We start from the raw sequence: 72,089 nt of genomic DNA on the forward strand, positions 1-72,089 counted from the left end.
ATAGTTAAAATGCTTATACTATATTTAATTTTAATTTAGTTGTTTATTCTTTTAATTATAATTTTCTTTTGTTAGTGAAAAAATACAGATGTGTTTTTAATTACAATAAAATAGGAATTTTATTAATCAGAATTAATATTTGCGTTACGATGAATAAAATAAAACAATTATAAATTAAAAATTTATTAAAGACACTAGCACGATTGTAATTAAGGAAAATTACTAGTTATAAACAACTGTACAGTTTACAGGGTATTTTCAGTAACTGCTTAAACTTCGGATAGTTTTAAAATAGCCTCATAGGTCCAAAGCATTTCCTTCCTCCCTTGATATAGTTAGTGTACCATTTTGTGTTTCACGGCGACTCGATATATCTCGAACTTGCTTCCATAGTGTCAGTGATAATGGCAACCTAACCGCTATTTACATATTGCGTGCTATCCAGTAATGGCTGGAAATCCCGAGAGGGATTCTCGCGTCAGACGTGAAGGATGAGTAGCGATTCATTCATTACCTACTCGTCGGTCCATTGGCTACAATCTGGCTGCCAGTAAACACACCTCCTCTGGGTAACCAAATCGAGTTAAGACACCGTCGGGAAACCGTACCCATCAAGCTTGTTTTCCATTGTGAAAAATATTCGGCATTAGTTCGTTCCATTATTTTATATACGGAGCCAGTAAATTGCCGCGGCGTTATTTACTTAAAAACATTGGAATATTTTCGCGCGCCTCGCGAAATTTCCACCTTTTTTTCGTCCTGGCGGAGCCGCTAGGGTGCACTTTTTAATTAATGGATCCAGTCATTGGTATTAAGGTGACGTCGAAGTCGGAGGTGTAGGTACGTTGTGCGGCTTCGATAGGGCGGTTTGATGAAGTATCTTCGCCAATGTCGCCACTCCTAAATTTGATAGCATGATGGCGCAGTGATTTGCTGACAATTAGAGAGCAAGGAGTCTCGTGACAAGTCTGATGGATGGCCTGCCTCTTTTCTTGCTAGCGTGGCAGGTGGCAAACCTAACAGGTCTCTGCACTCTATAATGAGATCGATCTTTCACTAACTTTACCGTTAGATGGAGTTGCTTTCTCTGTGTGCTTCCCTAACAAATGTATCCTGCAAAATTTTACGGGGCATCTTAAGATTGCCAAGAAGCCATATAAGTGCTCTTCGCGAAAGCCTAACGAAACGTATTTCGAATAATTTTATTTTCTTTTTTTACTTTAGAGTTCGGAATCGAAAGAACTTAATTTGGCCGAAGTTTGGTCGCCGGATTTTCCCGTTGCCTTCTCTATTATCTCGTTTTTGGCCATCGTCATGATTTTGGCCGTTTTAGGAATATCGGTGGCCATCTGGAATATGGATCCCGGCCGAGATTCAATCATGATTGGACAACGGACGAAGAAAGATTGAAGACGATTCTTCCTTCTCGTTTCTTGGGGCCACGTCGTTGTTGTTTTTTTTTTTTTCCTAATTTATCCGAAGCGTGCGTATATATTAATTGAAAATATCGTAGCTGTTTATCGATGGTCCTTATATCAAGTTATATTCCAGGAACTTTTCTTAATCACGTGATCACTAAAATTTACAAAAATTAATGATGTAATAATAATTTTTTACGTTTTTTTTTCTTTTTATAAAAAAATCTTTTGTATAATTAAATTCGTACGAAACTTTGTATATAATTAGCTACACTCTTGATGTAATTATGTGTAAGTTATGTATATTTAAGAGAGAGCAAATTATTGAATATTCTGGATGAAAGTCATATTATCGTGTAAACAGAATACTTTAATTTTACTAGTAATTTATATTTATTTAAGAATCATGTTAAAATATATAGTTTAAAGAATGTCAGTTAATTAATTTGTATGTAAATTGAATCGAGGAATAAATTTAAATAGTGATATCAATGTTTTTTATTTACTTAAACTACATAAAAAAGAGAATCAGTTCGGTTTAAAATTCCATTTTGATGATAAGTTATTTTATAGTGAATTTTTCATTCATATTTTAAATTCTAATACTTAAAATCCGTTCTTAACAAGGTTATAAAACAGATTACCTTTAAAAATTTTACAAGAAAAATAAAACTACTCTTTGCATGCATAGAGTATAATAGACAAAAGAAATAGACTAAAATTTAAGAAATAAATTCTCATGGAATTGAAAATATCACTATTCAGATGAAATTATTTAACAAATTTCAAGTTTTTTCCAGAGGGAGAAATTTTATATATATATATATATATCTAAATTTTAGAAAGTATTAAATTGATGTATTTCGACTATACAAAAAAGAATATCTAATAATACATATCGGATATCAGCCTTAATTTCTACATTTAAAATTTTATCTAATACAGTTTCGTTGAATATATAATTGAGCAATGAATTTTTCAACGAGTCACAACGTAATGTGAAATGAATAAAACATTTCAAAAAATAAACTGAAAATTAATATATTGTATCCGTAGTTTCTGTTAGAAAAATTCGAAAAGAGTCATTGATAATGAAACTTAATATTAACGTTAAATTTTATTAGTGATTTGTTTATCGTGCATCAAAAATCGAAATCTTGCCCATTCAAATATTGTTACTTGGTGAAGCTGTTTTCACGAATTGTTCGTTTGAATACAAGCTATGTATTTTATTTCTCAAATATGCTGACTTATCAAACAACCTGAACTTAATTCTTAACAGAACTAAAATCTATATTAATTCTTTCAATATTATCAGTAACAATAAATTTTAAATGGGATATAAGAAATGAATTACAATATTTTTATTGAAGTCAGACATACAAAAGATTATAAATAAAAGAACATGGTGGTTGAATACACAGAATATTGTACACATTATTTATATACATTTTTATTTAATTTTAAAAGAATTGAAATATTGAAAAAAATGTCTTATGCTAATCTATTTTTTTTTAAATTTTTGGTTAAAACACTTTAAAAAATGAGCTGCATAGTGATCAGCTCCGTCTCCGTCGTAATGTGGAGATGGACACTTTATTAAAATGAAGTGTTTTATTTTACCAGTATATTTAAGTAAAATATAAACTTTTATTGTTTCTATAGAAGTAGAAAACTCTCACATGAAACAAATGCACTTTATTTTTATCTAGGCATTTTCAAATATAAAAATTATAACAGCAATAAACGAATCATGATAATTTGTTTTTAATAAATGAATAAATTTGTTTTAATTCTTTTTATATAATAATTATTTCTTAAAATGAATATATTCACCTTCTTCAGGCACTTTATTAAGTTAGAAAATCAAAGTAATAGTCTACAAAATTTTAGTTCTTCGTAACACAATATAGGCTATGCTGTTTTGATTAAAGACTAATAACATTTCCTACACTAAACAATAAATTATTTAATTTGCCATCTTTCGGTTAAAGTAGCTTTTGTATAGTTATAGTAACAATAATCGTGGGCGTAATGGAACACTAGTTGAAGGGCCGAGGGGGTTGATTTTCCCGAAATTGTACACAAAAACAAGTATCAAGTTTTAATTTGCCATCGCTGATAATTTAACCTCTACTTTTTCTGTGATTTTTTTCCCTCCTTACTTTGCCCGAGCTTGGGAGATCAGTTGCTCCCTCCTTCCCCTCGTACGCCATTGCCAATAATACACAAAATCTGTAAATAATTATGATTAACACTTTTTTATAGGACAATTTTCGAATAAATTCTCTAGATTCGGCGACTTGCAAATTATTCATTTTATTTGCTGTGATGTACTAAAAATTATTAATGAAAGAATAAGATAGAATTAAAAATTTGAAAATGATTATCTAATGATAAACCAAGCTTAATGAATCGCACGAAGTTGGCCTGTATACATATATATATATTTTCAATTCTTCGGTTTAATTGACTAAAATCAGAAAACACTTTTTTTATGTTTATGGTTTTAAATATTTTAATATTTTTCGTTATAAAATGGTTCATTTCTATGTACAGTACAGTCCCTGTAACTTAGCCTAACAGATAACGTATTTTAAATGATGGAGAAATAAAGTTGAATACTGAAGAAAAAAGGAGGGCATTTGTAAAATCGAATGAATATTATTTAAAATAAAGTTCAGAAATTAACTTACAAATTATTTTAAAATTAATAAATTCTTTTTTTAATTTTCGAACGTCCTATCTAAAATATAACCTTTTCTTTTAATTATGAATTCAACTGGAAAAAACACGAATTTTGTCAATGCGAAGTAACTTTAATGCGAATTTGCGCTTGATTTCGTGCTATTTTTATTGCATGTACTGTACAGTACAGTACAGTAACATTTGGTCGAGGAAAAATGAATAAAATATTGAATCGATTTCGCTATGTCAATGCCTTTAATGTCTCCAACAATCGTAAATTTCAATTGGCACATTTTTTTATCAATATGGCCAAAAATGAGACTTGTGTGCACTTGACGGCCTTTGGAGCATAACTCTATTGGGCTATTAGTTAAACTTTAATATGCTATGTCGGATGCCAAATTATATAGAATATTTTTATAGTAGGCTATATCCAGAAAAATGCGAGTTGTTTCTTGTGATATAGAGAAATATGGTTTCTAGATTTTAGCTTTGAATCAGTACTTAGACAGCAGAAAATATTGTAAACTTGTAAAGTAAAATAAAAAAAAATTATGAAATTTTATAGGGAAGAAATTGGAAATCGATTTTTTTAGCTCGCTCGTCCCTGTGAGCATTAGAGGGCCTTTCCTTCAGGCCTATCGTGAGTTTGGCCTGGCCTATAATAGAGACAGCCACGTAGTGAGGGACGGGACCCGACACATCTGGTTCAATTCAATAACATATTTTTATAAAACTCCGATTTATTAAATTTTTAAAATAAAGAATGCAAAGTTAATATTTTGCAATATCTTGTATTTTTACTATTATACAAAACATCTTATTTTTCTAGTGAATATTCTGAATATCCGTTCCATATCAAAGAACAACCGGATTCATTTATCGGATCACTAAGGCTAAATAATTACTAAGCAACTAACAGGTTAGACCGCCATTTCCTGTTAAATATTTTAATAAATAAATAAATTAATTAATTTTAAATAAATAACATTTAAATTATTATAATATTCTTCAGAAAGATTCTAGCTGATTACATAGACTATAATTGTATGCAAATATACATAGAAAAACCCGCGCTACGGGTTTAATCTGGGTTAAATTGTATATTAATTTAAAGAGTTTAATAACTACAAAATTAACCATAAAATATAGAAAAATTTTGGAAAATAATTTATTCGATTTACCGGTTTAATATTATACGTTGTATGGGAGTGGATCCCTCGCAGAACTGGAATATTTAAGATCTAAGTTAAAAATTAAATTTATCAACCTCAGAGATTGTTAAATTAAAGGACTGATTCGATAAAATTAAATAAATCAAATAAAAGGATTTGATTAAAGATAAATCATAGACTCGTAGATTTTTATAGGTTTTAATTGAGTTGTTTTTTATTTTTAATGTGGGGATGGCTTATTTTGCTCATTGAGCGTCGCTATGTATCGTTTGAATAAAGAATAAAGAACATAATGAGTTGTTAGAATGGTTTAAAATTCTTAGAATGGAGAGAAAATGCTTGTTTTTAGCTATCAAGAAGGTGAAATTTCCCGTAAAGAACCATCACTATTATTGCAGCTGTTATTGGCAAAGCTAGATATTACATTACTGTACACACTCCGCGATGTTAGATACATAGTATTAGAGCCAATTTATCGGATTTGGAGACTTACAACCTCTTAAAAGGAAAAACGATAGGACATACAAAAATCCTCATAAAAAGAAGAATTCGTTTTACATGAGGGTTTTTATGATACTGCAGCATCAGGCCATCTTGCTATAATCTATCAAACAAGAGAATTTTATTTAAAAAGTTCATTTCTACAGAATAAAATATAATTACGTCAAATTAATTAGTAATAAACCCGTGTCAGTAGAGAACAGGCTAATCTGGAGATAATGTAAATATGTCCACGGATTTTCACAATTTTAATTGACTTTCAGGCCTAAACAATTTGAGTAGAAAATATTAAATAGTTTCGGGATTTCTTTCGTGGAAAAAAGGGTATATAGGATGGCAAAGTTATTTTTCAACTTACAATTAGAATTATTATTAATTCTTACGAAAACAAAGACAAGAGAGCAACGATTTTTTTTGTTAATAAGAAAACGTTGGAGCATTGAAGTGTGTCGACCGCCGATTGCCAGCATCCGATACGTATTTCAATCGCCTATTCTATCAAAAAGCTACTTAGAATTTCAAGCAATCTGCCGCCCGCTTTAATCTATCTGCCGTGCACTCGATTTAATTGCTTTATCTCGTTAGTTCTCGCTACTGCTAGCAGGTGGCGCAACTCATCTGACTAATGGCCGACCTTCTACGCTCATTAGACTAATAACGGGCTTTCTTTGCCAAATCCAAAAGATATCTTTTTCTCTTCTCTACGCGAACAATGGGCCTTCGAGGTAGAAAACAACGTCTTCGTTTTTATCAAGTTTCTTATGCAATCTTTTTTTTCCTTCTTCTTTTTTGCAGCGAACTACGGGCGCAAAATAAGGTCCTAACCATTATATCCCTGCAGTTTTCTTAAATTCGAAACTTCTTTTCCATCGATATCGAGCCACGCTTATGGCTGGCAGTCATTGTATTGGATTCGAAAAGATCCCGGTATTCATCCGAGACCATACGCTATTAACGCAGAGGGAAAAAAACAAGAGAAATAAAAATAAAATATATATTGGAAATTTTATTAAAGAGAGAATAAAGAAATGCCGAAACAAATTTTCAATTTAATGTAATAATTTTATCTAAAGCATTAATCTTTTATACTTGCAGAGCTGATTTAATGGAGGCGGTAAACACTTGGAATAATTTCAAAAATGGCGGAAATAATCTATTAAATATCGAATATAAAGTCTATTAATATATGTGAATTTGATATTTTGGTTTCGTTTAATATTCATTCGTCGTTATTCGTAAAGCTTGCAAATTAATTAAATCAATTAAGCGAGAATGTTATATACGTTACAACAATCGAGAATAAACCGATATCGTTGGAAACTAAAATCTGTAATAATTGTTGGACAAATTCAAATTTGAATAAAGGAAGATTTGCGGGAGATTATGTTGTTCTCTCGCTAAATTTGCAGAATTTAAGTTGTATAAAGTGTCATTAAATGGGGAAAAGATTTAAAATTCGATTAGATTTTCTCATTTTAACGGTCGCAGTTTATAAATATCGGATATCAAAATGTATATTGCATACACTGCGACATTTTTTAATTCTAATTTTCACCAGATCACAAGTTTGGATTGCCAAAATTTGGGCATATTTCAAAGGAGGAAACGTCATTAAAAATAGGGAGAGGATGGGAGAAAGGGGCGAAATTGGAGGAGAGAGTAATGCCAATGACACTCTTGTTATCTAACGAAATGATAATATTTGGACAGAAACCGGTGGTGTTACGGGAGAGAGAGTCAGCCTGACCTCTGACCTGTCACCTTGGGCGCAATCCGGTGGAGAGTTGAATTTTGCATGCGACGCAATCCAATCTGATTGCCCCGTCACCTAATTGAATCAGATCTGAATGATAAAGTGTGTGTGGTCTCCACAGTCTTTGATTGATTGGCGAAAGTAATACGATTACGTTGGTCTGCCTACGATTTTTTTTTCTCTTCTTCTTCTTCCTTCTTGCTCTTCTTGGTCGCCGATTCGAGGCAACTCGAAAATCAATGGTTGGTCCTGCTGCATGTCAAACTGTTTTCTCTCCGACTGGGGTCATCAACTGGATTGGAGATGCCGTGCCTTCTGTATGCGGAGATGATACAGTCTGCTGATTTAGATACACCGACTCGCATCGACTGGCATCGAACGGATTAAACATAACTCGGCATCTACAAATTTATAGCGAGTAAATAAGTTAGGTTCGATTGACATAATTGCTTTGTCTCTCTCTTCTCCGACTGCATCATAAATAAGAAGCAAAAGCGCCTTGTTTATGAACCATTAAGTGAGTGGAATGGAGCGTGGGAGAGGACAACAGGTGCCCGTTTCTCTAGATAATCCTTCGTTTTCCATACAGATCTACAGTTGCAGAACCAATTTATAATCGGTACAATTCTTTGCCATGTTTTGCTGCTTTACAGCCGCCTCTTGCAAAACAAAACAACGACGGATGACAGCAGTTTTCTTTCTGGTGGATTTCATTGTTACCATTTATCCCAATCAAGGAAAACCGCCAGCAAACCATACGGAACGAACTTCCGAAACAACTCGAACATGACAGAAGAATTAATTACGAGGACCACAGACGGCGCCGCTTCTTTCACAATCGACGACTGAGAAACGGGGACCCACTCGCGCCCTTTTGATCTGCTGCACGGGTCACGCTCTGCGCCCAATTTTTTCTTCCGATTAAAAGCTTCTCTCCATAAATTAATTACTCCTTTTTAACTAGTCTAATGAAGTTTTTTTGCAATAAAAACTGCCGTCTTTACCATCGGATGGGCAGCGAATTTGTTTGGGACACAAAGAAGCTGCTAATTCAGAAACGCCGGTGTCGGTGTATTCAATCCTCTATTATTATGCGCAATCGCGCCTTGATGGAGAAGAGATAGAGAATTACTTCTATTGATTAGTATTCTTCGCTAGAATAAACCGGGGTGCTTAGTTTTCTGCATAAATTGTCTTGCTAACGATGACTTGGCTGAATTAATGTTTCCTCCGAAAAACCCGTAATTATTCAATTATTCGGATAAAAATCTATATCAGGTAGCAGCGGATTGGTCAATCACATTCGAATATTTTTTTTAAAAAATTCCGGAAAAAATGATATTCCGGGTCTAATTCGACATTAATTTTCAGTTTAAAAGAACGGAGTTTGTTAAATAACATCGGACGTGTGCACTTCTTTATTAATTAGCCCGCTTAGATCATTAAAGAGTCGTTAAAAGAGGGGAAAAGCGTTATAAAACGAGGCCACTCGAACAATCGTCGAATTAGCGTTTGCAGAGCGTAACGATAAAGAATTTTAATTAAGTCTTGTAAAGGATGGAGAAAATATTTATCGAGATTCAAACAAGAATGTGGCAAATCCCCACATGGCTATAACGTGACATGACATAACCATTTGGAGTCGCTTGCCAATCGGAGCAGATGGTCGTAGCCACGTGATAGATGAGGGTTATATAGAAGAGAAATGGCACACGGAACACGCTGAAAAGGTTAATCAAGTGGGTGCCCGGGCGACACCTCGGAGACGATCTCTAATAACAAGGGACGCGAGCGTTCGGCTCCGGACTGTAACACCTCCCTGGAGTCGAACGTTACGGACTTGTGGACACACACCTTACATTACCGATATTAAAACGGCGAGACTTTTGCTACACGAAATGGTCCGTGTAGACTTTACGATCCGGCATGCATGGCGTTAGGTCTGAGGAGAGGATTGCAGGCCGAAGTCCCGGATGTTGGCCAACGCTATGTCTCTGTTGGGAGTTGTAAAGGTGCAAAGACGCCAGCACCGACCGAGTGCTTTAAGTGAAATATAACAAGGGTGACTACTACAAAATGAGGCCTGCCTTTTTCTGCCGGCGCCGGGGAGAATATTTTTCTGCTCGTTTCTGTAACGGTGGCACTCCTACAGGGATACTTACCCGCTATTTGCAGCCTAAATTTCTATTTAAACGGACAACATCGTACATCCGTTCATACCTCTTAACGCTTCTCTTAGTCCAGCCGGCACTCTTCTCCTAATAAAAGAAAATTGTATTTAATTGCAAAAACTTTTCCCTTCCGTTTGCAATTCTTTTAAACTTTCAGGTATTAAACACTTAAATGCAATCGAGCCGTTTTACTGTCTTTCCTTTCTCTAACTAAATTTTTAAACTCTATCCATTAAAAGATTAATAAGTTTCTGGGCCGTGAAGGTAGAAATTCGCCCTTACAAAGAAGGAACCCAAGCATTTCCCGGCGAAAACTCTATCCCGTTTTAGTCGCGTCGGCTTTATACCGGGGTTTTTGGTTAATTTAGTGGAAAGCGTCACTTAACTTGTCCCGAAATGCAGTCGAAACGGTATTGATTGAAAGCTTCTCTTGCTTTTACTCTTTTGCCTAACAACCCTTCCCCCAATCAAAAATTAGCACGCGTCTGCCATTTCCAACGAGGGAGAGACAAGGAAAAAAACCATTGGTAAATTCCACTAACCTTTTGATCTTGCCGCTACTTACTCTCTCCATTTTCTAGCAGTTAATTAATAAAAGAGACGAGGTTTTAATACGCGTGGTAATTAAACGGATGCATTCCATTCATCAAACACCCATTAATTTGTCGTTATTTGCCGACATTCTTTTTACTTCTCTCTTCCCGATTCGCCCCTTCCAACTTTTACTCGTATTATCTTTGCTGCTTCAATTGTTATCACTCTATAAATTATGTTGTTGCCTTTAGATAATTAGTTTGTTTTCGCATTATCCACTAACTCATCTCTAAAATTTAAACAATTAGCTATAAGAACTCTTATCTAAAATGGAAAATTACGTCTTGCATTAAACCCGACTCCTTACGCTCTCAAAAATGCAAGCGTTTTGTCTTCGTTTTCAACTTCTCCCTTTTTCCACGTCAAATCAAGATTTATATGTTTAACTCGATTACCTTTTACAATTTAATTATTTTCGGTTTCGAATGTGTTAACAATAAGAACTAATATTGAATCAACCCATTTAAATTTTTTTCCTATCTCTTAAAAGTCTTTCTTCGCTCTCGGCACGAAAAACGCAACGTAATTAATAATCGAGCTTTCGTTTTTTCTTTAAAAAATTCTCGAATAAGAATGGAAAAATCTCGATGACGTATGCGAAGGAAGCAGAAAATTCCGATCCTCGCAATTGTTAGTTCTTTCTTTTTTTCCCCACATAAAATTGGCTATTATCTAGATTCCGAGCTAGGATTTGCCAATGTAGGTAACAGGATTATGAGGAGAAGGCAGCTTAGCTGCCTGCTTCGGGGTATATAACAAACACTTTGGTGGTTTTCTATACGATCGACTATATTTCAAATGTTTTGAGAGAGTTTCAACCCACTTTCGGGTTAAAAACTAAAATATTATGATTTTATATACATAAAGAGTAACCGATCATAAATATTATTCAATGGGCCAAGCGTGTTGTCAATTTGTACACTTATACACTTTACGATATAAACTGTATATTAATCGACTTCGGCGTGCACAGTACACGAATGATTAATTTTGTACACAATGTAATAAATGCATTAATATCTATTGTGGAATGTGTAACGATACTTTCTAATTTTTAGTTTTTCTTCGCCTTTTTTTCTAAATATGCGTTGAAAGTTTGCGAAATGAACGAAGAAAAACACCAAAACACTGTATTTAAACACGCATTATACGTTTACAGAAGATGCTTTACATATTTTACAGTGAAAATTAAGTATCAGAAATATCAAATATAAACTTATTAAAGTCAATGATTATAAAATAGTCGACTTTTATAAAAAAAAATAAGTAGATAAATCACGTTTACTCAACGAGAATTTTAAAAGATGTAAACTCACTGTACAGTATTGTTGGCTGTATACTTAGAATTTTCGTTTCGTAGAAGTTTATGCTGTGTTATGACGGTTGGAAGTCTCAATTTATAGGAAAAAATAAATCTATGAATATATCAAGGCCTACTAAATCAACCAACTTGCTAATTTAGATTAAGAATTTTCACAGACTCTTCGAAAATAATCGAAATACCTTGTAGAATGTAAGTATCGAATTTAAAAATAATTATTAAAAAACAAGAATTCAAAATTTAGTGTTTAATAGAAAATAATTTATATTATTACAATAATAATTGCGAATTTCAAATCTTTTGGTTCTGATATTAATAATTTCTTAAGATCCTACTTATAAAATACAGATATTCTAATAAAAACATTTTTTTCCATTAATAAAATTAATTTTCGAGTATTAAAATATTAAAATGTTTTATTCTATTACAAAATGTAACTTTTTTAATATATTTACCTTCATCTCTCTCACTTGTTAGTAACGTTTTTTGTAATTTTCGTCAGATCTGCAAAACTAAGAGCAAAACTTAAGCAAATTTACTGGGGAAAAAAGGACTAAAAAACAAAAACTGAATAGACAATGCAATAAATTTAGTTTGAATGTCCACTAATTTATTGATTTAATCTCTGGTAATGATTTTATAAAGTTTTAAAAATAACTGAATAAAAAATAAATTTACTAATTTTTTCGACTATAATTTTAAAAATAAACCGAAATTACATTGAAAACACTATGGAGTAATGCCCAATTTTGGTTTCTTGAACTCAGCAGTTCGATCTTTTCAATTATGTGGCGTCAAGTTCCAAATATTTTCATGAAATCAAATTCGTCGAGTGAGTTTTTAAAAATGTTCCTTGTTAATATTTTAATTTGTTTAATTAGGAAATTATAAATGTTTCTGAAAGCACGATGACAGTTGATAGAACAGTTCATTAATTATCATCTACATTTTCAAACTTCTTTCCTATTGTCAGTTGCGTAGCGTAGTGGGGGAGGCACTTTTTAGGGGGCGGCAAAATTTTACAATAAATAATAATAATATCTTGTAAAAATTTGAACCATTTTATCCCACAGTCTCGTCGTACCTACGATTCGGACCGATTGAAATGAGCATGGAATAGTCCGGGAATAGACTCACCGTCCAATTGAACTGTTAATTTTAGACGTTCACCGCACACCCTGTCGACCTTTTTTTTTTTTTTTGTTTTTGCTTGTACGATTCATTTGTTTTCATATACACTTCCAATATTCAATGGAGCTATTTTAGACAGCTGGCTACCCTGGCAAGGAAATTTTCATTTACTTGTTCTTTTGTTACGAAACTGAATTTTAATCTTTTAAATTGAGATACCTAAATAACGGGACGGCGAAATTTTCCTCCGCTCCGGGCGGCTGACATCCACGCTACTCCGCTGCCTATTGTACTGTACAATAAACAATTATATAGTATGCAATATTAACTTCAGATTCTATGTATAATTTTCGATATTTTCCCATTGATATTGTTGAAGTTTTTCCTGTAATTAGTATTTAATAATATTTTAATTTTTTGTCTTTTATAATTACAAAATTTATATATAGGCTACTCTCTCTCTCGCATCTTTCTCTCGTCTCTTTCCGGATAAGGTAATGCTATTTTATAATAATATAGGCTATTTTAAGTGCCACTAACTTATATGTATACACATCGCTGTATGTTAGTAAATAAATTAAATTATCAGGAACCCGAACCTTATAATTGGAGCACGAGACTAAACACAATGATTGTAGAATATAGTTCTCTCTACAAATCTATTCTCGACTTCCAGAAGAACGAACCGTAATCTAATTTTTATTAAATAAAATTCGTGAATCGTTCTGAATCAAGTCTCAATTACCTTACTGTTTAAGCTATAAATAAATACTGTAATAAGGAAAATGAAAGTGATTTCGTCCTCGACACTTTATTAGTAGATTACTTGCTTCTTTTAATCGATCAGTTCGATTTTTTTCTAGTTTGACAATGAACTGGTACCGAAAAAAAACTAAATTTTCCGAGTTCTTTAAATAGTCATAAATTAGATAAATGTCATTAAATTGATACGAGAGTGAATGGCTTAGCTTTAAGGAGTGGGTCGTCGGACCATCCCGAGTCTACCTTTTGAAATCTGAATAAAATTGTAAGTAAGCTTTGGGTTAATGCAAAGTTTTTATCGGAGGCAGAACTTTGTATTTTCCATTAGAAGTACTTAGAAGTTAAGAAAAAGCAAACGGTTTTTTACTTACCCTGATTGGCTTACTCGCTTTACTTCTCTCACCTATTCGCCAAGTTCCGTCCAAGAAACAGCCAATAGTAGGGTCGTGTTTCGGCTCGTGCAATCACGTCATCGACGAGAAGAAAGAAGTAAAGAAAGGACCATCTGGTTAATGGAATCCTGATGTTTTATTCCGGCAATTCGTTCATTAAGTTAGGTTTATACCGAGACTGCCTTACTTAGATCTTAAGAGTATAACTTAGATCCTGCCTCGCACTCTCTTTTTCATCCGTTCTCTTTTGTTCCTTCCTATCGTTTGGAAATGTTGAGTAATTATAGTCGGGCTGGGAAATGCCTTTACTGCCAAATGATACATAGACGATAACTAAATCGAATGATTTTTCGCCCTGGGCACCTCGTTGTAAGTCGAAGATACAGAAAAAGTCGTTACGTCATATTTTATAAATTATATTTATTTTGTTTAAAACAATAAACAGTAAAATGCTCTTTTTAATCTACCAAATATGCGGCTAAACGATTTTACTCAATTAAATTAAATCTGCAGAGTTTTACGGAAAAACTCTCATTTATTTTACTTTATCCCACTCTAAAAATTTGAAAAACAAAACTTTTTTCATATTTTAAAAATAAATGCAAGTTACTTTTTGGTTCCATTAAGACTCTATAATCAATTTAAGTAGGAATTTGTCTCGGTTAATGTCTTTAAAAATATATTAAAGAAATCAAAATTTAATTTTACTATTTTTGAATGTTAATATTTGTAACGACGTGGAAATATCACCGAAATTACATTTTTAATCGAAATTTACTTTGTCTAATTTCCGGTACGCGCTTCTCTTATCGTTAGTAAAGGGCGAGTTAAGAAGCGATTTTGTGCACATTTAAAAAAAAATAGAAAGAAAAAAATAACGTTTAAAACAAAGTCTAAGATTGTTTTTTTTTAATTTAATTTTTATTGTTTCAATTTAAATATTCACAAACATAAAATTCTGTAACCGAAAAATAGGTTAAGTCGTGCAGATTCGAGCCATATCTACTTTCCGGCTACACTTTTTTTTCTGTTTTTTGACCGATCAGCTTGGATTTTTTATATGGCATAATGTAAAAGTCTACGTATTCGAGTGTGTTCCGAACAGAAGATAATCTACGCTTTTTTAAATATATTTTTTTTTATATCCAAAAAGATTGGTGCCAGCTCTCTAGTTTATGTCTAGTTGTTTGATCCATAAAAATAACTTCTCCACAAACTTTTGGAATACAACTTTATAGACGTCATCTGCTGCAAAAGTCGTAGGATGAATAACGAAAACAGGGATGAAAAACAGCGTCTCATAGAGTGCATCTACGAAATTTTCGGCCTGGTATTCCCGATATTGAGAAAATTATTTTATTTATTTATTTATTTTCTTTCTTATTTTTTGGCGAGGTGGCGTTCGTTAATAGTTTCTCAGCCAAAACTCGGGGTGCACTTTGAAACCTCGAAGACGATAGACTAGAGTCCCAGAGCGGCGGTATGTTTCTGAGCCTTGAGTCGAAGATCTGCTATGCTGGAGTTTTTATTGTTGAGTCGTTCCGCTGCCATCAGGGCAGACAGGCTGAAGGGGTGGGTGGGAGTAGGATAAAACAAGAAACTGGTGTGTGGATGGGGTGCGTGTGCGGCGGCCGCTGCGGCCGCGGCCGAATAGTGCTGGGCCGCTGCCAAAAAGGCCGGATCGGCGTAAGGCAAGTAATGGGTGGTGGGCACCAGATAGCGATCCTGCGGAAGTCGGGCCACGGCACTGCTGACGTTGATGTAAGGTGCGATGCGAGAAGACTCGATCGGGGTGCTGGCCGCCATCATCAGGTCTGAAAAAAAAAAGAAAAACAAACGGATCGATCGGATCAATAGCATTCGTGCCGCTCGACATCGATCAAGCATCAAGCGCGGGATCTAAATTAAGGAGCAAAACTTAATTTCCGCTTTTATTTGGTAATTTTTCATCGATATGAAGTGCCATCTGGTGGCAGTCTAGCAGAGGCTCCAGCAACGGGATTGACAGCGGCGGGGATGCCGTTGTTAACGCAATTGATAGGGTGATGGATACAATGAAGATGAATGAGTGCAGTGTCCCTATCCGAGACACTTAAGACCGTTTCTGGGCTCTGTAAACAACCGCACACTCCTTCTGAAGTCGATATTTGCTGTAATCGCTTAACAATCCACGTGATTAACTTTTTCCTTCCGTAAAATACTTAAATGGATATACCACTACTACCAAAATTTTAGATAATTTAATCGTTTTTAAAAGCTGAGAGAATTTTGTAACTTTATTATCTAAAGCAATTCGATTAATATCGAGCCGCACGGAAACGGCGTTTGAATTACTTCCAAAGATGAAATAACCTTACGAAATATTTTAAATTTTGTTAAAAGTTCAAATTTCTCTTGTATTTTCCTTTCTCCTCTTTCTAATTTTTATTCTCCAATCGGTTTTGGAAGAAGCAGCAGGTTTAAACAACGACTTGGTAAATTACTCCATTTTAATATATTCGATGTAACGTCGCGGTTTAATTGATGTATACTTTCGATTTAAATACAGTTTTATGGGCGTTTCGGTGACGCTTCTCATAAATCTCTAACGCTAAATCGAGAGACAGACGAAGCAAATCGGTATGCATAAGTTGGGATTCGTTACAATTGTGTAAAGTAACAATTTAAAATTATATCACTTATAACCGGAGGGTCCGAATTCAAGCCTCTTTCGGAGAGCTCTAGGCCTTTTTTGTTTAGTACAACCTTCTCGTTTGCCGCCTTACTTATTTAATAAATATTATAAAATTCGAGGCGAACGAATTCTATAATTTAGTTAAATTGTTCGTGCTTTTTAGATGGTATCTAAATGGGATAAGATATAAGCTTAATAAAGGTGTCTAGAGATAAGATAGACCTCAAAATGCCTATTAACTTATATTTTAAATATCATAAAAATTTATTTAATTAATTTAAATTTGAAAGATAATTTTATACTTAAAATGTTGCATAATGCATAATAGAACAATTAATATAAGTTTAGGAATACTTTTCAGCCATCGGGACGAGATAATAAATTCGTGCATTTTTATAATTCTCAGGTCAGCATTTAATATAAATTTATATTAAACAATATAAAACAGTTTCATTTTTTAATAATGATTTAAAAGTTATTAAATTACAACATTTTAAACTGAAATATTTCCACTTTTAATTCTTAGGCCTGCCTATTAGAAGAGGATTTAAATTGCTGTTGTTTCAAGTGTTTCTTAACATATTTTATCACTTTTTATGTTACAAAAACTTAATTTAGAATAATTTTTGAGCCAATTTTACATTCTCTATTCCGAAATAAACAATAAAATAGATGTAAAAAAATAAAAATAACAATTTTTTTTCTTTGATTTTAAGCACTTTCGTTATATTAGGTAAGTTTATAATGGAACTAGCCAAATGATTTTTATAGCCTACTCTTTTTTCTTCTTCGACAAGAATTAAACACTTATCTTAACTGTAGCTGAAGTGTTATTAATTATAACTGGATCATCGACAGAATGGGCCAAATCCATTATTTCAAAAAAAAAAAAAATATATTGAAACAGAGTCTATTTGGAAATAAAACTTAGCAACTTTTTTATCTTTATTTTTTTTTCCTGATAAGAACAACTCGTAACACCGATCTGGGCGGAGGGCTCGACATTTGTCATCAGCTAAATGGAGAGAGACAAAATGTCTTGGGTCTAAATCATGCCGTGTCAAATGGAACTTGAAAAATTAGGCGTTTCATTCGTCTATCGAATGTAGAGAGAAAAAAATGACAGAGGACAAAAACGTCATATGTACGCTCATTTCCCATTACCGTCGCGAAGAGAACGAAGGGGGGGAAAGAAAAAAAGGCTCGAGTCTCAATTGCTCTTTAATTTACATAAGTGACATGCATTAAAGAAAAGGACTTAAAAATTTTATCGATAATCCGAACCCTAGCGGAAAAACTAAGTACTAAAAGTTGTAAAGAAAAAATAGTCCGTAAAAAAAATGCAACTTACTTTTTTGCATCTGGCTTTCGTGCTTCCGACATTTTGCTCTTCTGTTTTGAAACCATACCTAATGGAAAGAAAAGAAGAAAAGAAGATTTGAAAAAATGACAATCTCTTCTCTATTTTTTCTCTATATTAGGAAACTTTAAAAAATTATCTATGTCTTATTTACTCAAAAATGGTAACCTTTCCATTATCCGTCAAAAGGCGGTAATGTTTAAATATCTAATTAATGAAATGTAAGCTAGGCTTTAAAGAAAAATGTAGCCTACTACAAATTTCTTGTTAATCAATGGTTAAGGTAAGTTTAATGTTTCTTAATAGAAACAAAACTATTTCGTTTTTCTTTTTTCTAACGTTTAAATTGATCATAAATAATTCGAAATGAACATATTGTTAAATTTATATTAAAAGTCCTTTTCAAAGTTTAGTTTAGACTGAGAAAAACTCGAAAGAGACGGGCGACTAATTAAGATAAAGGCCTTTAACGTCGGTAATTATACGAAGTTCGATGGACGTTCAATCTTATCCGACGATAATTAGCTTCGGCTATGCATTAAAATGACAGAACTTTCAATTTGGGATATTTAAATTTCAAATTGCANAGGGATGAAAAACAGCGTCTCATAGAGTGCATCTACGAAATTTTCGGCCTGGTATTCCCGATATTGAGAAAATTATTTTATTTATTTATTTATTTATTTTCTTTCTTATTCCAAATATTTATGCTTATGAATAAGTAATCAATAATTTTTTTTTTTTTTTTTTACATTTTCTTTAGAATGTGTCATTTTAGGCCACGTTCCCCTCTATATATAATTTTAATGTGAAATAACTTACTGTTGTATTGTATATTAGAATAGAGAAATTCAGTGGACTCAATGTGGATCGAAACACGATAATTTGGAATCTAAAGTAAATTCGAAACACATGTTTATATGTATATATAGGCCTATATATAATTTGAAGATCAATAAATGATTATTATGGGTGTTTCGTATCCCGATTTGACATTCTAAAACAAGCTAAAGTTCATTTTATCCGAACTTGATGGTTAATTAAATTCCAGTATTAATATTTGACTTCGACAATACAGAAATCCTTTAAAACATATTACAATATGTACTATATTATATATATAAACCACTCAGCAATTTAATATTCATCTTGTTTTGTGAGTGAAGGAAGTACACGTTGTACTGTACGTCAAATTAACGAGGACGTTATGTATGACGTTTCTAAATGAAATAAGAAATTATACTATAATTGCAATTATTACGGCGATTAACTTACATCACAAACACAATACACAATATAAAATGCAAAATTTTGAACCTTTTACTTTTTGATTCTGTATAAATGTGATATTTTCGATTGATGTAGGGAATTAAAAAAATATATATACATTAATTAACAATTTAAATCTATCTAGCTTCGGCTATGCATTAAAATGACAGAACTTTCAATTTGGGACATTTAAATTTCAAATTGCAAGTTCTGTACGCCATTATTCTATAATGTGTCTTCGTTACCAAATGGAGATGGCATATACGTGCTTATGTCTCCATAAAGTTACCAACGAATGTAGATAATGGTCTTTAATAGGAAGAATAATTAAAACATCTTTGCTTAATTAGAATCAGTTTCCATAAAAAGCCGTTCATTAGTTGCGGGAATTTTCTAATCTCGAATCAGTGCCGAGAGAAAACGAATACAACTCATAAATAGCAAAGTGGAGGAAGTCATGGTGATTCTTATCACGTTGAGAATTCTTCTCCCCCCTTCTTCGTTATCAAGATGCGCTTTACTAAAGGAAATCTGCCATTTTTTTGGGTTAATGATGATATGAGTCGTGATAAATTATCTAGGATTACTCGATAATTTCCGAATGAATCTCACCGAACGACCATAATTTCTACTTGGAAAAACTGGTCGTTACCGGTTAATGAAGTGGTAGAATGATTTAACGAGGTATAAAAAATGCAAAATTTATGACAATTCATTAGAATAATTTATGGATTTGCCAATAAATTTAACTTAATAAACACTGGGTAATATATTCTATGAAATGCGTAATAGTAAACGAACGTCTGGTTTTATCACAAATTTAGGCTGTTCGACTTTAATAAATTATAGGCATACCTGCGAGTTGATTGGCGTATTAACTTATTCAACGAATTAATGAGAAGAACCGAATTTTGTGATTAAGCAGAGAATAGTTGAAGGTACTGTACTGTACGCATGAACAGAATTTGTATAAAGAATATATCAAAAATTAGCTGAGACGTAGGACTATTAATTTGAGATCTACTTTCAAATCAGGACTATCTTGTATATAAAGCTTCTGTTTTTTTTTTTTTTTTTTTAATTTGATAGAACGCCATTAGAATTTTCTATACACGGTGTGGATAAATAATATTTGCAATCCTAATTCATTTTTTAATCTATTAGTTTTGTTATTTAGTCATATATTTAGTTATTGTGCCGTTATATTTATTATATACTCGTAGGCATATATCTTAAATATTGTGTGTGCGCGTGTTTACAGGGGAAAACCTGGCCTAAAATGCAATACTGGGGTAAAACGGGTTACATTTGAAAAACCCTATAAAATATGTTTGAATTTATCACTATACTATTGGATATGTAAGACTTAATTTTTAAATTATTGAAACGTAATTCTTTCAAATATAAGTAATCTTTATGAATAACAACAAACTATCCCACTATCTCTGCAGATTATGTTATATTATTATTATTCATTGAAGATAAAATGAGATAGCTGCTTCATTCAATCTTCAAGTTACAAGCTATTTTATGTAATGATACCAAGTAATTGTGACTTTTAGGTGTCTTAATAATTAGATACTTTCGATTATGGTGGGAAAATACGAGAGACGGACATGGAACGAAATACAGTGGTTCTGAATCTGGAGAAACATGGCTTAAATGTAAGAAATGTTCTTTGTGGAATCATGATAAATGTGCAGGCCTCACCAAAAAAAAATCAATTTTATATGAGATTTATGCAAAAAAAAATGATTTAGGTGTATTATTTTAACCTAGAAACTATGGTAAAATAAAACAATATTGTTATTTTTGAAATACCTGTAACTTAAAAACAATCTGAAATTTTCAGTTCTTGTTATTAGATACATAGCTTTAATTGCCTTAAAGATCGCCTTAAATCAAAGCCAAATCTGTATATATAAATAGATTTAGATTTGGCTTTGATTTAAGGCGATATATATATACACCTGTTGTTATTAGCATTATTATTTGTATTATTCAGTGCAATATTAAATATCAATAAATCATTAAGCCTCTTACCTAAGAAAATAATTTTGTTTTTTTTTTTACATTTTCTTTAGAATGTGTCATTTTAGGCCACGTTCCCCTCTATATATAATTTTAATGTGAAATAACTTACTGTTGTATTGTATATTAGAATAGAGAAATTCAGTGGACTCAATGTGGATCGAAACACGATAATTTGGAATCTAAAGTAAATTCGAAACACATGTTTATATGTATATATAGGCCTATATATAATTTGAAGATCAATAAATGATTATTATGGGTGTTTCGTATCCCGATTTGACATTCTAAAACAAGCTAAAGTTCATTTTATCCGAACTTGATGGTTAATTAAATTCCAGTATTAATATTTGACTTCGACAATACAGAAATCCTTTAAAACATATTACAATATGTACTATATTATATATATAAACCACTCAGCAATTTAATATTCATCTTGTTTTGTGAGTGAAGGAAGTACACGTTGTACTGTACGTCAAATTAACGAGGACGTTATGTATGACGTTTCTAAATGAAATAAGAAATTATACTATAATTGCAATTATTACGGCGATTAACTTACATCACAAACACAATACACAATATAAAATGCAAAATTTTGAACCTTTTACTTTTTGATTCTGTATAAATGTGATATTTTCGATTGATGTAGGGAATTAAAAAAATATATATACATTAATTAACAATTTAAATCTATCGTAAATAATTTGTTTTCCTCAGTTTTAAGTTTACTTTTCATTCTTCCTTCCATGTTTATATACTTAATAATTTTATATTGCTTTTATATGTTTATCGTTTACGTAATGTAAACGATAAACATATAAAAGAGTCACCTTATAGAAAAATAAGCCAGAATTTAATTACATTTTATAAAGGATTTGTTTTAGTTAAATTTAATAGCCTTTATTCTGACTGAAAATAATAATAATTTTTAAATATTAAGTTATTAAAACGAAATAAATAAATCTATTCTAAATCTAATTCTTGTAAGTTAGATCTATTAAATAAAAAGGAATTTATTCAAACTAACTGAAACCATCTTATATTTTTAGTTAAAGCGATCAGCAAACTAATCCCATTAGGACACATCCTTAAGCTGTTTTGTTTAATTTTAGAAAGGAAAAGGTCTCAAAATGAGAAAATCCCGAAAGGACACTTCATTTCTTATTCCTAATCTTTTAACCTTATAATATTAAAAGAGGAATAAGAGAAAGCAATTAATTAAAAATGTTATTAATCACCAAGAAAATAAATTAAGACAATGGAAAAAGAATGTTGGAAATCCTCTCTAAATCCTTAAGAGAAAGAAAAGAAGCTTCTAGTCAAGCTGAAAGCTAATTCTTTAATGAATATTGCTAAAACAAAGAACTGATTGAATTCGCAATTCTTGCTTCGGATCTTGTTCATCCCGGTTTTGTTTAATTAAAAATAATTTGGCAGAGGAGACAATTAATTTAATTTTCTTACTCATTTTTTATTTCGAGGAAATTCTTATGTTAAAGAGTTTGATGAGCAGATTGAGGAATAAAGATGAAACTTTTTGTTTCCGTTCGATTCTAAGAGAATAGTTTCGGAAAATCTCTGCAAAATTCATTTCACTACTTTTAGATATCCTACCATAAAATCGGTAGCTATCCTACGCATTCACATATCCTACTATACTTTTTACATGTCCTTTATTTTTATTTAATGAAGACGTTCGGAAGATAACTTCGTTTTGATTAGTAGCTATATAATGTCAAAGTTTAAATGAAATTTTAATTCCATTGTGTTCGAAATCTCAGAAAATTCAATTCATTTGTAAAACTTTCTGTCATCCTGTGGGTTATATAGGCTATATTAAAAGTTTATCTACGTAATATCAAGATATAAAATCAAAATTATATAATATAAATTATTTTTAAAGCAACTTATACCTAAATAAATACTTAATTCGAACTCTAATTCTATTGAACTTTGAATTATGATCATATAATTATTATTTATAATAATAAATCCTTCCTTTTAGTTAATTTATTAAATCTTATTAACCAAAAAACATAGATATACAAGACAAATTAATCCAAGAAATGTTATTGATCCGATTTAAAAACGCGCAGTTTAGAGCATATTAAGCCAATGCAAATCAATCCAATTCTTCATTTTCCAAATCATTTTGAAGCATAAAATATTCCAGAATTTCTTTTCGATTGGTCTATGCGAATTGAAGGTGAAATATCTCTTCCTGATACACATTAACTAAAGATCCTGCAAGGCCCATCTCCAAGGAATTAATCCATGTTGGTTCGAATCCCAATAGTAATTTTCCGGTGGTAGAAAATAATAAGACTGTTGGCTACTTTGTTTCCGAACGTTATCGATGACAATTAATAAATTGATACTTCATTTAATTGCATTAATTCGAATTTATAAACACTCAGTATTTTTTTTCCTAAAGAAATTAAAGAATCTTTTATAAATATTAAAGATAGAAGTTAAATCATAACTAAATTTGAATGAAATTATTTATTTTATTAACAGTGAAGTGATGGAAGAAGAAAATAATTATTAATCTATTATTTGTAAAAGAAATGAGCGGAACATAAAGAAGGAAACAGAACAATTTTTGTTGAATTCATATTTAAGATTGCTGCTCGGATATTTAAAAAATACTTCCTACTTTAAGGTAAATAAATCCTTTCTTTGTCTTTGGATACGCGCGAATCGATTCCCAAACAAAACTGTGAATATTTAAAAGTATTTACATTGGAATACGCATAATTTTAATTTAATTTTGCCTTAGGCTTACAACCAAAGAAATTCTGAAATTCCGTTAAAGATATCATCTATCCAAATTCATCAGACGAAATTTTAAATTCGATTTGAAATCTAAAATTCGCTAAGGTTAACATCTTGACTTTCAAGAAAAATTTTCCCAACGACTCAATTTGAATAAAGTTTCATCGCATTAAATTACAAAATCTCGGTTATGCTAAATTATTGAATAAGTTATTTGAAGTTCCAAAGAACAACCATAACTATTCCAGTAATGTTTATTTACAATTCGACTTTCTCTATACCAAATCTTCGAAAAGAAAACGAAACTTTCTTTTGTCTTTAAATGGTCAATTTAAAGAAAATTAAAATAAATTGAAAGTTTGAAGGAAAAAAACAAAAAATACAAAATAATGTAAATAAGTTAAAAACTTCTTAATTGAATAATGTATTAAGTTAATTTTAATTTACAAATAGCCTACAAGAAATTCCATACATAATAAAACAGGTAAATAAAAATTACCATAATTTGCTCTTTATGCAGTCTAAAACATTTATAATCAACTTTTTGGCTTTTTAAAATTGCTAATCGACTTTAAAATCTTCTTTATCTTTTTATATAATTTAAGCGAAAGGCAACACACAACTTTTACAGTAAGATTTTACACTATTAACTAAACTAATTAATTCTATATTTGTAAGAAAATTTAGCAATAATGGGGTATTAAGTACTTTTTATCCATTATAATATATATTTTTATCATTTATTTTGTATGCTGTGTACAGTACGTACAGTACAGTACCTGTACAATAATGTAGCATATTTTACGAAGTAGGTTACGAACAATCGCAATTATAAGCTAATTAAGAGAGTAACGTGTGATTAAAAGTAAAAGAGTAACGGGTGGAAAAATCTGGAGAAAATGTGAAATAAAATCAGTTGTTTTATCGAAAAAAATCCTTTAAAGCTGAATAACATACAAGTTAATATACAAAAGAAGACTGGGAGTGACTGTTGCGAGTGGTCACTTTCAAAATGTAGTTATTCATTTAGGTTACTCTCTTTTAAGAAAATGTTGAACCTGAAAGCTCGAAAGAATTTCTAAAGGGCTGAAAATAACACTTAAACGATAGCCTTTAACAAGATTTTAAATCATATTAAAACTGATTTAGAAGGTAAACTGTATCCTTATAACAGAATTCAATATTTTTAACTTATAAAATATAAAAGTATTAATTAAAATTTATATATTTTCTCTTATTATTTATTTTAAAATTATTAAGTTGATTGCAGAATAATAGTAACATAGTTTAAAGGATATTTANATTTCGGCTAAATTCGTTTCATTTTAATTAAAAATTTTATAGATATATTATTTATCAAGTTGGAAAATTAATTAATTACTTTTGAATTTTCAGTTCAAATCAATTAATTTCTCCTAAAATTAAACATCAATCTAACATTCAATTGATAAAATTCCTATAAATATTTTAATGCTAATTAAGTTTGAAATTTATTCCAAGCTTCATGAGGCATTTAAAAATGTTAAAATAATATTTAACAAGAAGTTATCAGCAAATTCTATTACATATTGAAAAGTTTGATATTATGGCCAAAATTTAGTCCATTTCTTCATTAGTTACGCCCAGAAATTCATCATTTACGCGCAGAAGAGGCGGTTATTCCGATCACAACTGCGCGTAACTGATTAACAAGTCGAATTTGAAAAGTTGAACTCATCCCACTAAATAAGTTATTCTGTATCCAATAGAATCAGAATAAGATTAAGAAGTGATTGCTTATTATGAAAATGTTCAGAACATTTGATTAAAACGGAAAATATTGTATATTTTTTTTATAAATTTACGGCGAATAAATAAATCTCGATAATATATTTTTCTGGTCTAGGCTTCCCCCTAAAGCGTTAGGTTTACTTCTCATTTCTGAATTTATATAAGTTAAAATAAAAACGGGAAGTCGGTTTGGCATTTTAGGACATGGCTTAGAAGCTATTATGACTTATATTATTGGCACTTCTTTGTGTTTGAAACGAAGTTAGTGATCGGAAGAACAAATGGCGGTAGCGAACGACAAGAACAAACTTGGAGGTTCCTTTGGAGCAAGCGCTTTATCATCGAATTATTCGTTTTAAATTGATAAAAAGTGGAGTGCGCCTCGGGCTAATAAGTTTAAGGAAAATGCGCCATCTCAGCCAACAATATCTTGTTTGTCTTGTAAGTGGAAACAGACTAGGACCACCCCCGGAGTGCTGATGACCAACGGAGCCGAGAGGATATATTTGACGGCGCATCTAGCACAAAGTAGGCTCAAAGGAGCTCTTTTATTACGCTAGACACTTCTAGCTATTAATCATGCTTTTATCTTCTCTGGGATTTAATGAGGCCGAAGAGATCCGAGGGTTTTCTTTTCATCACCATGATTACATTAGCTCGGCCACTTATTACTGATAAATTCAATCTTGTTAAACGGCAATTTAGTAATGAATAGATTGCAGGAGTCGCGTTTAGACGGGCATTATGTAAATCCCTAGCTCTTTGTGACGCGGCCGACGGTAGAGAGTCAGCTTTTAATCGAATTCCCTATCCCGCGTCCCCCCTCAGGGCTCTCTTCCCACTGTCCTAATGATATTACCGGTTGAAATCAGGACGAGCTCGCACCCGTTAAACAGCGTCCACGAAGGCGTGGCCTGAAGAACCATTGGTGGAAACTCTACAGTAAATGTCGTGTGAAAATGCGGCCACACGCCCGACGCGGGCTTAATTAAAAAGGTTGCAGTCTATCCCCCGTCCTAATTCAATAATCCGCTTTTGTCTTTCCTTTCCCACTTCTTCCCCCGTTTAATAACAATACATTTTTTCGCTATCAACCAGCGCTTCTTCTTCCCCCGTAGCCTATATATATTCCGGATTACTGTTATACCGCTACAAATGTATAATAAATGCCTTATTTATTCGGCTAGGAATTCGGGAAGGTGCTAGACAATAGAAGGAAGATATATATATAAAACCCGTGTCCGAGCGGGCCGTACACTCCCGTTATTATTATGAGCCTGTAAATAAATCGTCTCTTCTATCACATCCGACCATTTGCCAGATTATATGGCGTATTTTAGGGCAGCGGGCTTGATGAACGTTCCGACTGTCCTCGTTTTCGGGAAGCGTCCCGCGATACCAGCCCGAAGTGGGGGGTTGGGGTCCGAGCCAAGCCGGCGTCCAGGACCAATTAAGTCCACTAAATGAAAAGGTTCACCTCATATAAAAGGAACATTACGGAAACAAGGATTTAATCAGGGTAAGAGCCCGGCTTAATCGGCTTGCCAGGCCAAGTTAGCCGAGCGCCGACTGATTGCCACCAACGCTAAGCTTGCTGGCCGCTTGCCCGCCTCTAATGTCGCGTCCCATCTCTAGTTTCCTCCGATACTGACTGCTTAATTGATAAATGCCACGTGAAGCCGCTCTGCCTCCTTCTCCTACGTCATCGTTCGCCCATCCCCATAGGTATCCGCCGGATGCCCGTCTCACCTGAAACAATTAAGTTCGTTTAGCTCCGCCTACTCAAGAGACATTCGTCTTTCCCATTACAACGAAAAAAAAAAAAACAAACGAAGAACAAAAAGAAACTATTTATTTAAACATAATCTGTCTACCGGAGCGCCGCCGATAGCAGTTTTTTCTACTAATTATTCTTTTCGGTTCGTCTTTACGCAAGACGTAAAACAGAAAATTCGCTTTAGCGCTTGTAAGATACCGAAGGTTGTTGAAGTATCTTCTGATCGAATTATCGATTTTTCCTAAATTAGAAAGAATATCCCCGCGATACAAAATTAGAGTCATACATAACATTTGAATGACTGAATTAAGATTTCTAACACCTAGAATTTTCGATATTTCGATTCCATTAGTTAAGGACAACATTTAAATTAGAATTATTATCAAAACCTATAATACGTCTTATTTAAAAATATGTATTTTTCTAGTTACTGAACAAGAAAAATAATTAGAAAACCGTCGTTAAAGTTAGATTGCTATTGGAAAAACAATTAAATTACTATCAAATAGTTAATTATAGAGTTAATCATTCAAAATAAATGCTCTTTTGTCATGTAATAAATTTTGTAGCTGGCCTATTTACTTTTACTTTAATTTTCTCAACGTAACTGTCAGTTTGAAACTAGTTTAATAAATAAAATGAATACTGTACAGGAAAAATAAACAGGAACCTAAACTGGTTCTTTTTGAATTTTCTTTTATTTCTTTGTACCGAATCATTAAATAGAAATGCCACTTCCTTTATAAATAAAATCAGTAATTTTATTATTGTTAGCTTAAAAATGATAGAAACCGTATTTACATTAAATTTATTTAATAATTTATTTATTTTTATTATATTATTTAAAAAACGAATAAAATATTTAAAATACTTATTACACTTAAGTTATTTTTAGTAAATTAGACCCATTACGAAATGTAGGCCTAGTAATAAATTTTATACACTTTCTTTAATTTTTCTTGAAGTATTAACTAAAGTATTTACTTTTAATCTAACGATTATCTGGCTATTACTTAGCATTAATTTACGTGAGCGATTTGTATCTCGTCGTTACAACTTCGTTAATATTTCATCCCATCTACCTCTAAACTAAATTATCGATCGTTTTCTTTCGGGTATAAATTCGGGGAATATGAAAATAAATAATGTAAAAATAAGCCCGAAAAAAATATTCTTTCGTATTGTGCTGTACTGTACAAATGTAAACAGTTATTTCTTCGAGTTTTTAAAGATATTAAAGACAAAAAGAAATCTATTTTAAGATTGGGGATTATCTTTTTATTTTGTAGTTTATCAACCACGGCTCGATGAATCCTTAAAAATGAAAGCAGATTCTAAATCCAATAAGTGTTATTAGCCCTCTATTCTTTCACCATCAGTCAGTGTGAGCGATCACCCACTCCACTTATCTCTTCTCTGCTGCTCATCCTCCACTAACAACCATTCCCTTTTCGAACAGTTCAAAGATCAGACCTCAACTTTAATGCTTCTATCTACAGAATGAATATGACGCATAGCATGAACGATGCTACTTAGCCTAAGCTAAATCGCGCGAAGATGTCACGTGTATTTTAACCCTTTTTTAATATAAATTATGTTCTTATATAATTAAAAATGAAGAAGGAAGAAAAAAGATGAAAATTAAAATTAAGCATTCTTTAATTTTCCAAAAAACCAAATAAAAGAGAATTTTCTTGAATCAACACGAAGCGTTTTTGTATCAGCCATTTGCAACACTTGAATAAGAAAGACAATCAATCGCTTGCGGCATCCAAAAATAAACCAGTGGCACCTCAAACGTATAAATATTAAGATTATTGAGTTTAATTATGTAATATAATCCAGATTAATTTATAAAAATTAGAGTTCGCCAGCGATTCTTCGAGCGATAAGGTAATTAATGTCAATAGAAAAAAGTTTATAGATCATTTTGAAAGGTAAAAAAAAAAGTTCATTTTTTGTTGTTTGGAACACATTTAATACATTTCTTACAATTCTGTCAGAGACGAGGTATGGCATTACGACAATAAATTGTGGTAAAAGACAGAAATAATCGGAATGGCCAAAGAGACAATAAAGTGATTGCATAGGAGACAGAAACAAACTATTTAATATAAGAAATGGTCTCTTAACCTTCTTACACGAAAAATCTCTGATTTAAGATGACTTTGGACCCGGATAAAGTCGTTCTGATCGTAATAAGAAAAAACACCGTAAAGACGAAGTCACCACGCATTTTCCACAAGCGGATTTCCAAAATTTGTTTCGAATCGGACTTACAGGCGTCGAATCTTAAATTTAAATCACCTTTAAAGTTTTATGGCATTTTTTTCCTCCAAGACGGAAAGATTCAGTAATCAAAACTGACCTACATTTCCTCTCTTCAATGCCAAATCCGATACTTATTGTTTCGCCTGTCTTTTCCATTAATGTTTAGGCCTATACTTCGGGGCATTGCGTTTACTTTTTGAAATTGTTTCTTCTATTCTTATCATAAACTGCTCCTCGGCATTCTATAACATAAGTTAAATCATAAGTTATATCCTATAAGATTAGAGGGGCGATCGATTTTCGAACACGTACTGTATTGTACAGTACAGTACAGTGCATAGATGAATATCATTCGAATAGCATGCGCAATTATCATGTTTTGTTTAATTCTATAAAATAAAAATATAATTTAAGTTCTTAACTAGTTTGGAGCAAAAATTTGAGATTTTAAAGCAAATTTTCGATTAATTATGGGAAGATAAGAATGCTATTTGTTAGTAGAAACCATTGGTCCTTTACATGTGTTCCCGTTTACAGAGGCGAATGAGTCGAGTCATTTTTCAAGATCCAAAAATCTGGGAGGGCGGATTCCAGTCGGTTAGCCAAGGAGTTCGCCGGACCAATCGCCTGTCACAAATGGCCCTCGGTTGCGGCCGTGACGTCGGCGACATTAACGAAAAGGAGACGATAAAAAAGTATATTCCTCGTCGATTTTTACCCAAATTCGTAAACGCGTCAGAGAATAATTGTGTCTGTTTCGCTCCACAAACTTAATAACTTCTTTTCGTAAGGGCAGAACATCAATTCCGGTTGATGGATGCTCGACCGATTGACAGTTTTCGCAACTCCACTCGATTGGAGAGGAACTTCTCCACTTTGCTATACAATTACTTTGTTGCAGTTTTTACACTTTTCTCTCGTTTTTCGCCTCCCGACCACCCCGACTTTTCTTCTATCTACTCGAGTCCGATTGATTGGCTAGGTGGCGCCGGAGACGGTCCGCTCTCCCATTGGATAGCGTTTGTCACGCACCATACGTCGACAGAGCCGCCATTGGTCGATCCGACCAAAGACGATATTTCATCCTCCGCGGGTCATCCATCAGTCGGACGTATCCACCCGACACCGAACGGATGCGACGCGTATGTAGCGCCTTACACCCATCGGTCACCTTTGCCATCCCTCAGTTACAGTGCCCAGTCCATTGTAATTGAGTTCTTAATCGAGTTACCATTCCTCGATAAATTGGCATTAACACACAACCGATTACACTCCAGAACAATACAATTATCCTTCCAAATTCTTAAAAAAAACCGCTGTCTTTCGGAAACCGGAAGTAGCCAAGTTCAATGAAATTCGCTTTGGTTTGTTGGCAGAAACGTCATTTCCGATTTGGGTGCAAGAAGACGTCGTCTCTTTCTCTCCCTAATGTATTAAAACTTTTAATTTGTCAGTCGGGATGCGCTCGCGCGTCGCTATAGGAATGGCATCCAGCAGCCTCGTGCCAGTCGCGCTGCGGGATATATCAAGCCGAGTTAGAGCGACTATCCATCGGAAGTGCCGGTAATGAGATTAAGGTCTCGGGCTGCTGGACATTATCTATCGTCAACCATCGAATTACACACTGATCGACAAGCGATGGGCGCTGACAGGCCGCATATCGCCCTGCGCGTGGCTAATGACTGTCTCGTTCCTGACCGGACTAACGTCGCCTCCATGCTTCGACACCTTTATTTTCCTATTCTGCGCATTCTTCCGGGTGAGCCAAAGAGAAAAAGAATAGAAGATAAATGCAAATGCTTACCTGTACACGCGCTTCGGATAAACCCAACCGTTGCGACAGTTCTTCGCGCATAAAAGCGTCCGGGTAATGCGTCTCGTCGAATAATCTCTCCAATTCGTTTAATTGTTCCAGTGTGAAATTAGTCCTGGATCTCCTCTGTTTCACTTTGGGCTGATGCCCATTGTCACCTAAAGCACATTGCTCTTTTCTTTCTTCCTTCCTCGTTTCTGCCTCTTCTGATGTGGAAGTTTCTGCTTTGACTTCGGCTTGAGAATCGGAATCTGGAGTAGAAGCGGCGGCTGGAACTAGACTGGGAGAACTCGAACACACTGAAAAAACAAACACAAAATTTTTAAAGCATAATAAACTTCATTTATATTATTTCGTTATGTATACTACACATACAGTAGAATTAACTACAAATAAAACAGCTTTATCGACGATTCTAATCAAACTTTACGCAACTAAATCGAAAATTCTTACATAATTTTAAGGATTTAAATTTATACTCATAACAAACTTTTATAAACTTTTAGTTGACGGGATTTTAAGGTGAATTGTAAATTCTGCATAAAATCTCTTTTTTGTGTGTGTCTACACTTGAAATAATCCTACATTTATCATCGTGCATAACAATTTTCCTGAAAATGATAGTCTATTTTAACATTTCAATTTTAAGTTATTAAGTAATAAACATTTAAAATTATAATAATATACAAGAAGTTATAGTGTAAATACGAATTTTATTTCCATTTGTAAATATTGTATTAAATAATCTGAATGCCAATCTTAATTTAATCAACCTACATTTTTCTTTGAATTAAACTTAATTATAATTAAATTTAAGTTCGATTTTTAATGGAAAAAACAAATGTTATTAAAATTCTACTAAAAATAAATTATTATTAAGATAAAATACATTTCTGCTTGGAAAAAATTAGTCGAAACGCTTGATTACTTTTAAAAATAAAAAGAAATTAAATCGCGGTTTCTCAACGACTGTTTACTTTAATTTACAGAAGAGAAATGCAATTCGTACTAAATAATACATAATTGAATCGTAGGTTTTATTATTGATAACTGCAAAATTTTAGAACTAGATTTTCTGTAGATTTGACCGCTATTTTTAGGCGTATTCTTCGATTTCTTATTGAATAAATACTAATAATAGTTAGCTTAAAAGCGAGGTGCATACAAAGTGCCATGTTTGTTTTCTCGCGGAATGTATTCGGACTAATCAAATATTTATTTATAGTCAGATCCATAATTGTCGTCTTTATAACGCGTAAGAAAAGGGTAATATCTAGATGATCCTTATTGGTGTTTTGTGGGGTGAGAGGCAAAGAAGCATTCGTAATAGATTCTTATTAGATTACACTTCTTAAAATTGAAACCATTTATTTCCCAAGTTCGACGTCGAGAGATTCATCAATAATTCAAGCAGGAGAAAATTTTTGCTATTGCCGAGCCGAAAGACGATTCGTCCAGGTGAGATGCGCGTGTGAGCGTGGCGCGAGATCGCGCGTAAGTCAGTTAATGGATAGTCGCCAGGGTGGTAGACATTTTTCTGTCTCCCCGGGCCAGACAGAATAATTGCATTAGAAAATAAGAAGAGACGTGACATTCTTGGTCAGGCGGCCAATGGCGGGCGGAAGAGAGGCATCGTTTGTCATTGGAGGAGCTTAATTCGATTGGGAGACCAGATTCAACCTGGATTTTAGCGCAGCGATACCAAATCAGAAGTGACTAGAGATCGCAGGTGCGCTAACTACCATCAGGCGAAATGACTGTAATTTGCAATCTGGCTAAGCCGCTGCGAAAACTAATAAATCTGGTTACAATCGACTTTATATAGATAACCCCGCACAATGGCGGTTAGAAAAGGAGCGCAGAATAAGTAAAATTTGCGGCTACAGTTATTATCAGGTAGGAGCGAGATTATGCTCGGACCGAAACGATATTAGCGCCGTGTAGCAGTAGCCATTATCGAACAAGCGGCACTTGCTGCAGCGACTCTCGGGAGCAATAAAACTTGGTGATTTTGCAAATTTCCCGACCGCATCACGGAGTCGGGATACAGATGACAAATGATGGCGAGTAGCGAGAGATGCCCGCTAACCGACATTTTCTCTCGCCTTGCAGCCATCCTCGGCTGCAAAGCCGTAGCTGCAGTCATTCGGGCTGACCCGATGCGGCCTGTCACGTACGCCGACCTCTCACGTCTGTTGGCAAACTGCGAGTTGCACCAGTCGTTGTCCCGCCACGTGCCAACTCCCATAAATTACAACATGCCAGGGGCGCCAAAAATTTTATCCCGGAATTGGTGTAACATGCTCAAAGTTTGAAGGTTAATCGGATTAGATGCATACAATTTTGATGAGCCGCACTGAGATGGGTGATGCGGCTTAGGGGAAAACTGGGAAATGCCAAATGCGAGCGTGCGACTCCGAACTGGCTAGTACTGTACCTCTCGGATTCTGCGGCATTTCTAGTAAAGGTCGAGGTCCAAATGGCCAAAATTCTTTTTATGTTTCTTTAAATTTGCTAAAATGGCCGGCGCCTTCTAACTTCCGCCCTATCGGATTGACATTAAAGACCCATCGCGAGCTTCTCCATCAACTAGTTGATATCCCGTACCAACAGGGTGCTAAGAGAACGTCTTTATTTTTTCTTTCGTCTGCTTCGCACCGATTTTTGCACCAACGACACCTCCTAATTAATTTAAATGCTCGGCGTTTTGTTCTTTCACCTTAATTAACTTTATTAATTGCCCAACGAGTTAATTGGCCAAATCGCTAATTATAATTGCAAATGCTGAAGTGTAATAATCACGTAACACGGTTTGTTTGATTAGATTATTCTGTCCATCATCTTTTCAATAATAAATTAATTATATCTAAGCAATTACCGGTTCAAACTACAAAATTTCGAACATAATTTACACTCATTTAAAAATTTTAAAAAGAGAAATTACTAAACAAGCTGGCTAATTGCGCCAGCTTGAAGGAAAAAAACCCCAACCACCCGAGGGATTAAAACAGTTACGTTACAAAATGCAAATTACTTTAACTCTTCATAATTTCCAGCTAATTATTTTAAGTCTAGAAATAATTTTGTTGACGAATTTAAGACAGAAAAATGCCAAGCGCCATTAAATCTTCCGTCACGGCTCCAAGAGTTACTGTACTTTAATAAATTGCGCAAAATTATTGTCCGAGATTAGATTAACATTTATTAAAAATTTGCTATTTTGTCAACAAAACGGTTCTTCTTGCAATTCATCTGATTAGCTATCGCTGTCACGGGCAAAACACAGACTAAACGTGTCCTAATGGCACTAATTGATATAATTAGCAGTAAAAAGAAGAAGGATACAACCTGGAGCCACTACTAAAGAAATCAATGCGAGTGAGTCGCAGATTACTGCTAATTTCCACTCGTTAGATTCAATTAACTTTTCCTAATTAAAATGAAATGTTAATGAAGTTTAATGAAACGGCGAGAAATTAAAATCACGCTTTAATACAATTCTTTCGCTTTATATATACTCACGGTATATGCATAATGCAGAAAGTCTTCTTACTCTAAGCTATCCTTAGATGGCAAACTAATGATATAATTCGATGCCAACTCCAAATAAAATTAAATTAATAAACTATTTTCGTCTGGATGCCGCATTTTATTCTAAAATTTATTTGCTACTTTATTTTAAAACGGCGACCTTTTCCATCCACCATTTTTTTAAAAAACTGATGGTCGGGTTACTCCTAAATCGTATGCTTACTAAAGGTGTTTGGGTGCTAGAATATAATTTGCTGGGGCGTGAATAATTCGATTTAAAAATATGGTTTGATTTTAAAACGGGATGGCTGAAGTGTCACATCTTTGCTTTATCATATCTGTCATGTGCTCGTTGTGTTCATTGTGCCGGAATGATTTTTGGCACTCAGTTGTAGACCTATGAATGGAACGTCCCTGCCATATCGTTCCAATTTATTCGAGTTTGCAGATCTGTCACATTTAGATTTATGATGCAGTTTAAATAGAAACTGTCCGAATTATGCTTTTTTTCCCTGATTTCTGTGATAAATAACCTGCAACGTGAGAAATTTAATCTAAATTCAGCTTTTTCCTCCGTTATATTAACGTATGGAACACGTTTATCCGCTACTAGAATCTGTTATTGATAATTGTTCACGTTGATAAGCAAACATTTCGAATTTGTTCAATTATGCAAAGTTATGATTAAACAAATTGATATTTATTTCTTTATTACCGGGCAATTTTTCTGCAAGCTAAAATTATCCATTGCTTAATTTGACCCTTTTGATACGTGAGACCTAACACATCTGTATATAATCAAAACTTTAACAAACTACTCATGCGAGAATAAGAGACTTCCACGAAAAAAAAATTCACCTATAAATTAATTTATATATATGTATATATATTTAGAACTTTTTAAAATGTACGTTCAAATTTTTTTCCCTTTAAATTTAATTTTAGTTTGATATTTATTACATTTCCAACTCTAACTTAGCAGTATTAAAGTAGTTTTCAAATGTATTATGATAGATTGATGTTTGTGTCTACTGCAGTTTATTCTGGAATGTGAAATTTGCACAAGGCACACCTTTACGGATTTAATTTGTGCAATAAATCAAGACGAATGCCTGATGGATATCGGAAAATCGTGATATGTTAAGGTAAAATACGAGTTTTAAGATTTACGTTTCATTTTATTTGCAGAGAAATTGCTAAACATCTGTAAAGATTAAATCAAAATGCAGCCTAAGTTTCAAATTTTTTTATTTTTATTTTAAAATTTGTATTAATAAATTCGTTTTTATCACATTACTGATGTAACTAAGAAGAATTTTTGTCATGGATAAATATATTTAATCTCAAGACTCGTATGCATTAAAAATATATAGGACCTGCATGTAGGGCATAACAAATAATACAGTATATAGGGCCTATATTTATAATATAAATTTATATGGCAAAAAATTTTCGCCATAGAAACCTACGATTTCTGAAATTTTAAATTTTAATAAATTTTAATTTTGTATACCTAGCAGCGCAAATATCGTGAAATTTTGGGTGGTCGAAATACAGATTTTTCGTTTGTTGGCTGTAGATATTGTTTGTCTGATCTCTCACTTTCTCCTAATGGTGTAATAAACGTTGTTTTCGTTTTTCCAGTCTGTCTATATATCGAGAATAAGTAATAATTAATGCCATCATCTAGGTGACGAGAGAGGGATCGATAGACAATAACAAAATAGCAAACTTCCATTGGAACGATCTAATCCGACTTTCATAACTCCGATGTCATCTTCAGAGTCAATTACGTGGAAAATAACATCACAAGTCATTTAACAAATATTTTTCCTCAGGATTTACTTCATCCAAATAATGCAAGTACTTTTTTTATGGTTAGTCGTGTTGTTAAACATCACTTAATTAAGATTTTTTATTTAATTTTCTAGTAAATTCCGAATGCTTTCGTAGCATTATACAGATTCTTTATTAAATATTCAACATTTAATTAATAAGATAGAAATTTTATTAAAGAAAGAATACATTTGCTGGATATTTAATGCTTTCCTGAAAGAATATTTTGGAAAAATGAAATCTAAAAAGGAAATTACCTGTCCTAGAATACCGAGAAAGCATATTATCGGTAAGCGTGAAAAATACAGAAAAACAACGAATAAAATAAGCGATAAAATTAGTTAATATAAACTCAGAATAGAGTTTGTGTATACGTCGATAAACTTAATGCACGAACTAACGATAGAAGAGCGAAGGCCTGAGTTTTCCTCCAGGCAAATTATTACATACAATGGAAGTAGTCAGAAGCCCTTAAGACTAGTCTGTTATCTATAATTGAAAATTTGATTGTATAATTTTTAATATATTAGAATATGGAAAGCGTTGTAGCTATAGCCTAGCGGTTACGAAGGAATGAATAAATAGAAATCTTCGAAATGAGTCTTTATAGCGAAAGGGGAACAATTGAAGAACGAATAAGTTTAATTTGAGTTGATACGTAGAAAAAATTAATGAGAAAATTCGATTCGAAGATAATCCGAGCATAAAATAATAACTTGAGCTTCTTGAAACAAGCGGAAGAGTATAATTATTAAATAAGTGGAATTATTTTTATGAAAGAGCAAAAAATACTTTGGCTCTTTCATTCAAATAAACAAAATAATTTGTACAATTATTATTTAATTGTTTTTTATGCGTAAACAAATAAAATAACGTTGATCAGAATGATACTATATTATTAAAAAGCCAATTTCTCGTAATTGGTGTAGATCTAGTATTTATTGGGGCTCAATTTCAATCCGGTGACTCGAAGTTTCGAATTGTCACGTTCGAAATATTCTACCCGTTTCAAATTTGTATAAAAATATTATACACTAAATTACAATTTATTTATTTTTCAATTAAAAATCTATTGTAATTTACATAATTTTTCATTATAGAATAAAAAAAGAAGCGCGTTATATCGAACTCTTAAACAGACATTTCATGTTAACAAATGTAAAATTCTTTGACTATTCTGATTATATTGGAAAAACGGAAAGATTAAAAATGCATAAGATATATTTAATATTGAAATAAACAACAAATATTATTAGAAATTCTGATAAAAGAATTAAACGTATAGGCCTATACGCTGTAACGAACTAAATTGCTTAAAATGTTGAACATATTAAAGTTATATCGGTTTTCTTTAAATATAAATATACTTAAGAAAACAAAACATTCAGTAAAAACTTCTTTTAAATTAGGAGAAAGCTTTGGTCTTTAGATTCTAGAAGATAATCATTTAAGGGCTTGTATCTGAAGTTAGAAAAATATAATTCTAATTGTTCCTTTAAGTTAAACTTCAGTTTGTACTTAACTTAAAATTAATTCTTATTTTATTATTTTTTAAGATTATCAAATTATATATATATATATATACAGTTAATGTATATATATATATTAACAGTTAATATATATATATATATATAAACCTATATATATATATATACACACATTAACTGTTTCCAAATAATAATATTGTAATATTTGTGATGGTTTAAGATACGCCGATACATTTTAACCGAGTCAAAACTGACCAAATAAAATTCTATAATAAATTTTAATTGTTAAAAGAACTTAAAAAGTTATAAATAAAACCTGGTTGGAAGGAAAATTAATTTAAGCTTATTTAATCTAATACAAATCCATTGCGCGCGTAAAGCGCAATTATTATTACTAAAATCGACGTTTATATCAAATACAGAATTATAGCTAATAATCTATCGCAAAAATAATATATATTTAAAATATAGTGGAATAAAAGTATCAGTTATCAATTGTAAACAGAGCCGAGGTCTTTTAAATTACAAAAATTCCGGAAGCGAATTGATAGTCACGAAGAATTTCATATTGTCTGCATATAAAACGATTAATAAATTAATAGTCGAAGAGAAAAGTTAATTAAAAATTGGATAATGAAGTTGAAATGCGAAAATTTTATTATTTTTCAAATAAGAAGAAGCCCTAGACTGTAGTTTGTTAAAGGCTAAAGATATAAAACGCAATAGATGAACGAGTAGATGGTCAAAAGATTTTTTAATAGTCGATATAGGCCTAAATGCAAGAGAAGTGATGCAGTTAGAGACGTCGTAACGTTGGACATGGGATGAATCGAATCACGTGACACGTGTCACAGTGGCAACAAATATCGTTTTTTTACCGAGCGTCCGTCCACTGGTCTGGAAGTCTCTCCCCATCATGGAAGGGAAGAGGCAGGGACTGCGACCACTGACATCATCTGATTAGGCTGCTGTTTTATGGATAGCGGTGGCCCATCATGCTCTAAGGACTGTGTTTACTAATGGCCGGCCAATGTCCGGTTGATTTACTTACAGATACAGAAAATATGCTTTGTATATTTTTATCGATTTTTTTCCTTTTATTTTCGGGATACATAACAGCGGTTCGAGTTGCTGTAGCGTGTCTTTGCCTTTTCAACTCGAAATTTCATCCAGATTTTTTAAAATATCTTTTATTGAACAGTCAATTTTTCCTGAAATATTATTCTTAGTCTGAATGTGCATCTTTTTATCTTTACTTTTCGAATATATATTTTATTCGGAAAAACCTCTAAAACTGCTATTAAAGTCATTCTAGCATATTTGATTTTACTGATCTCCACTTCGGTAATAAAAAAGCAACGCTAAAATCTGTTTTTCAAATTCGTCGGTTTAATAAACATTTAAATTCTTTCGAGCGCATCGCACAACTTAAATTCGATAATCCAACCCTGTAAATATCGATAAAAAAAAAAAAGTAGCAATAATTTATTCGTCTTCAATTATTCAAAACCTCATTCGGGAAACATAAATATTCTAGGCTGGGTTATTCAGGTACAGTACGTAAATTTTATCATAGATACGTAATTCTATTAAGTCTAATGGCTGTCGTGTAATATGTTTTTATGTCGGTAATGGGGCGATTTTTGGCGGGATCAGCCAATTTGTTGCGAGTAATTATGGAATGGATTTATCCGTCCCATAATTGCCGGCCGTGATTAGTTTATCTCTAGAAAATGGAAGCGTAACTTGAATAATGTCACTTTTCTTCTCCGAGTGTCGGTCGGTCGTCCATCTTGAGAAATGTTAAAGATCGAGTACAGAATGAAAACTTAATTGTTATATAGTGACGTTGTCGATTCGACCGTGTTTTAATCATTTCTAGAATCATAATTGGCGAGGAAATGAGCATAAACTATTAAGTACATCGAAATCGTTTCGTTTTTTAATTTGCTTGATTCTATCAAGCAAATTAAAAAACTGTTACGACTTGTCCAAAGCTGTAAAATGTTTGCAGAAGAATGTCGATACAAATAATTCATTAAAGTACTGTACATAAAGTGTGAATAAAATAAACAATTTGTTTATTGTTTTCTTTGTGATGTGTTCTATAGACCTTATCAGTAAGGTGAAGAAATAATCAATAAGGTTTAGACCTCATCAGTAAGATATAGACCCTACTGGTCGAAATGATTATAACACCGAACAAGAAGCGTCAAGAACTATCCATTATTACTTAGTTTCACTCTTGTATCTCAATTACACGATAATTTAAAAAAAATTAAATTACAGTAAAATATAAAAATAAGAAAAAATGGCAGTTTGATCGAATTAAGAGTGATATTAAAAATGGCCCGCATTTTCCCAGAGTGGAAAATAAGCCTACTCATCGGCCATCGGCGTATTAGCTGTTTGTATTAATCTATGCAATAAACGACATCTCTTTATGTTAATCAGTCGGCAGGTTGGCAAATGGCCACGCTTTTAATCACCCGACGGGAAGCAAAAATACGCCACGCCTTAACAAACATGCCAGGATTGCTTGTCGTACCCAGGCATCTGCAGTTTGGATCTTTGACTGTTCAGTAATTGGGTTTAGAGCACTTAATAATGACTTATATGTATGACTGTTAAGTGCTAATTATGCCGTCGTATCGTCACACGACAACTGCTTGGCACCCTGCCAGTTACACGTGATTTGCACGTGGAGACCAATTACTGCGGCGATGCGGGGTTCGAATGCCCGAGAGGCACATCCTCCCGAATGTCTAGTATCGTACGAAATCTGTTACGTTAATACTATATTAAGTAAGTGTACGAACGAGTTATAAATCCGCGTACAGAAATAAAATGAGCCGAAAAATTGCAGAAAGCATGCTCTGCTCATTGAGAATTAGCCATACTAATTACGCAAGTTTTAAATAATTGCGAGTGTGTACTAAGAAGAAAATGGCGGAGATGTTTCATAAGCCGGTTGGATTACATTAGATTAACTAATAGGTCTTTTACGCGTGGCCGGCCACTAACGGGAGAGGACGGACGGGAACTGTGCCTAATGATATTACCTAGATAATAAAGAGTGTAAATATAATCAGTCTGGTTGGCAGCCGAGTCGAATATCCAACTCGAGCGAGAACGGTTTGGAAGAAAACTTGCCTGCGCCAATTGCCGACAGACGCTCTGACGTTTGGACGTTTGCATACAGCACTTATTAATTCTTTCAACTGGCGGCACTTAGAGACCGGCCTAGGCCAATTGCTTGTGACAGGAGCACCACCAGGTGAGGTAGGAAACAGGTCGGCGTTAAGGGGCTTTTCTCCGCATCCCTTCCTCTTCTCCCCTATCGTGTCCTTCCGAATTTGTGCCACTCTCGTCCCGATTCCGTTTCCCCGTTGCGAGAGGTTCCGAGGAACGGAAGCGTCCGCTCCATTAGGAGAGAAGAGGGGGAGAAATTTTTTGGTGCATAATGGAAATGTGGTGTGACACACGTCGCCGGCACTCAGGCAAATGTAACGGTTATGTCTCAACACACATAGATCTTCTTTCTTCGTGTCTAAATGGGAACACGCATTTTCCAATTTCTCTAAACGCAAAAGTCAAATGGTTTGAAGGATAGAAATGATTCAAAATGGTCCGGAGACAACGATTCCGATGACAAATGTAACATAATTTCCACAGCGACGCTCGATCTTTGCGGCGCATGCAGATAGCCTCATGGCCGATACCGACCCCTTCCAATCTGTCTCCACAGCATTAATCCCAGCTTTCGCACCAGACGAATCTGCAGGGACCATCATTTAACTTGTCTTCAATTTGTAAGAATTGAAAGCAAATCTCCGACGTCTCCCATTCTCTCAAGCAAATCACTTCTTGTTTACCGATATTTTTCTCTCGTTCATAAATCGTCCATCGACGAAGCAAAAACAAAGAAAACAAGGTGAGACTATTTCTGACAGATTAAAACCGCAGCGAAGTTTTCGGTGTAACTTTCTCGATGCCGTTCTTTGCTACTTGTGTAGCTAAAAGGGACGAATATTTGCGTTTCCTTCACTACGCTCCGGAATTTGACAGAAATGAATAAATAATTCGGTTATTAAAAATTAATGTTTAAATAGGCAAAGCTAGTTCCGATGTTTTTCTCTTTTACAAGTCTGGCGAGCAAATATTTGCCTTCTCTCGCTGTCCACTCCATCTCTACCTTCCTTTTGTCATTATAACCATAACTTAATTTCAGATTGGTGACGGCACAAGCGATAAATCGCCTCTTGTTCTTTTTATCGCCAAGTCGTCGATAAAACCTTAACGATTGTCGTCTTTCCTTAATTTAACCCGTCGAATCTTGCGCGAAATTAGGACGACGGAAGATTTATTGAATTATTTCGGATGAAGTGATGATTCACTTCCGAATTAAAAGAATATGGAGCTAATCGGAATGGTCGCGTTTGAATTGTATCGCTGCAGGGATGATGAGCATCAACTATTTGCACTCGATTACCTCCGGATAAAGTTTTATTTGGTAATCCGCTGGCCAGTTGTATTTTACTCTTCTGCTAAACACATCTGCCCATATTCATCTTACTGCATCTTAATGTTATAAACTCGCGATGAATATCCTAACCAAACGCGCGATTTAAGCATATTAATTAACGAAGGTGAATACATTCTAAATTCAATTTCAATTTACTTATAAACTGACTGATTAAAGATATTTTAAAGGACGAGGGATGATGGCAAAGAGTTAGAAGAGAGGCGGAGGTGCTTGTCTACCTACCTCTCAGCCGCTCTTCCTGTCTGTCCAGAGCCGTCCCTTCGGAAGAAGACGTATCCTCACTTTGGGGTCGAGGAGGCAATACCAGAGGTGAAGAGACGGGCGAACCGGTGACTCGAAGTGGATTAGGGGAAAGAAGATGAGGAGCAGCCAGTCTGTCCACCACACTATGAAGTGATCTGGAACCCGCAGCACCTCTGGACGAAGCCGATAACAGGTGTGGCAAAGGTGAGCTAACAGACGTCAATCCGCGTTCGGGATTGAACGATTTCGATACGAATTCCGTCAGCTCTTCCATGACCTCTGACCCGGACGGTCCCAGTCGGGAGGAGCACCTGAACCACGAGCCAGGCGGTGATTGCCGCAGGCCCGAGGACGCCCCGGAGTTTTATACAAAGCTGTGCTCTGCCCGATCTCTCTGCCCTCTAATCTGATTAGGAGAGTCGAGAGTGGAAAGAGCGCACGCTCGCTTTGACAAACGCCGCCGGCAGCGCCCTCGTTCGGCGGGATGGCAATCACCGGCTTTTGTTTCAGTCCCACCTTCCTATCGGTCGTTTCGGGAGCGGACCGGCCCGTTTCCCGCTCTGGACTATTCGAACCCCAAAACGGTCCAAGGCGGAACCCCCATCCGAACGCGACGAAAGCGCTGGCCACCTCGAGTAGCATTTCTGAAGAGCATTCGAACTGGTAATAATCTAAACAAAACAGAGAACAAAAGTGAAAATTCGAGTCATGGTCCTAATCCGGTTGTATTAAGAGCGAAAGGCAAAGGGCCGGCAGTTCGGGTGGCTACATTCTCACCTTGCTGGCGCTTCGTCTTGATTTAATTTGGGCCGTCCCGGTTATTGAAAGTCAGTGCCTTGATTCGATTTAAGCAGTCCCCCTCGTTATATCGACGACATAATTATCTTTGCCTTAATCCGTCTCCCTCTCGGGGTGCCTCTGGACCCTCGCAGAGCAGTAGACCCGGCCGAGAGAGAGAGAGAAAAAAAGTAGATGCTGTATTGGTGCGATTACTGAATACATGAATCGCCAAGAGACTCAAATAAGGTTAGGACAAAGCTGTTTGTTAGGCGTGATTATTGTCGTCGATGCCCGGATGCTGCGCGTCTAGTTGAGTTTGCGGCTCTCCTCTCGCATACTTCGGCCCGTTTCAGCCCGCAATCGACTTAAAAATCGGTAAATAAAAATTGTCCGACCTCCCAATTCTTAGCGCTCGTCTTCCAGATTTAATTCGGATAAACGCGGCTCACGGAATTTATAATAAATGGAAGAGGACTTAATGAAACTACAATCGATATTCGATGTTGGCAGGGCTTATTACATTAAATTAGACGCTTTATTTATTTAATACACGCTGGGAAGAAGTTCCTGTTGGTCCCGCGCGCGCAACCCTCTCCACTTTCTAATTGCGTTCCCCCGTCTTACGGAATTGCCCATCGACGACAATTTTTGTTGCTTATCAATTATTAAAACTTAAATTTACCGCATTTAACTTATCGCCGGGCGACGATTTTGCTCTACCTAGCGATGTCGCTTCTACTTATCGTTTACTCGTTACGTATGCAAATGAGATGACATAAGCGCTGACGTCATTAAAACACGCGAATGAAGAAAAGCCTTTAGTAGTGATAGAAACTCGCAGAATTGCCTTGTTTATATAGGCCAATTCGTTAATACGTCACGTTTGACGTAGGAAGACGAAAAGTAAATTAAAATTTTATTATTATTATTTTTTATACTTGCATCACGTTACGAATAAAAGCACTCATTTCTCACCAGTAATTATAAAATTAGCAATTATAATAGGAAATCAGAATTATAAAATTGTTTAAAAACTGATTTATATGTTCGCTTATTGGTAAAATTACTTTAATATTTGAGGATATATTTTTATTTTTTAGTGTTTTATATATATATATTATACTAATGAACAACTATTTTATAAAGTTTAGGCCTATTTCTTTAACGCCGTTTCTTTCTTGGTAAGGATCATGTAAATTTAAGTAGGGACAGTCATGAATGAGTTAACAGTTATAGATAGAAATTACAAAAAAAATCGGATTATTTAATTGATTTTTATTAAATTATTTTTTAATTAAAAAATACTTTTCAAAAGTATCCAATTAGAGGCCATTTTTCGAAAGTATTAACGTCAATTAACAAAATTAGGTTTACTAGTTAAAGAAAATCGCTTTTTAATCAACTTTTTACTGATTTTTTCTCTGACCATTTTCAAACTTTATTTATTAGATGTATTTAATTTAATTAACGTAATTATTATTTTAATTGTAATTTATCTATATTAAAAATGAAAAAAATGCGGCTAAAAGCGTGAGAAATAAATGGCGCATTTACAAATGTTATAGAATTATTATTGCGATGTTTTAATTTTTTAATGATTTTTTCAAATTAAAATTGAATAAAATATTAGCAGAGAAACATTTGTTGCGCGTTATCGTTGATTTATTTTTATAAAACGTTTTAGAATTTAGTAAGATCGGAGCTTTCACTTTCTATGAAGTGGTCGTGAGAAAGAGAGAAGGAGAGAATAAAAAAGAGTTCAATCCACAATAACAAATCGCTGAGGTTTTGTGGTAGCTTTTAGACTAACAGATTCACTTCCTCGGGGCATATGGTGCAAATAGTATCTTCTTTTTTCCTCTCGTCCTCTGCTAGTCCAAGCATCGTGTCACACTCAACTGCAGACTCCTTCCGTCAAGATAAACAACTGACTGTCCGATCTGGGTTGTCCATACCGAGTTAACAAGTCGAACAGCTTCCAGCAGTCTCCCTACATGCAGTAAATGAGTCTGAATTGAAGCACTGACGATAAGAAGGGATCCACTGGGGTGAAGGAGAGACTAATGGAAAAGGGGAGACGTATTAATTCCCACTTTCTAGGCAGAAGTGATCAAAATTGCGATTTGGATCGTCTCCAAATATTTATACTGATGACATAATAAAAGTGTTTGTTTTACTTCTCTTAAAATCATCCGCAAGCAATCAAATCATCGTTTTCGTTAGGTTTGTAAAGACCATTTTCATACTTAACGATATAAAACTGGTAAAAATATACATTTATTTACGAGAAATCTTTATCCGGTAATTATATTTGAAAATCTTAATACATTTATTTCGTATAATAAATAAGAAATGATTTAACTTTATGCATCTGCAAATGAATTCATATAAATGCATTTGGAATAAATAATAATATTCCGAAGTAACTCGATAACTATAAGAGATATAGATTCTTATAAGAACATAAATGTTTAATCTGGCTCTTACATCGAAACGGGTCAATAGCCAAAAACGATCGGATCGAGAGCTTGTTGCTGTGTCGACTTCCTCCAATAGGAATGCGCTCAATTGGAGATTGAAGGAGTGCAGAGTACATCTTCAATACGTTGTATCTAAAAGATTTCTGTTCAGTTTCGGGAATTGTGTAAATAGAGTGAGAAACAAGTGGTGGAGAAATTTGGCTTGAGGGTGACATAAAATTTGATTTTGTTTGGAATATGAGTCGATGGTACAACTGAATGACAGCTGCTTGTGGTGATTCTGTTCTCCAGATTGCTTTTTTTTTCCTATTTTCTTTTTATTTTATTAAAGTATTTTTTCTACTTTTGCATTTTGATTTTAATTACTTATTTCGAGATATATTAAAAAACACAACAAGTATTAACTAATAGTAAATCTGCCAGTTCCATTTATCAAGCTGCAGTTAGTCTGATTGACGGAGTGTCTACCGTTCCCTCATCGCTCTTCTTCTCTCCCTCCGTTAACCCCCTGGCGCGAACACTTTTTGTTGTCTTGGCAAGGGGGAAAAAACTGTAATCATCCAGGGAGGAGGGTGAGTCTTGTTCCGACAAGTACATCTTTATAAGGTAATCGTGTTAGGACACTGATAAATGTTTCTCTCTCGCAGGGGCAAAGTCTGACTTTACACTTTAAATCGTTTTGCCTTAAAACCGTAGGCTTCTACCGAGAGTGCATTTCCTTTAATAAAGTCTACTAATAGCGAACTGCCAGACGTTCGCATCTCAGTCGCTTTCCTGCTTGACGGATCATCTCGACTAAAGATAGTCTACTGGATATAAACGGTGTTAGATGTAATCTAGAAGCAGTAGTTTCTAGATTTCATCTAGAAACTACTGCTTCTACATCTAGTTACCAGCTTCGTAAAATCGAAAAGATCAAATTCGATCGTCGATAAAAATACTCCTAGCAACGGCTCGATCTTAATTTAATTTAAAAATTCTGTATAATTACTTAAGTGAACAATGTATATTTAAAAGATAGAAAAACCCGACTATAATAACTTTAAAGAGAATTATCTTAGCTCTACTTCTAATTAAATAAATTACTGTTGCTTCAATCGGAAAAATCGAGAAGAGTGCATTCATGGAAAGCTTTGGACCCTTTCCAGATTCGGCATTAGATGTTGCTGTTTGCTAACCATGAAAGAGACACTAATTGAACAGAGGACGTGGGAAGGGAAATTCAACTACTTTCACCGCCACCCAAGTAAAATTCCTTTCTACTTCATACTTAGATCTAATTAATCTCTCGCTTGTCTTAAGAGCCTACTGACTTTTCTTACGGATAATCACCGAGCGAAATACATCATAACTGTATAATTACCGAAAGGAGTTTTTGTTTCGAATTTGCGTGTGGCTAGAGGGAGACCATGACACTTTAGAATCTATTCGGGCAAAATTAGCTTTTTCCTTCTATTAAAAGTAATTTTTATCAATTCTACAGGAATAGGAAAATAGGGAAAGTTGTACTTCGAAAACTCTTTAACTAAGAAATCAATGTTATGACAATTTAATGTAATTGTTATTGTCATTTGTTTCCTGCAACATCCTCTCTCTTCTCTCTGCTGACTAATAACTGATGCTATTCGGACTTGGCCCATTATTCAGACATCAAACCTCGTTGACCCATTAAGTTATCAGATATCCTTTATAGTAGTACGTTGGTAATTTCCTTTATTGATATAAGCACGTTCGGCACTTCCTAATATTGTGTTTCTTCTCCTTACCAGAAGAAAAAATTATAACAAATATTTAATGAAATAAGACGCGGGCATCCATCACGAAAAGGAAGAGATTTCCTTTCGGAAAAGAACATGAAATTTCAAAAAATATTTTTGACTTTATGCCAAAGAGAATAGGTTAAAAAGAGAAAACAATTAAACACCGACATTGTTTTATCTTTCGTGAAATTAGATGTTGGGAATAGTTCTTTCGTCTTTCCTTTTTTTCTTATTAAAATTGAAAAAAAAATTTAACTCGAATTACTACAAATGGCCACATCATAGATGAAGAAAGAAATTTATTTTTATTTTTAAAAATTTTTACCGTAAAAAATTATATTAATTTACTTAAAATAAATAAATAAAAATACATTTTGAACATCTTCCATAATTTTTTTTAGTTTACAATATTTTTTAAGTAATTCGCTAACTTATTTAATTAGTTATTTTATACATAGTAAAAATTATCTTTATAATTTCTTTTTAATTTGTTATTTAATTTAAAATAAATAAAATTATCGGTAACTTAATAACTCTAAAGCATCCAAGCATCGATTTAGTCTACATTCTGTAAAAATTACAATAGGAATTTTGATCATGGTTTTGAAAAAGGTGAAATTTATGGCTATCAATCCTCAAACCGAGCATCATTTTTTCTTTGAAAATTTTTACTTGCGGTTAGAATTGTGTAAAATCATCCCTTTATAGAACACGATTTGGAAAACTATAGATTTTATGTCAGAAACATACAAAGGATAATATTTTAAAATCTAGAAAAGAGCATTTTCTTTTTATAAAAAAACTCTATAGATTTTCTACATAAATCTTATTCAACTTACATAAAATATTCATGTTATTAGACATTTTATATGTATATATAAAACTCTTTCCGCCCTGTGGGCCTTTATAGAAATTGGCTCATTTATGGGTTCGGCTGGGCTCTCACCGGACAAGACACCCCCTAAAAATTTCCTGAGGTTTTCGACCCGTCCAGATTCGATTCCGAGTTTCACAGAGAGGGAGGCTACCACCTTTACCTATCAGCTTAACTGCTCGATACTATTAGTCTATTAAAATATATCGCCTAACTAGAATAATTTTAAAAATTTATTTGACTTTAACAAAAACATTTCTCTCTTCTATCTTAAAAATAAATGAATAATTACAAGTTTCAGCGATGAAAATGATGTATAATTGAACAAACTGTTCAAAGTTATTTATATATTTATTCGCAGTAACAGAGTTTGATTTATCCCGGAATTATTTTTTTTAATTACAGAATTTGTAGTAATTTCATTGCTTTAATCTGTGTATTGTAGTACAGAGAAATCGAAATTCTACTCCGTTTATATATTATAGGCCTAGCTTATTTCCTGATTTATCAAAGTTTTGATTAGAAAAAACATTGTTTGATAGTGAAAAAAGGTAAAGAGAACTTCATACTTTTTCTTATGAATTAGGTTTATGTGTATCTTTTGCTTATATTAAAAAAAATTGTTTAGTATTTTTTGATCGAGCCATTTGTTTACTCCGACTGGATTTTGTTGCTATTGTCAGGAAAGTTTCATCGAGTGAAAAACTTCATTTAAGACGAAAGAGAGGAAAGAGATAGATGAAAAAGTTTCAAATTGCTTTAAAATAAACGTTAGTTCTCCGAAAGGAAGAAATCAAATCGTCGACTGCCAATTCGGAATTATTCTTTCTGTTTCCTATCATCTGTAACTAACTGAAGGAGAAAAAGAAGCAGACAGACAGACACATGGCATTTCATTCCATAAGAAAATTCGCAGTAGTTTATCAGTAGTGACAAAAATAATGACTGGCAAAAAGCCAATTTTGCGCGGTTGAAAAATGATTTCTGCAATTTTAATACCAAGAGATTGAAGTCGTATCGTAATTAAGACAGTCAAAATGCCGAGTTTCGGTATTCTACAGGACTTAGCCTACTACTGTATTTTAAGTAGAGGGAAAGAAAGAAGACAAGCTACAGGTAAAGGGAGAAAAAATAATAAGTTACATCGAGCATGTTTTTTTTTTTTTTTGCAGGGGACACCAGAATCTCGGAAAACATTGGCTGATGATGGCTTGTGCCGCTCGTTCCATCACAACCTTTACGATGTCGTAAAAGACGTTGCAATGCGAACAGACAACCCTTTACGACGTCTCTGACTTCCCAAGTAGACCTTTCTATAAATCGCACTTCTTGTTCAATGGCCCGATTGCGCTTTTAACGCCCTCTATCGAAAACTGGCCAAACTAGCATCCTGATTCGATTTTCCTATTTCTTCCCTATTTAATTCGCTTTTAAATGCCAATCCGCTCCGTAAATCGGTTTAATGGAAGCTTTATACTTTATAAATTCGAAACCCAGCGGGAAAAGAAAGATAGGAAATTGTACTCCCGATTTCATGCCAAATTGGTAGTAAACACTGGTGCGTCGGAAAGAATACGGAAGAAGATGACAGCAGTGATTTTAACGCCTCCTGGTGTCAAGTCCACTAATTACGGCATGACTGGAATTGACACTCTGATGCGAATGGTGCGCCCTCTCACGGACCATTTCGCACCAAGTGAAGCGTGTAACTGTCTGCCTGATCGGCTATCGTTCGAGTTTTAAGTGTTCTTCCCTCACGCTTGTCTTGTCATTTCGCCACTCCCGCAAATATGATCTGTCATTCGATGCAAACTGGCCATTTTCTAATATTGATGAGCTCTAGCGCTAATTTTCAACAGCGTTTTTATACGATACTCCAGAAGGAAATAGCAATTCGGTTTAGCATCACCAGACCCGAATCTAACAGCTTTAAAAATGGAATAAAAAGAGCAAGGAAAGAAAAAAAAAGAGCGAAGCGCACTAGGAAATGGAAAGAATAAACATTTTAAATGGGAAAACATATCCACAAAACCGATTTGGTGTTTGAAAAACAAACAAATGCGGCATTTTGAACTGGATGCTACCTATTACACCCTCCCATTAAAAAGACCTAAAGCGCTGGCATCGGCACCGCCACCATCCCAAACCCATTTACTACGGTGGTATTTTAGTGCCAATTTCCGCACCATTGCCCCACTGGTACAAAAGCAGCCCTGCTGCAAGTCCGATGCTGGACAGCTTGTGCCGGAGTGATAGATGGAACGTGTGATGCGGTTCGGTCCGGACCAAGACTTGGACCAGCAGTTTTTACGCCACACTGATCCCCTTCTCTGCCTAATTGCCACTTCGCAGTAACCTCTTAGCGGCATTTCTTCGTTTTTAAGCTTCCTCCCTTTTATTAACAGAAAAACTCTTCGTCCTTTTCTATTCTGGAATGTCCGAAAATTGATCCGGATTGTTCATCGATCCAATAGAATCTTCAATAGTTTCTATATAAAATACATCGATGAGCCGCTTACTCAAAAATTCGGTGTTAAAATAGACATCGGAAATTACCGGAAATCAAATTACGGCGCGGAAAATAAACGAGTGAGCATTAATTGAATTAGATGTAGGTCCATCGATCGGGTAATTAGGAGGAGATTTTCGCGTCTTAAATCCTAATTTCTGATAAGAACTGTTTCGATGAAGCAAGGAGGTCTCCACCACGTGTATAACCCTTAATTTTGACAGGTGGTACCGAATTACTCTCTCAGTTTCGATACTTGTGAATATCGAAACATGGTCTTGTATAACCGGCATCACCGTTTTTGGGGTGATGTTCCTGAATTCTGCCCGGATGACGTCAGACTGTCTAATGCGCCTCATCGTTCAGAAGAGGTGGAGTGTCAAAGCGACCGATGGCGTTACTTTAATGGCTTATTGCGAGAATGACAAAGTTTGTTTGGTGACACGTTAAGGTATCGATGCCAAATGTCATTAAAGATCCTATCATCTGTCTTCTATTTCTGATAAATAAAAATGCTTTAAATGTCAGGATATCGCTTCGCATTCCCTTTTCCATATTAATCTCTTTCTACGTAGGTCTATATATAAAAAGCGAAGCTTTCTATCATTTATTTTACGATATTTCTTTTGCCTAAATCTTAAAATATATACAGTATGTATTAAAATATTAAAACAGGCTTTAAATTTCCTTCTAATTTAAAAATTAAACTGTAAATTATTTGTTTAAATCGCGCCGTATTCGAATGAAGTAAAATTTTATTTTATTTTTTCTTTTCACTTATTATTTTTATCGAAATCGCCGGAGAAACAATTTTAGAATTATTTATAAATTAAATTTTAATTTTTTCTAGAAGAAAAAATTAAAAATTGAATGCTTAAAACGGATCAAATCTCGTCTATAAATAAGGTTAAGAGAGAGCGCAACCACATAGCAAACTGAAAAATTAAAGCCTTTATGAGACTTTTAAGAAATAAAAGACTTTATCTTTCTAAGCGGACTGAAAGTATAAGTAATTATTTCCGAATGAATGTTATTTGTTGACGATTTCATGCATCAAAAGTCGTAAAACAGACAGAGCAGAAAATTATTGATTAAAATTTAAATTGGAAGAAGCCGCGCAAATTAGGTTAAAACCAAATTGAAATATTCGTTTACATATCGTAGCGGAGATCTTTACGTTGACGCTTTTTTTTCCTACCCGTTAAAAAATCCAAGAAAAGTTCTGTATAAGGAATGTATCGCCATAAGTTAATAATAAATAAACTGGTGGACTATCGCTGGTTGTTTGCCGATCACGTGATTCAGATAGAATAGACATTTTACTTCGTTACGATGGTCTCATCTGTTTAAATAATAAAATATTCTCTCTTTACCTTATTTCTACTTTTATTTTCTCGGCATTTTTGTTCGGATAAACAGAATATTTTTTCTCCAATTGATTTTCCTTATGGAGAAAAATTCCCGAATTGAAAAATGCTTCGGTATTTTCGAGATTAGAAATGAATTTTCACATAAATCGAATTCTTACACGTCAATGAAACTATATTATAAAATTTCACTGCTCCTTTCGAAATATAAAATAAAATTATTATTCTTTTTTCATTCCTTTTTTTTTTTTTATCAAGCAGAATTTCAAAATTTCTCCTCTTCTTTTTTCCGAAAGAAAATATTTTGGGCTTTCAATCTTCGACTATTAAATTAAAATATTTTGAGAAAAATATCGATAAAAAAATGAAATAAAAATAAAAGTTGTGTAGTTGCTCTAACACATTTTCGCCCCAATAATCATTATCTGAAAATATTTGAACAGAAGTTTGGCCAGAAAAATCATTATCCATCATGGCTTTGGCTAGGTAACGCACCACGATCTTTGCTGATGTCTGATTCTATTTATTTTCAATATGAGCCACGGCAATAAAATCAAAAATAATCCATAAAAACAATTTTATAATATCTTCAGAGAAAAGGATTAATCGATTTTTAAATTAATCTTTCTATTTTTAAAGTAAATTACAATGTCTACAGCGTGAAAATTTAACCGTCTCTTAAAATTTTACTTTAAATTAACAGGTTAAATTTTATTGAAAAGAATTGTGTAAAGCGAAGGAAAATACATTAAAAATAATCACGTATCCCATTCTTTTTATTTTTTATATATAAAAATTAGTAATTGTAAAGAGTTCTTTGTAAATTACTAATTGATTTTACATGCATTTCTGTACGGCCGTTGTTCAAATTTCTGTCGTTTTAATAGAGTAAATATAAAAATAAAAGCCACGGGATCGGCTCTAAAAAAAACTTTATAATTTAAATCGATATCTGTTCAGTTCTAAAGTTAATTAAATAAAATTTCCGACCGAACTCATTTTGTCGTTCTTCATTAAAATTTATATTAATTTAATGCCGCTACATCACGGGGTAGACTTAACTAATTTTCCGCTCTGTCAAACGAATTTACAAATTTAACAAAGGACCATTTAAATTTCTCGATAAAATTTCGCTTTCATTTCCTTCGTTTGAGCAATTTTCTAGGCAAAATCATGATAGATAAGTGGAGAAATTCCGAGGGAATCGCACTCGGGACAGACTTCTGCCATTTCTGTCTTGGCTGGATATTTCTGTTTTTTTTTTTCAGAAATAATTTGTCTGTGGGTAGAAATTAAACAATTTCGAAATGAAACAAATAAAAATAAGTTGAAAAGTGCAAGGGAAGAAGAAGAAAGGAAGAAAAATAAAATAAAAATAAAAAAAAGGGAAGAAGGAAAGAAGAAAAGTTGACGTGGCAGGCAGAAGAGGAGAAGCGGCGCAGACGGAGAACCAGTCATTAAGTTATTAATAAGACACACACCATTTAAATTACAAATAAACGCAGTAATCCAATAAAGCTGATGAGGGTAGGTACAAGCGAGAGTGGAGAAAGCTGCTGGGCAGGGGAGACGCAGAAATTGATGAACAAACAAAACCCGTTGGTGTATTTGTTGACAAACAAAGTCCAATTACCGCTAAAATAATTACCTCATTTGTCTGGGCGCTAGGGCTCAGCTTGGTTAGTTCTAATGAAATCACAGGCGAGGCATTCGCCGGCGGAACAGGGGGGAACATTGTCCCGTTAGCCGTGGGGAATGTAATGCTCGGCACCTGACTTAGGGTGTGCAAAGAGTGCAGCCTTAAATCTAATGGTCAGATCTTTATTAATCCAATTTTGATCAAGCTGCTGAAATTATGTTGCCATTTAAAACAAACAACGAAGACGGCGCCTAACTCAGTTATATCTACCTTCTGGTAATCCGGAATCGTCCGGCGGAAAATTCCTAGATGAAGCGGCGCGATACAGATAAAAAGGTTATATAGATACGTATATATTCTCTCTTTCCAACTCCTTCAATCCCCTCTTATTCACCCAAATGCCTGCAGCTGACATTCGCCAAATACGCAGACCTAATCAAATTTGGACACGACTTAAAGGCGGCCCTCTTTCCCCTTTTTCTCTTTTTTTTTAGAATTATAATTCTTGTTTTTTTCTGTTTTTCTTTTCTTCAACTTTTTCCATTAATTTTCGTCCGGCAAAATCCACCTGATACACGACAAGAACAATGCATTTTATTTAGTAAACGCGGTCGATGGGCCATCGAATATGGATGTTGATCAGTCTCTTTTTTCCTGCATTTTAAGAAGCTTAATAGGCAGTTGGCCTCTTACCACCGTAAACTTCTCTATAGGAAATCGTTCCTACGCTTCTCTTTCCTGGCAAAATACATTCAAAAATCCAACTCCCATTAGAATTCTTTAATCGAATTAAAATCATAATAACATTAATAAATTTTTATTATAATCGAGATTAATTTAAAACTCCTACGTCTTGTACCGGTACTTTTTGCCTCCTTATTTAAATAATTATTAAACTTTTAATGCGATTTTCTAAAATATTTTCTGCCACAAACGAAGAATTTACACTCGAAAAATAGCCTTAAATGCTAATTCTAAATTTATGAAACACGCTGAAGAGATTTTAACATTATACATGAGATGAATAATCCTTATTTTCAATTGGAACTTTTCTGCCTATTTTCCTAATAATAATTTTTTCCCCCATTCGGCCATGTTGATAAATCCTCCTTACTAATATATAGCAACTTATTTATTCATGAAAAATAACGGAATTATTACTCTAACATGATATAAAGCACCATAAATATCGTCGAGTTCGCAGTCTTTATATGATTTGTATATATTATATTCTCTCGATTTACACTTTACTTTTAAATTTAAATAAAGCAGCAATTTGGAAATGAAGGCGATTTGTTATTCATCTTTTCAAGCTTTATACATGCAATTGTAAAAATAAAATTGAACGTGATTATGTTAAAAAAATAAATAAATCAATCATTTTTAAATATTTTAAACGGGTGAATATAAATCTGGGTTATATTCTCTCATATTTTAACATATTTCACTTGTGATTTTACGGATAAAATCATTAAAAATACGTTCTAAATTTTTGTACCTTCGTTAATAAACCTGTCTTAATTGTAACACACGTGCCTTTTAATAGAAAAATTTCATAACAAGTCGTTGTATTTATATTATTAATTTAACTAAATAATTACAGTTTATTTGTTTATTAAAATTTCATTTTTGATTTTCCGTCAGGAACTTCATTAAATTAAATTTCTCCCTCAAATATATTCAGCAAATTCTTTTGGCTGAAGGGCTAAAACGTCTGTAACTTGGGAAATAGGATTCCTTTATCCTTCTTTCCAGAGGTAACAATTTATTTGGCGGAACAAATTCTGCAGCTTATGCAAATAGCTAACATTTAAGTATTGATTTTCTTCTAAAACAAAATGCTAAAGTGTGTTTCGAACTTATTTTCCTATATTTCATTTCCTGTGTTACAATATTTTTATCCTACGAATATCCTAAAAAAATCTCACTTGATATAAATAGATCACCTGTTAGTCGACAATACGTGCAGTACAGTATATTGTTATTAGGCCTTCGTACGGAGAGAGGGCCGGGCCATTGTTTGAGGCACCCAGTATGTTAAAAAATTGTTAGAAAATAATAACATTTTACAATAATTACAAGTTTTTCTCCCTCTTTCTATGTAATGATTAATTTGTAATAAATGCTCTCATTAATGTGAAGTGAGGCCCTGGCCAAATGACTATGCATAATAAGGTGGATCCTCCTTATGAATGAGCTTGACAGTGAACTTATTTTCATATTAATAATATAAATTTACAACTTTACTAAATTTTTTCCGAATAAATTTAAATTTTTTAACGTCTTACATATAGGAGGGGAACAAATATTTCATATTGTAGTGCAATTAATATTCATATATTTCCAATGATGTATTCTACAGTATAATAAAACTATATCGCTAATTTTTAAGATATTTATTTTTAAACTAAGGGAAAATATAAATAGGCTCAGTTAGATTTGTTTTGTTTTTGGAAATTATAGAGAAGAGCGCAGATAAAATAGCTTGTAAATCAAACAGAAGCTTCGGAGATGGTACTAAATTATAAATTATATATGAAAAATATTATGGAAAATTATATGTTTATAATTAAGAATATGTTTGTACTGTACTTAATTAAATTATATATTGAAAATTCTATCTCCGCGTAACAAATACGCATTTGGCCCGTCAATCTTATCCCAGAGAGATAAGAATATCATTATTTTAAAATCGTATCTTAATTACTAAAGATAACGTTCGCAATTAAGGTTAATTATAAAAATATAATCTCCATTATAATGCACGCATCTTCTATCTAATTTATTAAAAAAAATTAACGAGTAATATAAAATTCATTGGCATATTCTACGCATAGAAATTCGAGTTTTTTGTTATATAAGTTTTCGTACTTTAAATTGTCGTTTTATATTAAATTTTGAAAAAATATAGAGATTTTAGACATCGCATGTCATGCGACGGTCGTGAATTACATCATCGAAAATCAAGTGACAGAAAAGCTGCACAAATCATTAAAGACTACGTGTTTTTGAGGAGACGGTTTCATTCGCTCAATAAAAACTTTTCAATAAATTTCTATAATTTATAACTATAATTAATGAATAATACTGTAAATAATAATTATTTTTTTTATTTTTAATGCAAATACTGTAGTTTTATTTAATTTTTTGAAGGCCGAAGAAGAGTTTGTACAGTACGTGCTCAAGATCCAAAGAAATTTTTGCGTTTTACTAATAAAAACGCTTAAAACTTTATCTATTAAATGTTGTTTTAATGTATTGTATATTTATTTTATTTTATTAAACATATATTCACAATTAGGCGCGGATTCAGAGTGAAGGCACAAGAGAATGTCATCGTCTTTCCGAAAATATAGGTCATACCAATCATTTAATATACTTAAACATTTTTATACAATCGCTTTGTTTATTTTTTAATTAAAATTATCTTTTAAAGTTGGTAATTAATCAAAATAGAAATAGGAATATCTTCAGAAGGATGTTAAGGTAGCAATATAATTACTTGAATTATGGTGCCCTTCCTGCCGTTTATTTTTGTATTTGTCACTGTTTATGGCATTTAAATACTGATTACTATAAAAGTGATAAAATTAATTTAAAGATGTAAGTTTTAAGGTATTTAAAAATATTTACATCATATACTGCAGTCTTTATCAAAATACAAACTACATACTGTACTATATAATAAGAATTATAAGTTTAATTTATTTAAAATTATAACTCTTAGTTTTAATATAACGGCCATTTTATTCTGTTATTTTTTAAGACAGAGGTGATTAGACTTTTTAAATTTAGGAAGACCTGAAAGAGCAGCGAACTGAATGGATGATCAAACTAAATTTATTACATTCTCTAATCAATCTTAAGCAATTTTACTTCATTTTTCTTATTGTTTTTCAGACGTAAAAATAACGAAAAAATTCAAAAATTTTAAATAATGATCAGATGAGATATAGATCGGATGTAGAAAACAGTTTTATGTTGGTCTTAAATTTTTTAAAAATTTCTATGAAAAAGAACCGAATAATATTTGCCAAATATAGAAAGCCCGTATCTTTTTACAGTTGTGACTATTAATAAAAATCATTGTTATTGCCATAAAACTTGTCAGAAGCATATAAAATATACGATAGACTGTATATTTATACTACGATTTAATGTATTCTTATTTTGTATTCAGCCTAAATTATTAATCTTTGTCGCAGAATAAAGTCTATGGAAAAAGATTAATTATTTAGGTTGAATACAATTAATTTTTCATTTTATAAATTCTATTCTTGTTCAGCCATTCCCATATATTTAAATAACTCATTAATATAAACGTTTCTATATAGCCTAATTAATTTAAGTATTTTTCATAATTCTATAAAATTGATTAATAAGAGATTAACTTTTACTAAAGAGAATTGTTTTATAAGTAATATTCATATAAATATTTAAATAACAGTAATATTATCAAATCATTTTATTAAAAAGATTTTATGTTAATCAGGATCATTTTAAACACTTTTTAAGGTCCCCGACCCAATTTTTTTTAGAAGGATTATACAGATTTAAATATAGAAGAAAAATATTAGTAATGAGCAGTGAAATAAGGCCTGTAAGATGAGGTCCCCGGTCATGATTGGGTATACCCATGCGTTAATGAGGCCCTTCTGTTAATTATATAGATTAGAGGGAATTCTGGTAAATAAAAATGTATTAGTCATATTGACGTTCATTAAAAAAGAATTTAAACATTATAAAAAGTATTTTAAAAGGAAAAAATGAGTCAGAAAATGAATGTTTTAGATTAGGGATTGTATTAGAGATAATCAGTTAAAAAATGCACTGTAAATTCGGTAAAAATAGATAGACGTGTAATAATTTTTTGAAGCCAAATATTTATTTGTGTACACTTTCACATATACAGATTATTTACAGTTTTATATAGGCTATTCTTTAATACATAAAACTGCAACACAGAAGCGTCAAACGTATTCATTTAAACCAGTAATGCCCAAAATTTTCAATTGAATGATCAAATTGAATATAAGTTATAGGTAGACGATCACGCCCACTAGTGGCCGAATGGATAAAACCCAGTGAACACTGGTAGTTACGAATTCGCTCCTGACTAATGGTCTGTCCTCCTGGAGTTTTCTGGGGTTTTCTTCATGTGTCAAACACCTAAAGAGTGGCCAGTTTCCCACAGAAAGTCCTCCGGGATGCATCTCTCCCTTGGCAGTGCTCCCATGTGTTGCGTTGCATTATCCCATTGATCCTACAACCCTAAGCTGGCCATAAATATATTCCATATAGGCCTATATTAAAAGTAGACGCATTTCTATCATTCGGACAGTTTGACACCATGTTGGACAGTTTGGCAGTTCGTTTCTTTGCCCGCAATAGAGATGTTAGTTGACGAAATAGAACACATTCATTTAAATATGAGCGGTCTCACTGGCTACTTTTTTTAATGCGGCAACTAAAAATTACAGAATGTTCTATTTTTCAGCCAACGAAACTGTTGCTTTTCAGAATAGAAGCAAGGCAATTCAACTGGACATAGCGCTCTAATTTGGCTCAAAATTTAATTTACCGGTAATAAAAAAATGTCGGTAAATTTGCTATCCCTAATTTGGATAAGCCAAGCAAAACAAAATTATTTGCCAAGCACTTCTTTGCTTTATTCGTTTTCATGGATTTGGAGCCATGGACTTCATTTTTCACGTCGATAATCCCATGCCACAGTTAAAAATAAGTTGCAGAGCAAAACTTATATGGCACCGAATAAACTTTGCATTAGTCATAATAATTAAAACTTGTTCATTACAAAATTATTGCAGATAATATTTGAGATAAAATCATAGAATTTAATAATTTAGTGTTTATCGAAGAATTATTAAACCAGCCGTACAGACAGCATATCCGAAAGAATCTTAAATCTTCCTGGATAATATTTAAATCAATAAAGTATGAAAGGTAAGAAACGAGGTCAGATTTTTAGATTTTCTTAGGAATTCATAGTACCGTAATACTGTATTTTAATTTCATCGAGAATTTATATTAGAAAATTAGGGAATTTTATCGATAAGCAAAAAATAACTGCTGCAGTTACGGCATCTTTTATACGGTAATTGGTCTATAATAAAAGTAGTCATATTCATAGCTTTTAGAAAACAAAACAATGATTAGAAGCGTATCTAATTAATATTCTGCTGTAATAAATATAAAACAAGGATGTTAATTATTGGCGATTTAGGTCCCAAGAGTCAATTAANTTTAAGTGGCTATTCAAACAATTGTCAAAGGAATTTTGATTTCTCACAGTAAGGTTTAAATTAAACCAATGCGACGATTTTTTTTTATTGAATTGAGGGAAAAAATATGCGATAATAAATTTTACTAAGGAATATTGTTCATAAATGTCAGGAAAATATCGAGAAGTCTTTCATAAAAATTCTTTAATTCATAAGTTACATATTACCTTCATATTTAAATTTACGTCATATATATATTATATTGATAATTCGAGAAATTTAGCAAATTGTAACTTAAAATTGAATGCGCATCATCATTATTGTTGACATTAGGCCCTTTTATTAATTACGTGTACAGGTTTTGAGCGACTTTTGACCTCTTCCCTCACAGTTATATACAATGATGTACTGTACTTATGGTAAATCTCCCCTCTAATTACGTGTACAATAGTTCATGGGTCCCCGACATTGAAAAAAAAAAACGAATTTAAAAGGTTCTGCAAATATTTTCTAACCGATAAGTCCACGTAGACAATGCATAGACCCTTCTCTCCCTTCCCATCGTGTACTTTTTGTGACTTCCTCCCTCCCTAAACTGTGCGCGTGATTAATAGACGGATCCGATGAACGTTTTTGGCTACGGAATTTATTTATGAATCGACTCGAGAACTATTTAAAATTATTTCTGTGAATAATAACTTGAAAAACTACATTTAAACGCCGTAATAAACTTAATTGGAGCGTAAGTAAAAATGATATTGTATAACCTGATTAATGTCATTTCGTTTCTCCCATATGACGTTTATAAAACGATCCTAATTGTTCCTTTCTGGACTTATTAAATTCAAAAGACAATTTAATAAAAGGAGAAAATTGAATTTTCTAATAATAATAATAATTATTATTATATTAGAATCATTCTTAAATGAAAAGAAGAAGAAGGAAAAAAAAAACTCGATTTATCACTGTAGATTAATGCAAGCATTATCAATTTATTAAAAATATTCTCACATCTTAATTTATATTTAAATTGATTCAATTTCATTCTTTTATTCGTTAACACGCAGATAAGTTTATAACATAAGCAATCGCCATTCTACGATAATGTATTACAAAAAACTTGAGATAGAACGAAATTTTCATTAAACACGTGCATATAAATTTATATATATATAATAAGCTCTGAAATCTGTAAATATTTTGAAATTTAAAGACCTTTTTTCAGAAAGCGCGATATGTGTAATAGTAACAATTACGCTATGAGATTTCAATAGAAATCGGGTAAAGGATTTCTAACGAGAGGCGCCATCTGGAGTTCATTAGCGGAAACGTTTTTTGATGATCCGTAAGAAAGTTCTGACGCACGTCTCATACGTTTCTCCCGATTTAAGGGAAGGACTTTGAACTTTTTTGAACGGGAGAACGCCAAACTGTCGATAAGATAGTTATAACAAAATGTAATTGCATATTTGATTCCTTTTGATCAAAAATTTTTAACAGAGCATATTGTATCTGTTACTTTTCTCCCTACAAGCGGTAAGTGTTCGCCTTTTTTTCCAATTAAAAAGCCAAAATTATTCCCTTATAAATAGAAAAATATAATTTACAGCTTGAATTGAACCATATTATTGTTATAAATACAACTTATTTGATTAAATTAATCAGTTGCGCATTTCCATTAAAAATCCATCCATTACTTATATTCTGTGTGATTAATTAAATATTCACGCAATTTCTGACACAGAATATTAAGTACTTTAATATATAACTGTTAAATTAAACGTTATTTCAGGCTCGATTCAAGCTCTGAACGATACAGTTGGGACCTGAACATAGCTGTAGAGCGTACTCGTACGAGCAAAAAAGTCAAAGGAACCGTACCTCTACGGGCAACTCTTTGCGAGATATAGAACCCATAGACGATGATCCTGCTTTTGAAGGTGGTTCAAATTCTGGATAGTCCCTGAACTCGGCTCGTGTCTCGTGAAGGGTCGTACTTGGACCATTCGTTTCTTTGACTTTATTATTCTTGTGGACGCGGCGGCAGCTCTGACAGGTCTCTACCGCTTCGTTCAGAGCCGCATTTGCACCAAAACTATATTGTCAGTTGGTGGTCGGTCTCTCGTTTTTGTAAAATCTCTTGTCCCGTGAAAGCAAATTAGAAAAAATTCATTCGAAAGCCCATATATTCGTTTCGATAGATTAAACTGAGTAGAAAATTATAAAGATTAGATTATGTTTAACTGTAATAAAAGGCATGTTTATAAGAGAACCATAACTTGTAATCAAATCTGATATCAAAGTAAATTATTAGGGGCCTACTGTAAATTCTTTACTGATTTATTAATGTGATAATTTATCTTTGCAGTTCTTTCTGTTGATTAGGTTGATAAATTACTATGATTTGAAGCTTAAATTAAATTGAAAAACATTCATTTATAAATATTTTAAAGGTAATTAATGGTTTGATTACTTTCAATAGTCGCACATATATTCTAACTTGTAAGATGCAAAGTATCCAGTTGAAAAGCCATTGGAATCATTGGATTTCAGTTTCATATTTTTGTTAAAAAAATGTATTTAGGATATAAACACATTTCTTTGTGCTGAATATTTATTAATTGTTTCTAGCAGTTAATATTTATATTAATAATGGAGTTGGTTTTATGTAATATTCTTCTATTCAGTTTAGCTGAATATAAAATTCCATTATTAAAAAAAGTAAATAGGCTATATCTTTGCTATTAAAAATCAATTTTTTTTATATTATAAGAATATTTTGATTGTTTGATATGATATTGCAATATAATATGAAAAACTTGGCTAGGAGAAAAGATTTGAGATGAAAACAATGAATTGAAGATGCAAATTGTAAAATTGTCTTGCTTTCTTCTCTCCGTTTTCAATATCAAAACCATCATTCTATTTTGTTGTGAATTTGTTTTTTAGTGGCTTAGTTGTGTTCTGCAAAAGTTGTTATATTGGATGTGAACTGAGCTGTGCTTTTTCAAGCATTGTTTTGCAGATTGGTTCAGTTCAATGGGTTTCTATATTGAAATATATATACAGGTATATATATTCATTTGATCCAACATGCTGAAAGATTGAATAAATCATTTTTCTTATGTCATATTTAAATATAATTTTTGATTTTCCTTTTTCCTTATTCATTAAATGAGTAATATTACATTTTAAATAGCAATTGACAATTTTGTGTTTATAACTTTTTAAAGTCATTTTTTACAGCTCACTACATATAAACAATGAGGATACAAAAAAAAGAACAGATTTTTGGTTTTTTTCACCCACAGTTTTATTTATTATAGTAGGATAGCATTATTTGAGTTGTTTATTTTCAAAATGATGTATGCATAATTTAGTACAGTAAATAAATATAAAAAATAAAAAAGTAGTTAGAGTAGGGCTTCATTTATAAAATAATTTTTTTTACAACTGATAATTTGTTAGTTGAATTTGGCTTCAAATGTGTCAATAGTTATGTAGCTGTAAAACACAACTGATAGTGCACTTTCAAAATGAATACACTTAAGTCTCATAATTTTGAATTTTAGAATGATTCAGTGTGTAAATATTTACTACTATGCAAGTATAGAATGTATTGTAATGTTTTTAATAAATATTTGACACTAACTATTTCAGAAGCTTTCCTCATCACGAGTTATATTGCAGTTTATTGATATTGTATGCTATTTTTTATTATTATTATTATTAGAAAAAAGTTTTGTTCCATTGAAATCCAAATATAAATAAAATTCAAGTTGCATTTTTGGAAAATTTGCAGTTTCAAAAGTGATATAAATCAAAATTATACTTAATAACAAGATTGTCATTTGTTAATACCTTCTACAAATATTTACTCCATAAATTTGACCATTGCTGATTATAAAAGCATAAACAATAGTAGCACTTATCAATATTACTTTCTTAGCTGTTATGTATGTAACACAGGAAAGTATTGCTATTGTGTCAGATTTAACCCTCTGGGTTTTTGTAAATTTTGATGTCTTGAGGCCCCCCAAACCCAAAAAGATGGAGAAAAAGTTCTTTGTCTCCATGTGTGTTGGCATTTATTTTATTTAATATCTCAGGATAGGGTAAAGATTAAAAAACAATATTTGGTATAGTAACCAGTGATGGATTAATCTTCAGCTGGGCCCAAGATAAAATTCTAATCCTGGCCCTGCACTATACTTTTGTAAATAACTTTCCTTAAATGGTTTCCTTGTTCTAGTTTTTTTTGTAGAACTACAAGGTCTGTTCAAAAAGTATCGGACCTTATTTTTTTCCGCGTAAACCAATGATGCGAGAGAGGCCTCCTTCGGTGGAGTTATGGAGGGGACAGTCATGCACAGCCCTGAATTTTTTCCCGCCTGCAGAAAGCGTCAGTCGTTGGCAATCGGCGTATGAGTGAGGTCATGTAGTGCGCTCTCGTCGGATTTCACTAAGCTGGAAAATGACTGAACAACGTGAGCAGCGATATTACATCAAATTTTGCCAAAAACCTTGGCGATACCCGAGTGTAAACCATTCGCAAGATTCAGCAGGCTTTCGGGGACGATCCTCGAGGCCAAAAAAAGCGCGGCAGGTCCGCAGCAATATCAAAGGTCATGTTGACAGTTTTTTCGACTCTCGTGGGGTGGTGTGTCGTGAGTACGCACCACAAGGCCAAACCATCGCAAAGGAGTACTACCAGGAGGTCCTTCGTCGTCTTTCCGATACAGTGCGACGCAAACGACCGGATCTGTGGTCGATCAAAACTTGGCAGCTCCATCGTGATAACGCATCCGCCCATTCTGCGCATCTGATTCGGGCTTTCGTCGCCAAACACAATACTCCTGTGGTTCGTCACGCTCCGTACTCTCTCCACATGGCTCCGTGTGACCTTTGGCTATTTCTCAAGCTGAAAATGCCGCTAAAAGGAACCCAAATTTAGTCGAGAGAAGACATCATGCGAAATGCGACGGACCGGCTGATAACCATTCCAAAAGATGCGTTCCAGCAGTGTTTCCAGCAATGGCAGAAACGCTGGGAGAAGTGTATACATTACCAAGGAGACTACTTTGAAGGTGATTAGGGTTTTGTTCCTCAAAGTCAATAAATTTATTTTTGCCGACCAAAGGTCCGATACTTTTTGAACAGACCTTGTATATTATTTTTCATAGTAATTATTGAAAAATGTATTTACAGTATTTTCTTATATCATTTATAGTATTGAAAATTTCTGATTCTTTGCCATGTCCTTGGAATTTACAGGCCATAGACAATTGTCTGTTTTATCTAGGCCATAATCCACCACTGATGGTAACTTGTATATAAGGGCATTAATGCTCCTTAAATTTTGGAGTATTGAACTTAAGGGGATGGAGAGATAGTGGTCGTGGGTGATATGTTGGCTGGAGTAAGACAATGAAAATTTTACTTGTATAAGTTTTAAGCTCTTTTGAAATGAAGATTTTCTTATAAAATTTGTTCAAAATGGCATCCCAAATTAAAAAATCCAGCAATAAGTTGCTGAAATTTTTTTCATTCAAATACAAAATATAATACATCACAAAAAGTGAATATTTCAAAGTAAAAAACTTATTTTAAGGAACTTTTTATAAAATCAATAGTGAAAAATATGAAATTAATAATAGTGAAACTTTTGCCAATGATAGAAATTGAAAGTTTGTTATTGGAAATTTATAAATTTCCAATAATAAATCAAATCAAATAAATCACAATGTGGTGTTGTAAATTTTAAGGAAAGAGAAGGAATCTACCAGACTTTAATAGTTAAGGCTTGTCATTTTGAACATAATTTTTTTTTTCAAGAATTTCATATTACAGTAGAACTCTGATTATCCAAATTGATTCATTCTGCAGGTGATTCAGAGAATTGAAAATTTGGATAAGTGGATTAAGATGTAAAGAATGAAATTACAAGTTAGCAGCACAGTATTGTACAGTACGTACATGTACTGTATTTACTCATCAATGTGCAAGTAGCATTCGACTGATCATTTGGATGTCACAACAAATAGACACATGACATAAGAGAATTGCAGTGTGATGTCAGTGAGGGAAAGAAAGGAGGGCAAGTGGTGGTTCAGATAATTGGACATTTGGTTACTCGGAGTTCTACTGTATATTTGAATTGTAAAAAGAAAACCTCTCATTAGAAATAAAAAGCTTTTTTTATGAAATCAAGTATTATTATTATTAAACCATTTTTGAAATTCAAAATTTAATCATCAAATGCTCAAAAATAACTATGTTTAAGCCTCTGAGTTTTAAATTTAAATTTTAACATCTAAATTTAAAAATTTTTGAAAATGAATCTTGAGCTTTGCAAAATGAATTTTGATTATAAATTAAGCAAAACAAATCATTATAAAGCAAAAATAAAGCAAAATAATAATTTATTTTGCTTTATTTTAAAAGTTATGCGTTGAGTAAAAAAATATATATATCATTGAAAAAATAAAATGACAAATTTAGAATAATTATTAATTATTCTAAATTTTTAAAAAACAAAAGTTTTTTAAATATTTCATTACTTATTTATTAAATAGATGCATTATTTTGCATTGCATAGAAATTTTTATTTTTCTTTATTCAAATGATCTTTATTATTTGTGTGGGAATTAATTGGACACAAAATGAACATACTCCAATTTAACAATATATACTTTTCTATCATTAATATTAAAGTAGAAAAACTACAATAAATAAACCTTGTGACAAAAAATTGTCTTAACACTTTCATTGGCAATTATGCACTTTGCACTTTTTTCTTGCCAGATTGGTGTGTCTTCTGTCTTCATGGGAAAAACCCTTTGAAACTCATTTTTAGATTCCCACATTTGTATATTTGTAGTAAATTGAAAAAATAACTGAATTGCTTCATTTTGTAATTCTAAATGATATTTGTATTTTACAAATATCATTTGGAATTAGTCAATATATAGGTAAATTGTAGTATGTTTCATTGATTCTCTCTAAGATACCATTAATTCTAAAATATTGCATGATTTTCAAATCAGATTTTTAAGATATTTTTTGGAGGACAAGATTTTAGAATAACCAATTTTATTAAGTTTTATTAATTAACAAGAAGTTAGAGAACTTATAACGTGCAATTAATTAGATAATAAAGAATCTTCACACATTGGATTAATGTAAAATAATCTCTTAACAAACCTATAACCGGTGGGAAATATGAATAATTGGCCACGCAAACGTTTTCGGATCCCTCCTGGGTCCTTTTTCAAGCTATGATTCATTCGTAAAGATTTGTTAGAATGAAGACCAGTAGTCTTTGGAATGAAATTTCAAATCGCGAAATTCGAAAACCAAGGTGAATCACATGCAATCTAGGATTCATAATCAATAGTCACTATGCAAAGTCTGGCATCCCACAATGGTGCCCCATGCACCTTCCAAAAATAAATAAAAATAAAAAANTATTTTGGATTATATTCATAATCCAAAATAAAATTAGCAATCATTACAAGTAGACAATCTAAGATCTTAAGCACCACTAATAGACTTTTTCCATCTACACTATTCAATGTCGCATCAGTTAAAATATGCTCTATGGGTAACAAATATTTAAACTTTCATTTAATGTTTAAAATACCTTCATGATTATGATGTGATGAAACATTAAAAGTTACTGTATATGCAGAAGAGAGTGGAAATAGATCTGTTGAACATTACCTAATTAAAATAATCTCTTAAACCTTTAACCAGTGGGAAATATGAATAATTGACCACGCAAACGTTTTCGGATCCTTCCTGGGTCCTTTTTCAAGCTATGATTCATTCGTAAAGATTTGTTAGAACGAAGACCAGTAGTCTTTGGAATGAAATTTCAAATCGCGAAATTCGAAAACCAAGGTGAATCACATGCAATCTAGGATTCATAATCAATAGTCACTATGCAAAGTCTGGCATCCCACAATGGTGCCCCATGCACCTTCCAAAAATAAATAAAAATAAAAAATATATCAGCGGGTTGGAGAGTTGAATGTTTTAATATCCTAATTATTATAAGTATTTATTAATGTGAATCCTCTTTCTGGAATAGGGCCTGCCAGGCTAGAGACAGGGCAATTTCATCCCTCGAATTGATGGGTGTGGATGTGTTGTAGGCTTTGTATATTTCCATTTGTTCCAACTACTCGAGGTGGTCCACATATGATGTGGTAGTAAGGAGTTTGGCGTTTGCGAAGTCCACGGAGATCTCCGGGTCTGAAGCATATACAGATAATGATGTAGAACCCCTGTTGTGTAGGATGTCCTGTTTGTGCTCTGTCCATCTGACACCAACCGCACGTTTAGTGGTGCCAATGTAGACTAATTCCCTGTCACATCTAGGGTCTGTGAGGGGAACAGCGTACACCCCTGGTAGCTTATCTTCATTAGGTTTGTCTTTTTCATTGTGCATTCAGGCAACCTATATGAATTAGTAATCAGACAGCTTGAAGAAAAAATAATCCCGAATTTCAGCCACAACATCATATTGTACAAGCGATATATCAAGGACATCATTATTCTATGGAGACATGACCCAGACACCACCCTCTTTGTGAATCAGATGAACGATAATCCTTATGGCATTGCCATAGAGCTTGAACAACATAGTGATTCCTTGGTCCATTTTCTGGACTTAAATATTGCATTCGGAGGAGCTGCCATATACACATCTATTTACCGCAAGACCTCACTTCCCCAAATCCCACAGGAGGGCAGACTCCTGTGACCCATTCAGATATAAATTGGCAGTGTTTAGAGCCCTTGTTAAAAGGATCCACAGCCACTGCTCTACACAGGAAGCTTTAGATAATGAAGTATCTACATAAGATTGCCAGACAACATGGATTCAACATCATACCATACAAAAATTATCACAACAATTCATCATCGGCCTCCCACCTCCTCCTCCACATACTAGGGATAACATGGAACAGGACCAACGCATCATCCCAGTCACCTACAATCCATTCTTGACATCCTTGTATCAAAAAATTGCTAGACAACAAGGATTGCGCTTAACATTCAGAAGCTGCCTTTCTATGTTTCGACTTCTGTGCAATGAAAAAGACAAACCTAACGAAGATAAGCTACCAGGGTTGTACGCTGTTCCCCTCACAGACCCTAGATGTGACAGGGAATTAGTCTACATTGGCACCACTAAACGTGCGGTTGGTGTCAGATGGACAGAGCACAAACAGGACATCCTACACAACAGGGGTTCTACATCATTATCTGTATATGCTTCAGACCCGGAGATCTCCGTGGACTTCGCAAACGCCAAACTCCTTACTACCACATCATATGTGGACCACCTCGAGTAGTTGGAACAAATGGAAATATACAAAGCCTACAACACATCCACACCCATCAATTCGAGGGATGAAATTGCCCTGTCTCTAGCCTGGCAGGCCCTATTCCAGAAAGAGGATTCACATTAATAAATACTTATAATAATTAGGATATTAAAACATTCAACTCTCCAACCCGCTGATATATTTTTTATTTTTATTTATTTTTGGAAGGTGCATGGGGCACCATTGTGGGATGCCAGACTTTGCATAGTGACTATTGATTATGAATCCTAGATTGCATGTGATTCACCTTGGTTTTCGAATTTCGCGATTTGAAATTTCATTCCAAAGACTACTGGTCTTCGTTCTAACAAATCTTTACGAATGAATCATAGCTTGAAAAAGGACCCAGGAAGGATCCGAAAACGTTTGCGTGGTCAATTATTCATATTTCCCACTGGTTAAAGGTTTAAGAGATTATTTTAATTAGGTAATGTTCAACAGATCTATTTCCACTCTCTTCTGCATATACAGTAACTTTTAATGTTTCATCACATCATAATCATGAAGGTATTTTAAACATTAAATGAAAGTTTAAATATTTGTTACCCATAGAGCATATTTTAACTGATGCGACATTGAATAGTGTAGATGGAAAAAGTCTATTAGTGGTGCTTAAGATCTTAGATTGTCTACTTGTAATGATTGCTAATTTTATTTTGGATTATGAATATAATCCAAAATATTATCAATTATAAGAAGTATATTTATGTTGTATGGTACAATAAAAATAAATAAAAAAAAGTNTGGAAGGCTAGAATACTACATCGTATGAATAACGAGAGAAATTACATAATGATTAGAAGATTGAATGGGACTCTGAACAACCGGAAACACAGCGTGTACAACGCGTTTTTTTTTTTTTTTATTTTAAAATTAAAAATTTCAGATAGGTTGTGGCAATGTCTTGTTACAAGTTAAAATTTTTCTATTTAGTTTTTATATTTTATCCTTTCCTGTCCTCTGTTCCTTCATTCTTTTTCTTTCTCTTTGCTGGATGTACGAAAGAGGGTAGCCTGAGGGAGTAGTCAGAAGGGAAAGGAGAGAAATTGATTCTGGCAGATACAGCAAGAAGAGGATTTTGGACAATGTGGTTCGTGTATGGGAGAGAGATTTTGTGTGTGAAGAACAGAGATGGAGAGAGTTTAAAAAAAAATCATTTTCATTGGAAGTGTATCAACACAGGACCTATTGGGAAATAAAAGAAAAAAGATATTAAAAAGGATAATGGACTTCGTCCCTCGAGCCATACATGTGAAAAGGTGTAAGGTAAAACCCCTTGAAACTACCCTCATAATTTGTTATTTTATCCAGCCGATAATTCCTTCTTTCTTTTTTTTTTTCTAGTTAGTGTGTTAGTCATAGTTAGTTTATAAGAGTTATAGTATTATAGTGAAATAAAATTTGTAACCCTTGTAACTTAATGTCGTTAAATACGTTCTATACCAGGCTTTGTGTATTTTAGTATTCTTTTTATTTATTTACCATTTATGCATTCATTTACCCAACAAAGTTCAGTTGCAAATGTACATGTCTGACATGAGCAAAAAATGAATTTTTGTCAAAGTGCACATTGAAAATTGTTCATTTTTATAAATGAAAAAATAATCAATTTTATTTATTCCTTGAACCAGTTTTATTAAGTGACAAGTATTGTTATATCTAAATTAATTAATAGTTCTTAAGGAAAAGATCAGATGAGATCCAGGTAGCATAACTGACAACCAATTAATTTTTTTTATTAAGGCACC

The 72,089-nt window shown here is 33.0% G+C and overlaps 2 protein-coding genes across 2 annotated transcripts in view; one reads left to right on the top strand and one right to left on the bottom strand.

Moving 5' to 3' along the window:
- Nucleotides 1-1,888, top strand: part of LOC111612553 (renin receptor-like) — a 2,455-nt gene extending 567 nt beyond the window's left edge. The window contains exon 2 of the mRNA XM_023353785.1: nucleotides 1,225-1,888. Coding sequence (XP_023209553.1) covers nucleotides 1,225-1,410 — 186 coding nt within the window. The 3' untranslated portion in view covers nucleotides 1,411-1,888. The remainder of the gene's footprint in view (nucleotides 1-1,224) is intronic.
- Nucleotides 1,889-14,868: 12,980 nt separating this feature from the next.
- LOC111612554 (short stature homeobox protein 2-like) lies at nucleotides 14,869-43,868 on the bottom strand. The gene is made up of 4 exons (XM_023353786.1): nucleotides 43,275-43,868; nucleotides 31,644-31,951; nucleotides 17,932-17,989; nucleotides 14,869-15,720 (listed from the first exon to the last, which is right to left on the bottom strand). Exons 1-4 carry the CDS (start codon nucleotides 43,567-43,569, stop codon nucleotides 15,368-15,370), a joined length of 1,014 nt encoding a protein of 337 aa, XP_023209554.1. The 5' UTR covers nucleotides 43,570-43,868; the 3' UTR covers nucleotides 14,869-15,367.
- Nucleotides 43,869-72,089: the final 28,221 nt, after the last annotated feature.

The sequence above is a fragment of the Centruroides sculpturatus genome, unplaced genomic scaffold (assembly GCF_000671375.1).
Source record: "Centruroides sculpturatus isolate CEXI.00-Female unplaced genomic scaffold, Cexi_2.0 scaffold1820, whole genome shotgun sequence".
In the NCBI taxonomy this organism is placed as follows: domain Eukaryota; kingdom Metazoa; phylum Arthropoda; class Arachnida; order Scorpiones; family Buthidae; genus Centruroides; species Centruroides sculpturatus.

Excerpts from the sequence above, each read along its gene's own strand:
- LOC111612554 (XM_023353786.1), bottom strand. The coding sequence starts at position 43,569 with ATGGAAGAGCTGACGGAATTCGTATCGAAATCGTTCAATCCCGAACGC. Across the intron at positions 31,952-43,274 it reads ACAGGAAGAGCGGCTGAGAG|TGTGTTCGAGTTCTCCCAGT; the intron begins GTAGGTAGACAA and ends TTGTTTTTTCAG. Across the intron at positions 15,721-17,931 it reads CGAAAGCCAGATGCAAAAAA|ACCTGATGATGGCGGCCAGC; the intron begins GTAAGTTGCATT and ends TTTTTTTTTCAG.